General features: G+C 32.8%; 1 protein-coding gene across 1 annotated transcript; it reads left to right on the top strand.

Moving 5' to 3' along the window:
• The first annotated feature begins 16394 nt into the window (after positions 1–16394).
• LOC126886133 (putative inorganic phosphate cotransporter) lies at positions 16395–55966 on the top strand. The gene is made up of 9 exons (XM_050652979.1): positions 16395–16569; positions 21126–21265; positions 23983–24295; positions 29218–29438; positions 33412–33558; positions 33624–33756; positions 45993–46237; positions 53044–53164; positions 55831–55966. Exons 1-9 carry the CDS (start codon positions 16449–16451, stop codon positions 55845–55847), a joined length of 1458 nt encoding a protein of 485 aa, XP_050508936.1. The 5' UTR covers positions 16395–16448; the 3' UTR covers positions 55848–55966.
• The last annotated feature ends 16123 nt before the right edge of the window (positions 55967–72089 follow it).

The following is a 72089-nucleotide window of genomic DNA, read 5'->3' as shown; positions in this document are numbered from 1 at the left end:
ATATGCAACATGAAAAAAGTTACGCGACCTTATAGACGAGTGGCACTCCCCCCAAAAAAACGCTCATTTCTAGAGATAATAACCACGGTATGGTGAATGGCTAATTTTGGTCTTACTTTATGTTTTTGATGGTGCTGAATACGAAAATGAAATTATTTTGAATTTTAGATGGCCAAACATTGTCAAATCGCAATTTTACCCTAATAATTAAAAAAAAAAAATAATAAAATCACGTTTTTCTTAAAATTAAAAGTTACACCATTTTTTTTCTCTAAAACACTTTGTTCTTTGTACTCTAGATTTTAACATAAACTTGATTAAACAGCTAAATTTCAAATTTTTTCACTCAGCTTTTGCGATTAAACTTTTCAATTCAAAAATCTACCTTTTACTTCAAACAATTTATAACTTTTTTTATAGTAAGACACAAAGATTGAAGCAGCTCCCATTGTCTTCAGAAAGGTGAGAAATATATACTATAAATATTTCAGAAAAAATATTAAAATGGAACTGAGTTGTAGCGAGTTAAACAATAACTAGCTAGAGTCTCTATTCGGAAAAGAAAATCCAGTCAGAGATATAATGGCCAATAGACTCAGATGGTCAGGGCACCATGTGATACGCAGTAATGACAATGTGTTCTGGGAATAGAATAGAAATATTATTGTCACTGAAAGTTATACAATTTTATGGACAAAGCTTAACATAGAGTTATAGGAAAAAAATATAGTTTGGAAAAAATATATAACAATAATAAATACAATTTTCTGAAATTAGATAAATTGTCAATAAAAAAAATATATAAACAAGTTAAAAAAGTGAAGCAAAAACAAAATTACTATAAATTGCAAAATTGAACATACAACAACATATAATAAAACACAAACAAAGGAACTAATAAGTTTAAGCTGCTGTATGTGACACCCAAATATATATATATACCGACGGTTCAATGATGTGTCTTAATATTTCGCACCTCAAGTGCCGAGCTACAAAAGTGTCATCTACTCTGATGACCAAGAAGTAGAAACACGACTCGAAAAGAGAAGTTTTCCACAATCTTTTGAGCTGTATTAAAAGTTGCCTGCATGCAGGGCTTCGGCAAAAGCTTTGCCAATGCTAGATTTTATATACCAAATAAATGGTGTAAGATCACATCGTTAAATCCTCCGTATATCAATGGGTACCAATAGAATAAACTAGTTTCGCGATGCCTCGCTCGTCAGTATTCGGCTAGGTACGAATTGATACACCGACGGTTCAATGATGTGTCTTAATATTTCTCTATTGATGTGTCTTAATGTTCTCTACTCTTTTGTACGGTGTCGAAGGTTGGACTTTAACAGATACTCTTCTCAAGAAATTGGAAGCCTTTGAAATTTGGGTATACCGAAGAATCCTACGAATAAGTTGGGTGGATAGAGTTCGTAATGAAGTTGTTTTGCACCGGATGGGAAAAGTCACAGAAGTCGTCAGAACAGTTAAAAATCGAAAACTTGAATATTTTGGCCATGTTATGCGACACCCAGAGAGATATAATATAATCCATTTAATAATACAAGGCAAGGTAGACGGAAGAAGAGGGCCAGGTCGAAGAAGAACGTCATGGCTTAAAAACCTGAGAGAATGGTATAACAGATCCTCTGCATCCCTTTTCCGAGCTGCCGTTAACAAAATTACTCTAGCCAATTTGATAGCCAACGTTCGATAATCGAGCACGGCACATGAAGAAGAAGAAGTCTTAATATTTCGCACCTCAAGTGCCGAGCTACAAAAGTGCCATCTACTCTGATGACCAAGAAGTAGAAACACGACTCGAAAAGAGAAGTTTACAATGTTACACATACAATGTTTTTGAGACTAGAGTCAGTATCATTTACTCTAATCAGTTGTTTCCTATTAGCTAAGTAATATTTGAACCAATTCAAAGAAATATCTCGGAAAGGCCAGATGGAAGAATGTCTGTAGGGCGGCCTAGAAAAAGGTGGAAAGATGCAGTCAAAGAAGATCTAGAGAAAATGGGAGTGCGACAATGGGAATTAGTGGCACAGGACCGACAAATATGGAAGGCAATAGTAAACGCGGCAAAGACTCACGAAGGGTTGTAGCGCCATTGATGATGATGATGATGAGTTCGTTAAGGGGGTCTGAAAAAAATTTATCATTAGAAAAACTCGAAATTGTCAGATTAAGATGAGGTAAGTTAAGTACATACAGAACAGTGTATATTTAAAAAATCTGACGATTTGAGCGTAAGGAAATGGGCGAGTCACAAAGTTTCACAAAAAAGCGAATATTTCGCGAAATGAACATCAGATCAAAAAACTGAAAAATACGTGTTCAATATTTTGAAAAATTTATTGAATGATAGATACCACATTGACCCCTCACGGAGAGGGGTAAGGGTAACATTAAAATTTTAAACAGAAACCCCGCGAAATGAACATCAGATCAAAAAACTGAAAAATGCATGTTCAATATTTTTTAAAAATTTATCGAATAATATCAAACACAACCACCTATGGAGGTGGGTCCGACTATAAGCTATTAACAAATTTTCAGCTTGCTATTAATAAACTTTTTTGGTACGCGTGATACAGGTCTATAATAAATATATAACCTTATACTTCTTGCAGTCCAAAAATTTCCAATCTCTCTGAAAATATGTACATAGCTACAGTTCGGACAACTTCACTTGTAATTTATGATTGACATCCCACAAATCGAATCTAAATGAAATATCGGAATTGATAAAATCAGACTAGATATTAGCTTGTCAGGTTTTTTACGTTTTTACACCAACAGTATCGCTGCAAAAGTCCGGATTGGATCTCAGTCCTGTGATATGTTTTCACGAACCGTAATTAAAAACAGATAATAGCTGATACTACGATTGTTCTGCTAGCAAATGACGTCATATATCAAATTTATTGCGCGACCTGGTTGTATATCGAATGCTTTCTTTTTCTGTGGAAGCGAATAGTTCAAAGTAGAATTTGGAATTGAAATTTGACAATGAAAACAAAACCACCTGCTGGGGAAATAGGTTTTGTTTTCGGAAATTATTGCGAAACGAAATAATTCGTTATAAGATTTATTGTGCGATATGTAGTAGCTTTGCATCAGAAGAAAATAGTGCTCTTGATTCCTATAACCATAACCCTATACTCACATAACTGGTAAATATCTAGTTCAAACACAAGTTCAAACAATGCATCTAGGCATCACACTATCTAGCTAGGGAAGGCTCGAAACAGTAGTGGAAGATCAAGTGAATAGAGCAAACAGAGCCGCAGGTTGCCTAAATGACACAATATGTAGAAATAAAAATATCGGAAAAAAGGCAGAATTTACAAACCAGTCATTAAACCAATAATGACATACACGGCAGAAGCACGACCCGACACAGAGACGACAAAAATATTGCTCGAAACAGCGGAGATGAAAACCCTTCAAAAAATTGATGATAAGACTCTATGAGACAGAGCTGGAAGAATAGATATACGACGGAGATGCAAGGTGGAAAACATTAATAACTGGGTAAGAAACAGAAGAATAGGATGGAGTTACCACATAAGCCGAATGACAACAAATAGAGTAGTAAGGACAGCGAGAATCGGTTCCTCAATAGGAAGACGATCAGTGGGAAGACCACGAAAACGATGAAACGACAACTTACTAGAGGCACATTGAAAAAACGCAACAACATTTTTGTTTAATTCATTAATATTTTTTGTATTTTGACAACGGCATCCGATTTGGACGTCGAAACGTTAATAAAATTATTTTTTAGTAAAATTGTGGCTTATTTCCCATCAAAACTGGTTAATTATAGGTACAATAGAAAAATAAAAAATAGATATTATTGGGATAGCGATATTTTCTGAGACTTTGCTGTTGCAAATTCATCAATTACATCTCTAACATTTATACCATCAAAAATTTCTCGTTCAACTTTGAAAAAGATCGCTCGTCAGCAGCTAAAGATACAGTCAATGTCAAAAGAATTCTTAGTGAAATGTTTACGTTTGGAAGGTTGAACATTAAATTGTTTTCAAATATATACATATAGTAAAATTCTTAAGGGGGTCGGTATCATTAAGAAATGAGAATAACTTTTTAATTTCATTAAAGAAATCATTGGAGTCTATATATATCCTTATTATCCTGATCTGTCAGTCATTCTTCAAGAACAAAACAACGTTTTAAAAGATTGCTGTCACTTAATTTAAATATTTTTCGTGTGTATTTATACCTTATCCCATTTATTTTCTCAACTTTCCTTTAAAATTTATTTTAATTTTTTTTTGCCAATTATTTTTCAATTTTTTACCATGGGTTTTGGCGCCCCTAAAGGATGGCGCCCGTGTGCATTGCACACTTTGCACAGCGGGTGCCCTGCTTGTATACTTCTTAGTGTTCTCATTTCAACTGTGTATTCTCATTATTTGTAACGTTCTATTTGTGTCTGATATAAACCAATAATATCGGTTAAATCACTGGCAGTTTACTTTAAAATTTACTTAGTTTTATTATCAAGCAATCTAATAAACATTTCAATATGGTTATATCCGTCAAAGGGTAAGAAAGACTTTAACGATATTAAACGTGCCCTAGCGTGAGTCTGATTTTTATGAAGCAATTCCGTATAATGAACATCGTAAAAATCTCTTTATTTTGTAATTTAATTTTTCCTCCTGGAGTTCGTTTTCTTTCGATATTGAACTCGTAAATAAAAAGTCCGTTCTTGAAAATTTACTGCGATACTGAAAGGAGAGAAGATAAGAGGTACTGATGTTTTTATTACATTTTTTTTCTTTGGTTAGTTCATTTACGGTAAGCCGAAGTTATATATACAAGAAGACTAAACACAAAGTTCTCGGTTTCATATATAAAGATGCTTTTAATTCTTGATGTTTTAGATCGAAGTTATAATTGAGATTGATTTGGTTTGCTTTCAATACATTTTGTCTAACACTTTTCCAATATCTACAGTCGGATTAGAACCAAATATGATTCATAGGAAGGTTGTCCAAAAATATGTGATTCAAATTGTTCAATATCTTTCGTCTGTCTTGCCCAGTATTAATAAATGAAGTATAATATAATATGTCTCTCGCAACATATTCCAGTTTGCGATCTTTAACTCTTTTGTTCAAATCCACGAGGAAAAATTTTTCCTGTAGTTGGCTGTATACCATTTATTACAAAAAAAGGATGTGTGTGTACTTTGTACGCACGTAAGAAGTTATACTTCTATTATATGATTTCAACGAAAATAGTATACTTTAAACAGTTTATTTATATTTTATTTAAATATTAAACTAATTTTAATACTTACTACTTCTCAAAAATTTTTATTAAAACAGTGCCAAAAATTAAAATATTAAAATAATAAAACACACACAAACAAACACATTGAAAAATGCCGCAAATGATTTCTGAACAATGTAGGAAATTTTTTTAACTAAATACGTATTTTCTGAAAAAAAATTATATAATAAACTTACAATCATAAAATTTATAAAAAAAAAATAAAAAAAAAATAAACGTTTCCATTGGGGTTCGAACCCGCTTATCAGCGCAGTTGGTATTGAAATTCAGTCATTACCCACGGAGACCATGTGTCATCATGTGCGAAGATCAACTAACTAAACGGATTAAACTTTTGACGGTTCTGAATTTAACCAAATTATTTTGATTTTGAATTGAAATTATTTAGAATTGAAAGAAATATTAGAATACAACAGAACATATAGTAGGAAAACAATATATTAGGTGAATATTGATAGAAATTTTGATGATAATCAAATTATGTAAATCAAAGCATTACATACTATTTTAGTAGGTTCTTTTTAAATTTTCCAAATAGGTAGGTCCTACTTATGAAATTTTTTATTAGGATACTGAAATATTTACAATTATTACGTACCTGTCGCTTTTAAAAACTATTTAAAAAGTCACTACAATATTATAAGTTTGCATTTTTCTCTGCCATCATAACAATAAAAACTAATATACACAACATTAATTTGTTTAAGACTTTTCGTTAATAAACTGCTTTCCTGGCTGCATCCCGTATCTCCGGATTTTACAATATATAATCACAGAGACGACGAAAATAGGAGAAAGCAAATAGAGGACATTTAGGCCACGCATTTACCTTCTCTTCGTCTAGTAAAAGAACCGAAAGACAGTTTCTAAATACTCAAAACTGAGTAAAAATGAAAACGATAAAGGCAGTTTTTGCTTATATTCGATTCAGAGTTGGACCACCATCTTCATATAGCTATTTCACCATCCCCATGCCTCCTCAGTGAAGCTATGCAGTCACAACTCTGAAAGGAACATAAACAATCTGCCTATTTAAGGGAAACTATCGCGATACAATGATTCCACCTTTTGAGACGCAATCTAGCGACATCTCTCGTATTACGAGGAAAACAACGAAAAGCCCTAGATACAAAGTTTACTACTTTTTAAACAATTAGAATAATTGAAATAAAAATATAATAAACAATATTTTAAATCTAAGACTTTTCGTTAATAAACTGCTTTCTGGAGGAGGCATGAGGATGCTGAAATAGCTATATGGAGATGGTGGTCCAACTCTGAATCGAATATAAGCAAAAACTGCCTTTATCTTTTCCATTTTTACTCAGTTTTGAGTATTTAGAAACTGTCTTTCGGTCCTTTTCCTAGACGAAGAGAAGGTAAATGCGGGGCCTAAGTGTCCTCTATTTGCTTTCTCCTATTTTCGTCGTCTCTGTGATTATATATTGTAAAATCCGGAGATACGGGATGCAGCCAGAAAGCAGTTTATTAACGAATAGTCTTATATTTAAAATATTGTTTATTATATTTTTATTTCAATTATCCTAATTGTTTAAAAATTAGTAAACTTTGTATCTTGGGCTTTTCATTGTTTTCCTCGTAATACGAGTCTCAAAAGGTGGAATCATTGTATCGTGATGGTTTCCCTTAAATAGGCAGATTGTTTATGTTCCTTTCAGAGTTGTGACTGCATAGCTACACTGAGGAGGCATGAGGATGCTGAAATAGCTATATGGAGGTGGTGGTCTAACTCTGAATCGAATATTAGCAAAAACTGCCTTTATCTTTTTTTTTTAATTTGTTTATCCAAAATCTCCATATTAAACAATTATCGATAGATGATTTTTAACACCCAATCAGATCCCGTATAACATTTATACCATTTTGCCTGTGTGCGCATGCGCGCAGAATTATGAAATTTTACTCTCAATCGCGCCTAAAGAAGTATAACTTCAAAAACCATAAAATCCTTTAAAATCCCTATACAGGGCTACATCACAGAACAGAACTAGTTTTCAATCGTTCACAGACCGATCATCATCAGTGTTTGCGTGAATCTAACATGCTAGCCACCAAAGTAAAAAATATTTGGGTAAAAACCCGCTACAATTAGTCCATCATAGGAACATAGAAATAAAATGTGAAATTAAATATGGATTTTTAAAATATCCAATGTTTCATGCTCTAGGTACCATTGAGCTCGAATCTGACTTGTTCACATCATGACTTTATGGTAGCAACTGGTACAAGTATGGTAGCAGATAAACTGCAGGTCTTTGTTAATATATGCTTATGAAGAATATATTTTCTGGTCTAACACAATCAGAAACGAAGATCTGCTACACCTGATTGAACAAAAGAGGGTAGAAAATAAAATAAAGTCCCGATAGTGGGATGGGATCGGCCACAAACTCCGAAAAAATAGGTATTGCCCTCTGCCCCTGCTCCCAGTATTGCAAAGGCCGCTCTAGAGTGGAATCCTCAAGCAAAAAAGAAATAGACGTCGCCCAGCACAAACTAGGAATTAGATGAAGGTCTCAAGATAGAACTCGATGGCGCGATTTCATTGAAGCTCTATGCTCTATATATGCACGGTGTTGTATTTAAAAAAAAACCCAAGTGACTAATGATATCATAAAAATAGTAAATCTAGCAACGTTAAATAGATTTTAAATCTTCATATTTAGAGGAGTCACTGAAGGTATCGCCCAATTTCCCGTTCATTTACTGGGCTACTAGTGCAGTAACTGAAGGTTTTCACCTCCGATTTCGTTGAACCTTAATCGATTTTCATGAAAATTGGTGAGTAGTTAGAAGATACTTCAAGGAACAAAGGTGACATGATGCCAACTTGCGCTTTTACCCTGGGGGTGGATGCCACCCCTTCTCGGGGGTGAATTTTTTTATTAAAAGAAATACCAGAAATCGATAGAGGGGCAACTTCAAAGCAAAATTTGTTATATAATGTTATTAACATAAATCAATACTTTTTGAGTTATTAAATATGAAAATTTTTATTTTTTCTTAAAAAAATGCATGTTTTAAAGCTGTTTTTCACGTATTACTCAAAAACTATAAGCTTTTGTAAAAAAACTATTATTACCAAAATTAAAGATAATAAAAAATTTAATACACTTCCCACTTAAAGAACTAATCTCATGTTATTTCAAAGTGAGTTATGGGTAATTGAATGTATATTTTTTTCGACGAGTACTTAAATCTAAGTATCCAAGCTTACATAACGGGAAAACGATGCATTTTATAGAATATAATTGTTAAGCACTTGTCAAAGTACTTCGGAGTATCTATGAAATGAGCTCCAGTAGAAGTTAATAGCATCAAAATTAAGCAAGTTATGATGAAAATAAGAGAACCCTTTCGTTTATTTAGGAAAAAGTGAAAAATAAAACATACGCCATTTCCACAAAAATTAAAATTTGTAGTAATCTTCACAAGAATTTTTTTAAGGTTAACATGGTTAATGATTTCAACCATTTTCACCGGTTTAGAATGCATATTTTTGAAAAAAAGGTACAATTTAAAAAAATCAGAATTTTTAAAATTATCGTACTTTTCATTTTCTTTTGATAATAACTTCAAAAATACTCAATATAAGTAAAAAATGATAAATACTTAAATTTTAGTTTTTTCTGTTCCAAATACTTTACCAAATTTTAGTTTTTTCTGTTCCAAATACTTTACCCATTTTACTATTTCCGTAGAGTAAAAACTAACCGAGATAGAAACATTTAAAATTTCAATTTTGCTGCGAGAACCATGTAACCGGGGCCATTTAACCTTTTATTGTTAAAAAAATGAGAGGTTTAAAAGACTATTTTCTACATTTTTTAATAGCTCTTGGAACATTTTTTGGAAAAATTTAATTTTTAAAAGATACATTTTGAAACATTTTTGGTGCATAAATTTTAATGGTATCAACTTGTTTGAGGGCTTATTTGATAGATATTTCTATGAACTTTGACAAATGTTTAATAAGTTTATGTTATAAAATGCATCGTTTTGCCGGTATTTAAGCTTGAATACTTGGATTTGGGTACTCGACGAAAGAAATATACATTCAATTACCTATAACTCACTTTTAGTTAACATAGAAAGGTTTTTCTAGTAAGGAGTTTATTTGATTTTTTATTAGCCTCAATTTTGATAATAATAATTTTTTTGTAAAAACTTATAGTTTTTGAGTTATTTATGAAAAAATCGGTTAAAAACATGCATTTTTCTCACGAAAAATTAAAATCTTTGATCTTTAATAACTCAAAAAGTTTTGATTTATTTTAATAACTTTATATAACAAATTTTACTTATAATTTGCCCCTTTATCGAATTGCGGGGTTATTTTTAATAAAATAATTTTCACCCCCGAGGAGGGGTGGCATCCAGCCCAGGGTAAAAGCGCAAGTTGGCACCATATCACCTTTGTTCCTTGAGGCATCCTCTAACCACTCACCAATCGAAACGAAATCGGAGGTAATAGCCCATATCCACCTTCAGTGACTGCACTAATTGCAAAATAGGTGTATTCCTGTTATTGTATAAGTCGAACCATCCATTTAACAGATTTTTGATCCACTGTGTATATGTAGTCCCCTCGAAAAAGCTATTTTATTTGGTCATAGAAAAATTCATCGAAACGTTTGTTTTAAATTTTTATATCCAGTCATACATACCTTAACACCTTTACACAAATTTAGAATTTTGCTAGTTTTATAACATCTAATCTCATCTATTCCTAAACAATATTGCTAAAGTTAATGAACGTCTACATTTAATACTTAAAGTGCATCCATACACACTATGGACTCATATGAGGCAAGTTTGTAAGATTATTACGTCGTAATAACAAGTTGCGGCTTTGAGATAATAAACTTAAGACACCAAATAAGATCCCGGGAGATATAATAAAATATCTTAAATGATAATGAAACAGCCGAAAAGCTTATGTTAGTTGAAAGTTCTTCTATTACGGTTATTATTAAGTTAGTTAGGGAGGATGCAATTATTCTACTACGACGTCGAAAATAATACTGTTGTTTAGGTAAAATATAATACTTATTATCCACAAGGAAGAATTTCCTGTAGCTGGCTGTATATTATTAATTATAAGTAAATTTAATGATGTTGTTCTGAAGCTATTTTCTTGTGGCATTTTTACAATTTTAACTATTTAGAATAGGAAATAAGCCACAATATTATTAAAAAATGATTTTTATTAACGTTTCGACGCCCAAATCGGGTGCCGTTGTCAAAATACAAAATACTATTGAAGCTTTAATTTCCTATTTACTGATGTTCTGTTCAATTTGATTTGTCTTTTCCAATTCAAGTTTACATAGTACCCTATACTGTTCTTTTTCATGAGTTGGTAAACACTGTGATATTTTTTCCACTGAACTAATTATGTCTAATTTTGGAATAGATGGATGAGTAACAGCATAGTTTAAACCCTTTGACAATACCAAATTCTCCGTTGCATTTAACTGTCTATTTGATAGATTGACAACTGTCGCTAATATGTCATTTCTATTTAGGTTATCAAAAGTATGTATACTATTTTGTTCTAAAAGAATATTAAATTTATTTAAATGTATATTTCTTTGTTTCTGATATGAATTTTGATAAATTATGTGTAAACTAAAAATAATTCGATCAAAATCAGAATTTGATATCATTCCGAAAAGCAAATCTTTAACACTTACGATGTCTTGTTCAATAAAAAATAAATTTGATTTAAATAAATTCAATAGTATTTTGTATTTTGACAACGGCACCCGATTTGGGCGTCGAAACGTTAATAAAAATCATTTTTTAATAATATTGTGGCTTATTTCCCATTCTAAATAGTTTAAATTTAATGAAAAATTTTTCTTGGTAAAAGATATATTTACATAAAAAGCCCATAAAGGGCTACAAATATTAAAACAAAACGTTTTCGCTCTGTAACAAGAGCATCATCAGCGTTACAAGAACATGCTGAGCCACCCAAAAATACAAAGGTTAAACCCATTTAAAAATAGACTAAATATTTTATAAAAATGGATACATATAGACGGGGTTCTACCATCGCCCCCGTTAGCAAAATTATTCCGATTCAATTTTTTTGCACAAACTTACTCAAAAAGAGGTCCTTATAATAAATCCACAGGCTGCCAGGCGGTGCCGTGGTTGAGAAGATTTTCGTTATTTCTTGGAGTTCTCTATTCTTATAAATTTCTTTTTTTTTGTGTATAGACATGACTCTGTCTGTTTTTTCAATGTGCCTCTAGTAAGTTGTCGTTCCATTGTTTTCGTGGTCTTCCCACCGATCGTCTTCCTATTGGGGAACCGTCTCTCGCTGTCCTTACTACTCTATTTCTTGTCATTCGGCGTATGTGGGCATTCCATTCTATTCTTCTCTTTCTGTACTTCTAGCTCTGTCTTTTAAAGTCTTATCATCGATTTTTCGGAGGGTTTTTATCTCCGCTGTTTCGAGCAATATTTTTGTCCTCTCTGTGTCGGGGTGTTTTCGCTGCATGTCATTATTGGTCTGATGACTGTCATGTAAATTCTGCCTTTAATTTCTTTTTCGATATTTTTATTTCCCCAGATTGAGTCATCTAGGCAAACTGCAGCTCTGTTTGATCTATTTACTTGATCTTCCATTTCTGTTTCGAGCCTTCCATAGCTAGATAGTGTGATGGCTAGGTATTTAAACTCCATCACTTGTTCTATTCTCTGACCCTCCAGCTCCAATTTACATCTTATTGGATTGGTGTTACAACCATGCATTTTATCTTTTTTGGGGAAATTAATATGTTTAATTTTCTGGCGGTTATGTTAAATTGGTGCAGCATATTGTAAATCATCTTCAATTTGAGAGATTAGTATTGCATCGTCTGCATAGCAGATTATTTTAAGTTGTTTTCTCCCATTTGGTATCCATTTTTAGTTCATATTTTTTATTATTTCATCCATGATCAGGTTGAACAATAAAGGACTCAAGGAATCCGCCTGTCTTATTCCATTGTCGGCTTCAATTGGGTCAGTTAGTTCATCTTCTACTTTTACTTTTATTGTGTTGTTCTGGTATATGTTTTCGATCGTTTTAGTTATTTCTAGAGATACCTCTCTTGAGTATAACAAATGGAAAACGTTCTTTAACTTGACCCTGTCAAATGCTTTCTTAAGGTCTACGAAACATAAATATGCCGGTTTGTTGTATTCTAAGCATTTCCCTTGAATTTGCCTTATTATAAATATAGCGTCAGTGCAAGATATTCCCGACCTAAAACCTTGTTTTTCTTCTGCCAATGTTATAATTTCATTCAGTTTGTTATCACTTTGGTTGTTAATAGTGTTGCCCAAATGCAAGACCAAGATGAGACTTAGACAGTCTTGGTCTTGCGCCAGTACACCTGGTCTTAGTCTTGGACTTCGTATTGCGATCCCGGTCTTGGTCTTGTTCTTGCAGCAAGAGTCTTGCAAGTCTCACAGTTGTCTATTAGCTTATTGTATATCTTACAACAAAGTAACATAAAGGTACATTTTAAGCTTGAATATCATAGCCGTAGTAAAGACTAAACACATTAATAAATATCTAAACAACTGACATCGGGTGGGGTTTGAACCCTCGATCTAAGTGATACCTGCTTATTTTCTAACTAATTAAAGTTAAAACTACCTCTTAAAACCCACAAAATTTCATTTGCATACCTATCTCAACCGGTTTTGGAGCAATAAATATATCCACGAGGAAAAATTTCCTGTAGTTGGCTGTATACCATTACAAAAACATAAAATCCTTTATAAAAGGTATATTTGTTAAAATACCTATACAGGGCTACATCAAAGACAGAACTAGTTTTCGATCGGTTGACCGATCATCATCAGTGCAATCCTAAAATGTGTACAACCAGATAAAATAAATAAATAAATAAATAAATAAATAATAGCTTTATTGTCCAACAGGTATCCATTTATAGGACAATTTTACACTAATTATAAACTAAATTTTAAATTTTAACGAAAAGAAAAAAGAAAAGATAATTACCAAGTGAATTAAGAATTCAAATGAGACTTAGCCATTCTGACAAGTTGACTTATACTACAGTTGAATATATCACAATAGTTTACCAAACAATTATAATTTTAAAAATATATTTTTTAAAATAAAATGATGCAAAGTATTTAAAATGTTGACTAAGGTTATAACAAGTTATAGGTTATACTCACTTAGAATCTACATGCAAGCCACCAAAGTAAAAATAACAGGGTAAAAACCCTTTACAATTGATCCGTCATCGGAACATATGACAAAGATGTGAATTATAACATGGATGATTAAGATATCCAATGTTTTTCGCCCGAGGTACCAATGAGCTCTATCTGACAAGTTCACATCATGACTGTATGGAAGCAAGTGATTTTGATAACGGAAATTCTGAATTGGGCATGTCACCATTCAGAATTTCCGTTATCAAAATCACTTGCTTCCGTACAGTCATGATGTGAACTTGTCAGATAGAGCTCATTGGTACCTCGGGCAAAAAACATTGGATATTTTAATCATCCATGTTATAATTCACATCTTTGTCATATGTTCCGATGACGGATCAATTGTAAAGGGTTTTTACCCTGTTATTTTTACTTTGGTGGCTTGCATGTAGATTCTAAGTGAGTATAACCTATAACTTTTTTAACCTTAGTCAACATTTTAAATACTTTGCATCATTTTATCTGGTTGTACACATTTTAGGATTGCACTGATGATGATCGGTCAACCGATCGAAAACTAGTTCTGTCTTTGATGTAGCCCTGTATAGGGATTTTAACAAATATACCTTTTATAAAGGATTTTATGGATATGTGGCAATAAATATATCGTCAGTTTGTAAGAAAAATTTCAACACCCCCTATTTTTAAACGAAGCATTTATAAAGTAAACGTTTCTGAAGCAAACTGTCATTACTGTTTTGTGTAGAATTACCCATTAAAGTTTGCCATACTTGTATTGGTGAAACAACATCTTGTATTGGTGAAAAACAATGGCTAGTTAAAAAAGTACTTAACTTTTTTATTATCCAATATAAGTGAATGAATAAAAAAACATAATGCTAAGAACATATATGAGGCTATAGTTGGGTTTTAATTTCAGTGTTATTGCATGCTTGAATTATAAGTTAGAATAATGCTAGAATATTCCACAGAGTGAGAAAAAACACAGTTTGATTGGTACACCCGGTATACAATGACAATAATTGACCTGTCTAGCAACAATATTATTACAGCAATATTTAAAAAGAATAAGACAACATAATATTAAACAAAAAATAACTTAAATCGGATAACAGGCTTAGGACATTTGAGCCATTAAAAATGACCCGTTTTTAAGGTGGTGCGTTAATTTCTTGTTGAAGTATACGTCGTTAAAATAATATTTCGGTATTTTGTTTATCATACACGATATCCGGCATTATCTATACTTTTGTCTCGTATTATTATCTTATGATACTTTTAAAAAATGGCCGCGCTGTTTCGACAAATTTTGTTCAGCCAAGTGATCTCATAGCACAGTCAGCATAAACAATACATAATAGTCTTACTATAATATGTATACCGATGAGATTTCTAGTGTTTGGATTCCTAGAAAACTAATATTGAAAAAATTAATTATGTATTATACTTATATACTTATTAAGCATATTTTCTATCAGCTGAGGTGATATATTTTTAAAAAGTTTGGATACGATATTTGATATTACTGTAGGCGTTGCAATGCAGGAAAGTTATATTATGATTAGAAGACGACTATTCTCAAAACCTGGACAATTAATTTCAGAGCGAAGGAGTTGGCTACTGTGAAAGAATGTACAAAATATTTTATTTTTACATTATAATAATGACCTCTGGGTACATGCCAAATGTGTCAAGTGTTTTTTAATGAATATTTTTATTCGCTACGTATGTTTATGGTATTGTTCTTAATACGCATAAATCCAATTTTCAAAATTTTTGTTGTTTCTCATAGAGTGTCTAAGAATATAGCCGAACTTATATACTCCCTGAAACGAACCTCAGTTCTAACTACAAGACACAAAAGTCTCTATGGCTTAGTCTTGTTCTTGCTCAAGTCTTGCACGGTAAGTTTTGGTCTTGGTCTTGCTAAAATTAGGCGGTCTTGGTCTTAGTCTTGGTCATGGTCTTGCGAAAACGCAAGAACAAGACCAAGACTGCAAGACAAAGACCGATTTTGGGCAACACTAGGTATTAATTTTAATGTTGTGTTTAGTAAGTTAATTCCTCTGTAATTTTCCGGGTCCGATTTATTTCCTTTTCTGAAGAGAGGTATTAGGATGCTTGATCTCCATTCTTGTGGTATTCTGTTTTATTCTATTTATTATTTTTGTATTAGTTTTATAATTTGTTTAGTCAAATCTTGTCCTCCGTATTTTAGAAATTCGTTCAATATTCTGTACTCTCCTGGAGATTTTTATTTTTTAATTTTCTTAATGCTTCCTTTACCTCCCTCTCCTCGATGTTTATTTCTTCGTTTGTCGTTAGTTTGTCTTATAGAATTGGCCTTCTTTAATTTATTTATTTCCATACTCCGCTTTTCTAGTGACTTTAGATAGATAAGCTCCTATAAATTTTAAGACACTTGCATGTTATACATGTTTCACACTCTTGCATTTAATGCGTAATATTTTTGTCATTTATATAATCACATATAAAGCAATGATCATATCGCTTTTATCTTCGTATATCGTTTGGAAAAATACTATTAAAACTAAAAGTAACTCCTAATTAAATAAAATATAAACGTGTTATACTGTAACACAAAGTTCTATTTACTTTACCTTTAGAAATATGTACATCAATTATTATTTTTTACGTCATTTAATTTAAAAGTTCTCTTTTGTACAAAATTATTTTAGAAGATTCAGTTCTTTAATTAATCTTATTCATATTACTTAATCTTTAAAAAAATAATTATCTATTTACATTTGAATTTATATGTGTTGTGTTAGGTATTTAGATATAGCTACCTAACTCATAAAAGAACATACTGTCCTTGGTTAACAGTTTAGTTCAGTGTTAACAATTAACTGGTTGACACGATGGTTCAAGATAATAAAATAAGTAACAATTTGGTGTATCAACTCGTAAATACAGAAATCAAAGAGGGAGATGACGTAACGGCAAGAATTGAAGAAAAAAAGGATGACAAAATAGATTCTGGTACGTATTTGTTTTTTTTATATACGTATATGTATAAATTAGCACACATAATATCTCAACATTTTACAAAAATGGCTGTTACCATATGGTTACGCTGGGCTAATACATAGTAAATAGAATTTAAAACAAATCACTTTGATTAAAAAAAAAAAACAAAGCTTCAAATAAAAATAAAATAATCTATGTTTTCCTGGTGGAAAGTTTTTACCAAAATCATATACAGGAGACTGAAGTGTGAAGCGGAAATCAACGAGTCATAATTTGGTTTTAGGAACGCTTTGGGCACAAGGGAGGCAGTGTTTTGCCTGCAAGTATTAGTAAATAGGTGTAGAAATATGAACAATGATGTCTACATGTGCTTTGTAGATTACTTGAAGGCCTTTGACAATCTAAGACATGACCAACTAATTGAAATTCTACAAAATATAGGAATTGATGATAAGGACATATGAATTGTGACAAGTCTCTACTGGAATCAGACAGCCAGGGTAAAAGTTGGCAATTCGTCAACAGAGAGCATTGATATCAGAAAGGGTGTGCGAAAGGGATGTGTTCTCTCCCCTCTTCTTTTTAATATTTACTCTGAATTTACTAAATTAAAAAAAGGACTGGATGAAGCAAACGAAGGCATAAAAATAAATGGAGAATTGACAATGTGGACGATACAGTCGTACTTGCCAATAGTATCGATGAACAGTATCTTATGGGCAGAGTACAAAGAGCGAGTGAAGAAAGAGGACTTAACCTCAACATAAATAAAACAAAATGGCTTATACTTGTACATATATATTACCTTGGAACTCGAAATGGGATCAAACAACCGAAAACGACCTTGAATTGAAAAGGCTAGAACAACATTTAACAACATGAGAAATATATCCACCCATTGCGGCAGATCTCTCCCACTAAAAATACGGCTGCGAAAATGCTGTGTATTTCCAGTCTTGCGGTATGGCGCAGATGCCTGGACAAAAACGGAAACATTAAAGAGGAAGCTGGAGGCATTTGAAATGTGGGCGTACCGACGTATCCTCAGGATATCCTAGACGACTCACATCACCAGCGTCGAGATATTGCGTCGAATGGGAAAACTAAAAGAAATCTCTTTCACAATTATTAAGAAACAGAAACTTGAATACCTCGATAATATTATGAGACATGATAAATATCATATATATTATGAGAAGACACTCATGGCTTCAAAACTTACGCCAATGGTTTGGACTAACATCGATCGAGTTATTCACAAACGCCGAAAACAAAATTAAAATTGCTATGATGATAGCCAACGTCCTCAACGGACAAGGCACATAAAGAAGAATAAGGTTTTCCTGTAATATGGTTCAATATAGTCAATACATAATCCTACATCGTATCTTTTATGTTGGGTCTGACCCATTGAAGATCAGTTGTCTAGAGCATATATCTTAATCTTTTATTATTTGTTATTGAACATACCCAATGATCTATCATCTATATAATCAAATCGGAAATACTTGAGCATCTTTTTAATTTGATGAAAGTTGAAGGAGATTGGCCGTCCAAGCATTCGGCCAGCATGGGCCGAACATGCGGCCCATGCTAAGGTGATCCTTATTTGTAATTCGGCCATTTGATTGTCCCTGACAATTTAGATTTCATGCCCTAAGTATTTATATTTATGGGCAGATACTATTTCGTTGACGTCGACTTTTGGATTCTCGCTTGGTACCAGGTTTGTCATGTGTTTATATAAACTTTTTATAGGCATACTGTATATAATAAATAAAATTAAATATAATGGTATGGAACCCAATTGAATCGAACCGAATATAATCGAATATATAAGAAGTATTCACTTCTGTCGGCACTCTGCAAGTGCCACGCTCTAATTTTTTATATCCTCTTAAGTTGTTCCTTTATTTGATATTTTCAAAACTAAAGCTTTTACTTGTCTCTTTTTTTGATTTGTTTATATATGTATTTAGCTTTTTTACAGGCCTTTTAGGCCCAGAGCCTTGTTGTTCTTTTCCATAGCTTTCTGTTACTTGTCAACTTCTTCCAGTCTGTTATTCCCTTTTCTTTTAGGTCTTCTATTACCGCCTCTCTCCATCTCTTTCGTGGTCTTCCTCTCTTTTTTTTATAATCTAGTACTCTCCATGCTATTTTCTTGACCACTCTGTCATCGTTCATTCTTTCTATATGGCTCAGCCACTGCAACCTTCTTGATTTTATTAAGCTATCAATTTGTAGTTCTTTGTAAATATTATAAATTTCCTCATTTGTCCCTCTTATTAATCCTTTCCTTGTTCTCTTCCCTCCTAATATTCTTCTAAGTATTTTCATTTTCCATCTTCTTACTGTTTATTTTGTTGTTTGGTTGAGTATTCATGTCTCACATCCATATATCGCTGTTGGTCTTATTATAGCCTTATAAATCCTTAATTTCGTATTCCATGACAGCTGCATTGATCTTAGCAAATAATTCATGGCTCCCGCAGATCGATTGGCTTTACTCAATCTGGCATCAATTTCTTTCATTTTTTCACACTTGTTGGTTATCCTTGATTCTAGATATAAAAATTCGTCTATTTCCTCAAACTCAAACTCTCCTAATTGTGTGCTTACCTTGAACTTTGCCCCATCCTCCCTTTTTCTTCCTACTTTCATAACCTTGCTTTCCTTTTGATTTATTTGTAGACCCAGCTTATAAGCTTCATTTATTAATTTTACTGTTATCTCTTTAAAATATTTTTACTCGTCGCTACAATTGCCACATGAGCTGCACATCCCACTAATTGATTACTCTTGTAAAATATGTGTCCATTTCTATTTAAGTTGCTATTCCTAATGATTTTTTCGAGTATCATGTTAAAGTTAAATATTAGCGTTGATAGGTTCCTTCTTTTACCATTACGTTGCAGGTTTTATGCTTCAATGTCATCGTCACTAGTTTCTTTAGCTTTGTAGGTACATATTTCAAACTCTTCTATAACTTCCAAAATTCTTTCTCTCTTGACAGAGTCGTACGCCTTTTTAAAAGCGATGAATAATAAAATCTAATAAAATATTTGATTTGTTTTCTTTCGTTTAATTCTAGCTGTTTTATTTGTACTTTCCGTTGTTAGGTATTCAATTTTCTTTAGGTATATTTCCATACCAATCTTTGTATATTCCTGTTCCAGTTTTCTCATCATAAACCTGAGGTCATCTTCGTCTTGTGCGGTCACTGTTTTGTCGTCAGCAAAACTTAGGGTATATAGAAAGAAGAATGGCCAAAAACATATCCGTCTATCTGGCTTTTGTAGATCTTAAGAAGGCATTATGCTCGATGCCTAGAACCAAACTATGGGAAACAATGGAAGACGTCGAATTTCCACGAATATTAATAAAAGTAGTAAAAGCACTCTGCAAGAATAACAAAATAGCTATTAAAACGGGCAATAGAATATGCAGTCGTATTTTAGTACACCATATTTAGCCATACGGCTCACACTCTCTCTAAGGCAGTCCTATTTTTCAGATTTAGCCATATGGCTTACACTCCCACTAAGGAAAAAGTTGACTCATCCCAGATACCTACGGCATCAAAACGATTGAGCTCTGGTGGGACTCTCTCCGTGTTGCCGAGCCCTTGGTGACTTGGTATGCAGGTGTATCTCCCAAAAATTTTCGTACTCATCTGGCGGTTGTAAATAGTACAGCTTTCTGCATGATCTTGTAAAGATGTTCATTTAGACCCAGCTTTTTTATGCTTTCGAGGAGGTTCTTCGGAATGACCCCAGTAGTAGACATAATAAAAATAGGTATCGTCTGCATTAATATTGTATATATTTCTGTATTTGTCGATCTTTTCAGTAAATTTAGTACGTCGATTATTGTGCTTAGGTATCGCCACATCAATTAGTGTTGTTTGTCTTGTTAATTTATTAATTAGTACGAGATCTGGTCTATTATGTGCCACTGTTTGATCTGTGAGTACAGTGCAGTCCCAGTATAGCTTGTACTTGTCATTCTCAAGCATAATCTCAGGGAAATATTGATAATATGGGAGATGGTCCGTTTGGAGAAGTCACAGCTATCTCTTGATGGAGGATCTTTCCCACTGAGTCATGCTGTTCCTTATATTTGGTTGCAGCAAATGCCTGGCAGCCCCTTGAAATATGTTGGATGGTTTCTTGGGCTTGACATCCATATCGGCATTTGTCGTTTTGGATCTGAGGGTCTTTGACGATATATTTTTGGTTGGTATAACCTGATCCTGAATGGCCAGTTATGAACCCTCCGTTTCAGGGAACATCTTTCCTGATGTCAACCAATAGTTGGACATATGTCTTTGTATTTTCGACATAGTCTTGGCTGACCTCATTGGGATGTCGCCCGTACAGAGTTTACCCATCCAGGTGCGCATTTTTTCGTCCTTAGTGAGGTGATTTATGCGCATTTCTGGTTCCCTCAGTTTGAACGGTGTTGTGTCATCTACTGCGCAGATAGCGCGATGTAGAGCAGATGTCTCAGCTTGCAGATGTCTCAGTCCTATTTTTTTTATTATTATTATTATTTTGTATATTTTTTAGGTCCCAAATTTGGAAAGCGCCATGTGCAAGTTATATTTTTATTTACCCTTTTACTCATAGGATATTGCATAAGAGTTAACTTGTCTCTCACAATTGTGGCTATGACAGATCCGAATGCCAATGAAAACAAAGATATTCCGGTAAGTGCTATATAAATATATAGTTATTATTAAAAGACACAAAAACAAAGAAATGTTTTGTAATAATACTACATAAATTATCTAGTGGTATTATGAGATTATTTTTACTCCGCCGTTAGATTTCGTCATTAGTTTATTTTTTAACAATAGCCTTCCATAACAAAACTCTTACTAAGAAATTTAAAAAAAAATCTTGTTCACAGTAGTAGCGATTCTGTTGGGATTTGTTAACTATATTAACTTTCCGACCAACTTTTTTGTTACAGGGATGACCAACGGGGTCAAAAATGACCCCCAGTCAAAAATGACAATTGACAAAAACATAAGTTGTTTGAAGAAATAAAATAATGTATTAGTAAAGTTAATGTTAGTATTGTATCAATAAATGATAAATAAACATTATTAAAATATATTTTAATTACAACTGAACAAAAACAGGAAGTATCATTCTGAACATAGAACTAAAGAAATTTTAAAATATACACTAAATTTACGTCGCCATAGGTTTAACAAACAGTTTTTTTTTTCAATATTGGAATGTTTCTTACAAACAATTCCACATAATATACGGTATTTAATTAATATAAAATTGGACCAAAGGAGTTTGTCTGTGACCGCAAATTCAGAAAATATTTTTTTTTGTAAAAGATAGGAAATTTTTTTTAATAAGAAAATTGATGAGTTTAAAATTGAAAATATTTCTGAATTTATTAAATAAAAACATACATTGGGGTCAAAATTGACCCCCCTTGGTCATCCGAAAGTTAAGTGACATACAGATCATCCGTACACCCATTACACTTATTTTAAAAAAAATTGTTATACAGGGTGTTTCAGTGGAAGACGAAAATACTTGACTGGTGAATAGAGGTCATTGAGACGGTTCTAGATATACTACATTTACTGCCTCACCGATTTTTATAACTGAGTTACATGGTGTTTTATCGATATTGCCCATTTCTTTCTGGACCCATAACTTTAGAACCACCCTGTATATTTTTTTGATATTTAGTACACATATGTCTCATCTATAACCTAAACCATCTAACTAATAATCACAAGAAATATCCAGGTTTGGACTAAAAAAATTATAAATTCAATGTAACCTTAAAACAACACCCTATATATTGGAATTTTCAAAATCCGTTTGCATATTTGAGAAGAGCACAAAAAACTAAATTAAAGTGAACCTGTAAATAATCCGGCCCTGTACTTCCTTGTGATTACTGAATGGGTCGTTTCAATGTAGTAAATAAGTAGTGAATATTTATGAAATTAGTATATGTTCATTAACTTTAATACTTTATTATAAAAAGTTAGTAATATGTACTTGATTTTCAATTTCAGAGTTCTTAAAAATTTCAATATACAAAATTTTCAATACACAAGATTTAGCCATACGGCTCACAGTGCCTTTAAGGGAAAAATTGACTCATCCCAGATACCTACGGTATCAAAAGGATTGAGCTCTGGTGGGACTCTTTCCGTGTTATCGAGCCCTAGGTGACTTGGTATGCTGGAGTATTTCCCAGAAATTTTCGTACACATCTGGCCGTCTCGAGTAGTACAGCTTTCTGCATGGTCTTATAAAGGGGTTCATTTAGACCCAGCTTTTTTATGTTTTCGAGGAGGTTCTTCGGAATGACTCCAGTAGTAGACATAATAATAGGTATCGTCTGGGTACTTGCATTCTCCATTGTCTTCGTATTTGAATTTCCAGATCTTTGTACTTGGCAATCTTTTCAGTAAATTTACTACGTAGATGATTATTCTTGTTAGCTATCGCCACATCAATTAGTGTTGTTTGTCTTGTTAATTTATTAACTAGTACGAGACCTGGTCTATTATGTGCCACTGTCTAATCTGTGAGCAGAGTACCGTCCCAGTATAGCTTGTAGTTACCATCCTCAAGCATACTATTTACTTATTAGGCCATATTTACCCATACGGCTTACACTCCCTCTAAGGGGAAAATTTACTCATCCCAGATACCTACGGTATCAAAAGGATTGAGCTCTGGCGGGACTCTTTCCATGTTATCGAGCCCTAGGTGACTTGGTATGCAGGTGTATCTCCCAAAAATTTTCGTACACTTCTGGCCGTCGCGAGTAGTACAGATTTCTGCATGGTCTTATAAAGATGTTCATACAGCCCCAGCTTTTTTATGCTTTCGAGTAGGGTCTTCGGAACGACTCCAGTGGTAGACATAATGATCGGTATTGTCTGGGTACTTTGCATTCTCCATTTTCTCTTTGTATTTGAATTTCCAGATCTCTGTACTTGGCGATCTTTTCAGTAGATTTAGTACGTAGATTATTGCTGTTAGGAATTGCCACATCAATGAGTGTTATTAGCCATTATTTTTGTCATTATTATTTTGTAGTCTTTATTAAAATATATTGAGTTTATTAGTCTAACCTCTTTGGTAATGTTCTTATTTTCACAATCATATCCACGTCAGTTTACTCTACATTGTTAATAATAATAATAATAATACTCCAGTATACCAAGTCACCTAGAGGGTTAGATAACACGGAAAGAGTCCCACCAGGGCTCAATCCTTTTGATACCGTAGGTATCTGGGATGAGTCAATTTTCCCCTTAGAGGAAGTGTGAGCCGTATGACTATATCTGAATGAATATAGAGAGAGGGAGTGTGGGTCCTATGGCTAAATCTGAATAATTATTGAATATGTTGAATATATTTTATGTTGCAGACTTTTGACTGGAAAAACCGAAACGTCATCCTTTCAGCGTTCTTTTGGGGATACGTAACGCCACAGATCCTAGCCGGTTGGTTAATGACCCGATATGGCCCGAAGTGGTTCCTTGTTGGATCTATGGCTATTGGCGCAATATTGGGCTACGCTATACCTCTGTTGGCTACATATTATGGATCAACGGCAGTTATTATATGCAGAGTTATTCAAGGGGCTTCGCAAGGGTTCTTCGTTCCAGGTATATCTTGCTTTACAAGCCGATGGATACCAATCGCAGAAAGGGGAAGACTGGGCACGTTTATGTATGCAGGTAAGAAAAATCAAAGAAATATTAAAAAATGGTAAAACAAAATAAATTATCAATCGAAGTAGCACAGAAAACGACAATAAATATCGTTCCCATACCACCAGATTGACAACAGGTGGCATACTTTCTTTGGTTACAACCTCCCGAGATTTTCAATAATTATAAATCATACAGGATGCCGGGGAAATTAATATGAGAGAATTTTAAGTAATTAACAACCCATCTGCTCAGCGTGGTAAAAGTTTTAACAAAAAAGATTTCTTAATACTCCTACAAAAGAGTAAATGAATTAAAAATGTATAAACATTTTCAATTTCTTTGCAACACAAAAATACAGCAGCTGCATAATGTTAAATCAAAGAGTGCAGGAAGAGTCTATACCGGTTTCGGAGGTCTTTTCCCCCTAATCAGTAGTCCCATATCCTCTTCTCTCCGATTTCTCCAGGTATCATACTTCTACCACATTGAGGTAAGGAGGCTCATCTTAATTTCCTCAGCATCCTGTATGATTTCTAATTTTTGAAAATCTCGGGAGGTTGTAACCAAAGGAAATATTCCACCTGTTGTCAATCTGGTGGTATGAGAACGATATTATTATTGTCGTTTTCTGTGCTATTTCGATTGATAACTTATTTTGTTTTTCGGTAGATGCCTCTAGTTCATCCACGACATTTCGTTCTTTGCAATTTGGAAAGGCCCAAAGTATGATACCTGGGGAAATCGGAGAGAAGAAGATATGGGACTACTGATGAGGAGGAAAAAACCTCCAAAACCAGTATAGACTCTTCCTGCACTCTCCGATTTAACCAGAGTATTATGCAGCTGCTGTATTTTCGTGTTACAATGAAATTGAAAATGTTTATATATTATAAAAAAATTATCTTTAGGTAGAACAGCTCATGATCCAAATTATAGTTTCAAATTGATCCCGAACGTCTGGTATCGTTTAAATAAGCGCTCATCGTTTCCACTGGTGAAAAAAGGATAATTTTGAAACATTTTTGGATCATTTAAAATTATTTTGAACAACAGAAAACACATTAATTTTAAAAATCTAGAATTATTATTTATTAGAGTAACAAATTAGGTAGATCTGATTATGAGAGTTAATAGTTGTTCAATTATTAAGGGAATAGGCGCAAAATTTCCCGCCAATGTGTTTTAAATGCATTAATTTTTTTCGAATCCTGAGAAAACTAAAGTTTTTATACACTTCACTTGTACTTTGTCACTTTGTCTTTTAATCCATTTTAAACCAACTTCCCGCCAGACTACCTACCTAGAAATTTTCAGAATAGCTCAGAATTCGATAAAAATGCCATATTCAATAGTTTTTTTTATGAATAAATTGAGTTTTATTTTGAGTTTTAAGCAATTTTAAATATAAATAATGCAATAACATTTAGATCCCGTTGTAAAGTATGTAAATCAATGTTTGTTTACAAAATTCTTTTATGACATAGAAATTGAAATAAAAGATGTTTTATAATGGTAAGTAAACATGGTAAGCATTATAAACAGTCCTTTTTTTATAAAAGTGTAATTTTTTAAAAAATTTATACGCAAAATGAAAGATTGTATTAAGTACCGATGGCCGAAATTTCTCGAAAACTTCTATAGTGATTATTTTAATGAGTTACAGAGGTGAAAAAAAGGAGAAAATTTAGTGAGCGCTTAATTTTGATATATCTCATTCAAAATAAACTTTTCGGTTATTCTAACGGACTTTCGACCCTCGGTAATAATGTAGTCTTCCATTCTGCATTTAAATTTTTCAAAAATACTTATTAGTTTTCTCAGGATTCGTAAAAAATGAATGCATTTAAAAGGCATTGGCGCGAAATTTTGCAATTACGCCCTTAAGAGTGTAGGCGAAAATACTTTACTGAGCTATCCCTACTTTTTCTTTCTTTACACTTCAAATTACGTGTAGTAAAATTATAGAGATTTTGGTTCAATTTTTGAATGTTGTTGGTTAACCGTTACTTGTGTAATCGTTTAAATTATAGGATTATTTTTGCACTAACTGTGTATTCAGTTCAGTAAAATTTATACTTAACCGAGAAAAGTGGAAAAGTAATAACGTGATGTTTTTAATAATATATTGTTACTATGGAACGCTTATTTAAATTTTTATCATCTTTAACAACAAAATACTTGGATCACAGAATATATCCTGGTGTATTATCTGCTTGGATCTTCCATTAATAAAAGAAAATAAATAACTTTTTATAAATTTCACGTCTTAAATCAATTATTTATCAAATACACTATCAATCTTATTTAACAAACAACTAAAAGTATTCCTGAAGCCGTATCAAATATTTAAAATTGTCACTGTCTTGTCAACACATTATGTTCGACTGAGTGCATTGTATGACAAAGGTAGTGAATGTTCGATTTGTAAAATATCATCACGGACATGGTGTTAATTTTTTTTGAATCCCGGAAAAACTAATAGATATTTTTTAAAAATTTAAAGGCATAATGAAAAACTGCATTATTGCCGAGCGCCAGAGCCGGATTTAAGACAGTGGGGGCCCCTGGGCAGAATTGGTGTGGGGCCCTACCTCCTACCATTAAACAAATATTTGTTATGACTATGGTATGGTTAAAGTCCGGGTACTTTTCGAGATTTTTTAACTGAAAATTCCTTGATTATGTCGGACATGTCTAGTTGCTTTAAGGCATTGTATTCAATGCTCATTATAAAGAGATGGTTCAAACGCTCTTGGCCTATCATAGACCGAAGTCGATTTTTAATTAACTTAAATTTTTAGAATGATCTCTCTCCACTGCAGTTAGTCACTACAACGTTTGGAACCGCATCATTCACATTTGAATTTCTAACCGTCGGTACATTTGAAGTTCTTTACTTATATTTGATGAGCCGATTTCCTCTTTAAATGAATTGAAGAATTCTACAAATTGTACTATTTTGACACCTAGATTTTTATCTAAATCATTGCTATAATTGTCGGTAAGCTTCAGTGAGTGAGCTTCAATTTCATTGGGAGTTTAATTTTCCAAATAATGTAAAAATCCAAAATTGGAATGAATGGATTCATATGCCGAAAGCCTATGACTTGAAGAGGAAATGAGTGATTTATAATAGCTATAAAATTTTGAGTCCTAAATTTCTCTGATGTTGTCATTTCAGTCTCTGAAATATTCCTTAAAAGAATATAAATTTTTTAATTGAATTAAGTGCCGCCACTCCTGAATTACGGTCAATATTTGGATCTTGAAGAATACGACTTGTGCTGTTTATCCTCTCTAAGATTTCATTCCAAAATATTGCAAATATCCCTGTTTTCAGTAAACACACTCGATTATACAAACCATTTGTATCGCTACAAGTTTCAAATTGTTGCCCATCGTCTTTTGAAGTTTTGGATAATACTCCTTTAATCTGATTATAGCCTTTAACTAGTTCTTTTGCGGCATCACTTTTTAGGAACAATAATATTTCTGCCATGGTCAGCGTGTCTCTCGCTTAAAGACGTTTTTAAACATTCGATTAGCAAGTTGTATCTATATATAGTGGAAGTGAAAAATACATAGGGTCATTGATTATTAACCTATCCAGTTAGTTGTAGTAGTTATTATTCAATGATAGGGTTCATACATACCTGTGTAGTTATTAATCAATGATAGGGTTCATACAGTCCTTAAAAAATCAAAGAATTCTATGGCAGCAGGACAACACTTAGCTGCAGCTTCAGCAACTAAATTTAGAGAGTGGGCGACACATGGTATCTACAACACCAAGATATTGTGTTAACTAAATTTTAGCTGAACACCATTGTATTTTCCACTCATAACTGACGCATTGTCGTAGGGGTATCCCCTGCAGATTTTCAAATCGATATCATCTTCTTGCAAGAATGTCTTAAATATATCTTCTGCTTTATGACCGTAATTTGCCAAAAATACATTTATCTACTCTATGTCATATTAAGTATCAGTTTTTAGTTTGTGAAAACTGTCACAGATAGCAGTGCGTGCAGTAACAATGTATTTTAAATGGGATTTACTTTTTCGCACACTTTTAATGGGTTTTTTGGCACACTTTCATATAATCAAATATCCTTAACTTTCGCGTTGTCATGGTGATGACAATATGAGCAATGATTTACAACAAAATTTTTGACAGTTTTGTGGTTTGAAAGTAGTTAGGATTTTTAAATGTCAAAGTTATAAAAATTGTAGAATAGAAATGAATTCCAGTGACGAAGAGTTATAGTTTTTTTATTTGTTTATCGAAGAGTAGATAAAATATTGTATGAAACTGTGCGTGAAGTACTTTTTGCGAACTTACGCGATGTATAGCACTCGCTCCGTTGTCGCTCCTGCTCTAAATATCGCGTACGTTCGCAAAAAGCATACTTCACGAACTGTTTCATAAATAACTACTTTAATAGGAGAAAAACCTTCCATATAACGAAATATTACAATTAATTTATTGACAAAAATTATTCTATGTGAATAATGTGCTGATTTTTTAAGTTTGGGGCTTTGTGGGGGCCCCCAAAAAGTGGGGGGGCCCCGGGCAGCTGCCCAGTCTGCCCTCCTTAAATCCAGCCCTCCCGAGCGCTGAAAGTCCCTTGGAATAAACGAAAAGTTTCTTTTGGATGAGTTATTTGAAATTAAAAATCACATTAAATTTTCTCTACTTTTTCGCCTCTGTAACATATTAAAATAAACATTGTAGAAGTTATCAGGGACTTTTGGCCCTCGGTAATGTAATATTACATTCTGCGTTTAAATTTTTCAAAAATGCTTATTAGTTTTCCCAGGATTCGAAAAAAATTTGAATAGCATTAATGAAAAATTTTGCGACCGTCCCCTTAAGTGATAAAACTACGATATCAAGCACATATACTTCTCATTTTTTAAATATTCTACTGAAATAAATTTTTCAGCAAGTCCAATGGGATCTGTAGTTAGTATGATGTTATCAGGAGCAATTTCAGCAAGTTCGTACGGATGGCCTATGGTTTTTCATTTCTTTAGTACACTGGGAATTGTGTGGTGTGTCCTTTATCTTTTCTGCGGTTCTAATTCCCCTTCGGAGAATAAAAGTATTACCGAAGTAGAGAAAAATTACATACTCCGAACTTCTGTTGATGTTAACAAGAAACCAGTAAGTAATTGAACTTTACATACATATATGTGATAAGTATAATTTATTTGTTTGTGCTGCTTGTGTATATTAAAACGTTATCACTCGTAGGTTATTTGATGATAATCTCTTCGGTAATATCCATCACATAACTGTCTTGAATAATCTATATAATAATATACGATGACATTTTTAAATAAAAAAATTTTCTCAATTTAAAAATTTCTCAAATTATGTTGCTTGTGTATATTAAAACGTTATCACTCGTAGGTTATTTGATGATAATATCTTTGGTAATACCTATCACATAACTGTCTTGAATAATCTATATAATAATATACGAGGGCATTTTTAAATAAAAAATATAAAAAAATATTTTTAAGAAACGTTTTCCTTCAGTTACGAGTGACTAAAATTAAACATAAAAAAAAATCAACTAAAAAGCCATTATGTATAGTTCATATCATTAGCTACAATCCGTAAAAGTTTCAAGTTTCTACATTGTAAAAACAAGAGTATTTAAGCATTTTCCATTAAAATCGTTTTTTTTTATGTTTATTCATTATTCGTGTATTGTTCCCGTGAATGCATATGTCTGCAAATTTTCATTCATTTGCATTGAAGAAAAGTCAGTCAAATTAACGTCTAAAGATTTGATGCAAAGTATTTAAGTATAGAGAAGCGTTTAAAAAACACTATACCGCTGTGAAAGAGTGCGATGTGCGAGCAGAAATCTGGCAACACTGTCTTATGCATCATGTCTCCCTCTCTCTCACCATCTGACTCAACCAATTTCGCCTCGCTGCATTGCTCAGTGCAGGCTTGCCACGTCTATGGATTTTCCCCGAATCTAGGGATTTTTGGAACTTCAGTGACGAAAGGGATTTTTCTCGATTTATCTTTGAAATCTAGGGATTTTTAAAGTGTGACATAATTTTTATATTTATTGCTAGCGCCACCTACTATACAGTGATTAAACATGTAGAATTCAAATTTAGCAATACAGTTTTCTTTAACTTCAATCAACTTTGTTGACGTTTAATATTGGCTTACAAATTGACATTGCCAGCTGACAATGACAATTTCTTCTTTTTTTGTTGACATTGACAGCTGATAAGGATAATTTCTTCTTTTTTGTTGACATTGACAGCTGACAATGCTGATTTCTTCTTTTTTTTGGTCTATCACACACGGAATAGAAAACCATAGGACATGTTCTGTCCTTGTGAATTTAGTTAGGGATTTCTAGGGGAAATTAAAGCTCCCGTCTAGGAAAATCCAGAAATTTCATATGGCAACCCTGGCTCAGTGCTCAGTGTCGACCTATCAGCCTTCTAAGATGGAGTTCACGGTCGCTGTTATCGCAAACGTGAAATTCATGATTGTTTTTTCGAGAATATATCCAGGAAACTTTTATCTTTAATCTTAAATTTTGCTATGGAACCATGCAACCGGGGTTATTTAACCTTTTATTTTTTAAAAAGTAAGGGGTTTAAAAGATTAGGTTTAACGTGCGTAAATAGCACTTGGAATTATCTTTCAAAGAGTTTTTAGATGAACCTGATATCGTAAACACGAACGGAGTTATTAAAAAAAAAAAACAATAACATTTTTTGGAAAAATTTTTAAAAGATAAATATTGAAAAAAATTTGGAGCATAAATTTTAACGCTATCAACATATTCAGGGGCTCATTTAATAGATATTTTTAAGTACTTTGACAAATGTTTAATAAGTTTATGTTATAAAATGCATCAATTTACCGTTATTTCAGCTTGAATACTTACGAGTTTTTTACTCGCCGAAAAAAAATATACATTCAATTACCTATAACTCACTTTTAGTTAACATTAAAAGGTTTTTGTAGTAAGGGGTTTATTTCGTTTTTTATTAGCTTCAATTTTGATAATAATAAATTTTTTGTAAAACTTATACTTTTTGAGTTATTGATAAAAAAGTGGTTAAAAACATGCATTTTTCTCAAGAAAAATTAAAATATTTGATCTTTAATAACTCAAAAAGTTTTGATTTATTTTAATAACTTTATATAACAAATTTTGCTTGAAATTTGTCCCTCTATCGAATTATGGGGTTATTTTTAATAAAATAATTTTCACCCCCAAGAAGGGGTGGCATCCACCCCCAGGGTAAAAGCGCAAGTTGACACCATGTCACCTTTGTTCCTTGAGATATTCTCTAACTACTCACCAATTTTCATGCAAATGGATGGAGGTTCAACGAAATCGGAGGTAATAGCTCATATCCACCTTCAGTGACTCCACTATTTTAGATTAAAAAAATTTAATAAGAACATGTTAAAGTATATTTTGATCAAGATCAATCTATCAAAATTAAATAACTTTTATAGAAATGAAAAATAAAAACAAATAAAAACTAAAACATCGAAGAAAGACTATTTTGTTTATTTTTCCCTCTTATTTTAATATCACGTTAAAAATTCTACATAACTAAAGTAGTTGTAGATTTTTATATTATATACAACTTTGTACTTAAAATATTTTGATATGATATCAAATCTCACCAGAAATTAGAAAACTTTTCTCCTACTCTTAACCCCCTTCCCCCAAAATTAACGGCGGAATTTTTCAGTTGTTTAATTTATTTTTACTTTGTGTAATATACACTCACTGACTACTTTTTCATCGTAGAACTTTAGACAACAGTTTTTTCATCATTTTTTTACTTTACCTGGTGTAATACAGTGCTGAGTGCAAAATAACGCAAAAGATGAACAATATAATGCGTTGTGAAATAAAAGAGATGAAAATAGTAGACGTGGAAAATTATCGGAATTAACCTATAAAACATTACCAATTACGATAGTTTCCCACCTTAGGACGTTAACTAAGAGGTAGTTGACTTTAGTCATATTTATGACGTTAACGTGACATTAACATTTTTTAAATTTAAATTAATTTTCAATAATTTTGCTGGAGCTGTTAGAACGAATAGAATGAGTGAGTTTGGAAGTAAAGTAAAGCTGTCCATAGATAAATACAAAACAAAGATTATGATTAATGAGTCAACAATTTTTCTTTAATTTTCAAAATATTGTTATTTAAAAATTAAACAGACACAGTTTTCCCATTCCCTCAGGCAAAACATATTAAGTGTTAGTCAGACTACCTTGTCATATGTTGACGTTTATTTGTGTCAGTCGAAACGAAAAAAAAGCTAACATCTAAAGGTGGGAAACTATTGTAAGTGTCATGTTTTATAGGTTTATACCGATAATTTCCCACCTCTACCAGTTTCATCCCTTTCTATTTCACATCCATTTTTATTTTATTTAAAACTTAAGTGACAACATTCTTATAAAAAAATAATTAAAAGTGTGTTGTTTACTATAGGCATGGAACCCGCGTACCAAAAAAATTGATTAATAGTAAGCTGAAAATTTGTTAATATGTAGTTTAATGGTGTCTAGTCGAACAAACTTTGATATATGGGAACACTGGAAGAGGGGAAGTTTAAATTGTGGAACAGGTTAAACATTTGAAACGTCTGACTACGAAAACGTCACATGTATTTTGTCGGACCGAACTTCCAATTGATTTGTTAGCCTTTCATTAAACTCTCCTGCAAAAATTATACTGATATTTATGACCAACTGGGCATTTTAATAAGTACGACACGTAGAACATGTCAAATGACAGGCATTATGACAGGTGATAAATAGCAGTTTGATTTTTTCATGAGAGTTTAATGAAAGGGTAACACAATAATTGGAAGTTTTGTCCGACAAAATACATGGGACGTTTTCGTAGTCTGACGTTCCAGATTTTTCACCTGTTCCATAATTAAAACTTCCCCTGTTCCAATGTTCCCGTACATCAAAGTTTGTCCGACTATACACCGTTAAGCTATTAACAAATTTTCAGCTTGCCATTAATCAACTTTTTTTTGGTACGTGGGATCCAGGCCTACTAGTTGTCTTAGGCAATATAATGATATTTGTTATTTTTTTATTGTAGTTACCAACACCTTGGAGGCACATATTAACCTCAATACATTTTTATGCCTTAATATACACATACACGTGCAATGTGTTGGGACTGTGGCTTCTTTTAACCCAAATTCCTACTTACATGAGCAAAATCATGAAGTTTGATATAAAATCTGTAAGTTATGACATAACAGTACATGTATATTATTACCTATACGTAACTATCTTCCTCTTTTTAAGAACGGGACTTTGACAGCCTCAATATACCTTAGTCAATGGCTACTGAGCATCATTTTGGGATCCGTGTCAGATTATGTGATTAACAGGAAAATTCTCAGTTTAACTCTAACGAGAAAACTAGTGTCTGGTGTAGGTATGTATACTATTATTTCCTTTTAATCATTCAACATAAACCAATAAAACAATATATAAAGTGCGTCCATAAAGTAACGCATAAATTTATTATTAGCTAAATAAACAACAATATTAAAAATTCCCGAAACAGGTCGATTTTTATTTTTAAATTACGATTTTTTGATATCTATGTATATTATACCATTGTCGTCATCCATCTGAGCCTGATGACGTAATTGATGGTTTTTAAATGAAAGTAGGGGTTATGTGATAGCTCATTTGATAGGTTATTCAATTCTCTATTTAGTAATATAAACATTAACATAATTATTTATACAATATGTCCAAAAATTCTTTAAATTAAATTAATTGACACAAAAAGAAGAATGTATGTAATTTATTTAATTCTAAATACATTTGACTACTGCCAGAAAACAGAAAAAAAATTATTTGAAAAATAAACATTAATTTTCGCTTAAATGAAATGTTCAAACTGCCAAGAGACAGGTGGCTGGTAGCTTTAACATTGAATTTAAGCGAACAAGAATATTTATTTGTCAAATAAACACTTTTTTCCTGTTTTTTTTGACAACAGTAAAACGTATTTTAAATTAAATAAATTACATAGATTTTACTTTTTGCCTCATTTAATTTAATTAAAGAAACAATTTTTTAGACACCCTGTATAAATATTAATGTTAATGTTTATTATGATGAGCTTTCAAAAGAGCTATCACATGACCCCTATTCTCATTAAAAAAAATCATCGATTACGTCATCACGCTCGCATGGAAGACGACACTAGTATGATATAAAGTATGTCCCTGTAAGTTGTATCCATATGGAAAACTTTTTTATTATTAATTTTACGAAAAAAAGTTATTCTTCATAAAAAGCTCTGCATTGTCCAAAACCTAAGATTTAACCATCAAATATCAAATTTTTTGAATATTATACGAGGTATGTCAAAAAGTTTGAATTTCACTCAAGAGTAAAGTAGCTTTATTTTCACAATATTCAAAATTGCTATTATGAAAAGTTGTTTGGAATTAAACACTCTATTCTAGTATCAAATTACATCCTTCTAATCGAAAAAAGTTTTTTTTTTTGAAAAAATATGGATAACTAACATTATTCTTAATTATTTCAATTCAGATAACGCTTTTATTATTAATTTTATGAAAAAAAGTGATTCTTAATAAAAAGTTCTGCATGGTCTAAAACCTAAAATATGAATTTCGCTCAAGAGTAAAATACGTTTATTTTTCACAAATCGAAAATTGTTATTATGAAAAGGTATTTAGAATTAAAAACTATGTTTCAATATGTAATTACATCCTTCTAATTGAAATTGAAATATTCTGAACTATAAAGGTACTTTACTTTTGATCTAAGTATATCTATTTTGACATACGTCCTATAAAATTGATAAAATTTGATATAAGATGAATGTATTTTAGGTTTTAGACCATCCAGAACTTTTTATTAAGAATCACTTTTTCTCGTAAAATTAATAAGTAAAGCTTTATCAGAATTGAAATAACTGAAAATAATGTTAGTTTTCCATAATTTTTCAAAACATCTTTTTTTCAATTAGAAGGATGTAATTGCATATTAGAATATAGTTTTTAATTGCAAACAACTTTCCATAATAGCAATTTTCAATATTGTGAAAAATAAAGCTACTTTACTCTTGAGTGGAATTCAAACTTTTTGACATACCTCGTATAACATTCATAAAATTTAATATCTGATAGTTGAATCTTGGGTTTTCGACCAGGCAGAACTTTTTATAAGGAATACCTTTTTTTCGTAAAATTAATAATAAAAAAGTTTTCCATATGGTTACATCTTATAGGGACATACCGTATAAGTGAAATAGTTATTTATGATATAAGTGTTAAAAGTACACGTTTAAGGCACGCATGTGAAAGTTTGCAGAATGAGCGAAGCGAGTTCTGCAATTCACATGAGTGCTTTAAAAATGTACTTTTTAACACGCATATCATACAATATTTTTTCTACACACGTAATTACAGGACAATATCTACAAAAACTTTTACTTGAACTTGACTGACATTCCATTTTTATATTTTTTTGACATTACATCAAAATTGCCTATACGGTCAATACGAACTGCAGTGCCTTAAATTTTTTAAAGCACTAGTGCCTTAATTTAGCATTTTTAATGCTCGTATGGAGTGCTAAAAATTGCATTTTTAACACGGTTGTAGAAAAAAATTGTAATTTAAAAATAAAAATCGATTTGTTTAAAGAATTTCTAATATTGTTGTTTATTTAGGTAATAATGAATTTATGCGTTACTTTATGGACGCACTGTATAGAAGGATTCAGCAGTAATTAAGCGCTAACCATATTGCTGTATTCTGTACGATACTATCAATTAACAGTCTATACATTCAATACAATTCTAAGATATTGGACGTATATTTTTGCAGATCCTATATCTTTTGAAACACTACTCAATAATACCCTGTTATATTATATGAGCCAAACTATGTTTTCCAATACTTCATCAAATTGATGCCCTTTTATTTGCCAGGAAGATTTCTGTAATCAGGCGGTCTTTATCCAGATTTGGACACTTTAAAATATTCGAGTCTTCCTGTATGTACACGTCGGTACATTTACACTGTGCGGCATAAGTTTTATGCGAGGTTTTCGTAAACGGATTAACGAGTAACAAACGACATACTCAAGAATACATAGAACTTAATAAAACAATTAGAAAAGAACTAAAGCGCGACATACAAAAATGGAACGAGAACTTAATAGAGCGACTCATTGAAAACAACAGAAGCTTAAAATGTCTAAGACCTGCACTGGGTGTTCAAAAAACCATGAAAATTAAAGACGCCAATAATAAGGAAGAGAAGGACAAATATAAAATAACAAAAATAGTCGAAGATTTCTACAAAACCTTGTACAGTTCGCAAAGCCAGCCTAATGAATCAACAAAGGAGAACGTCAAAAGAAAAATAAAAAACGTGGGATCAGAAGTACTACCAAATATAAAGGGATTCGAATTAGAAAGAGCTTTAAAAGAACTAAAAAATAATAAAGCTCCAGGACACGACGGTATAATTGCCAAGCTCTTGAAAACAAGCAGAACAGTAACAATCCCTATACTAACAGAGCTATTTAATAAATATCTCCATAATTGCAAGATCCCTAAAGACTGGAACGAAAGTCTAATAATACTTTTACACAAAAAGGGGACACATGTGATCTACAGAATTAAAGACCTATATCGTAGCTCAATCAAGAATACAAACTATTTATGAGAATTATTTACAACCGGTTGGCCTACAAAATGGACAATTACCAACCAGTGAAACAGGCTGGCTTCCGCAAAGGATATAGTACATCAGGCCATCTGCTGACAATGAGAACATTGCTATAGAAGGCAAATGAATACCAACTACCCGAATTTCTTGCTTTCGTAGACTATGAAAAGGCGTTTGATAGTATCGAGACGTGGGCCATGGAACAAGCTATTCATAATTGTAGAATAGATTTGAGATATAGACAACTAATACATAATATATGAAAATGCAACTATGATATATTATAACTAGACGAAAATACAAATCCCATCCTTATTAAGAGAGGCGTAAGAAAAGGAGACGTAACATCGCCAAAGCTTTTCAACCTATCCCTAGAAGACGTCTTCATAACGATAAATTGGTCAACCTATGGCATTAACGTTAATGGCAAGAAGCTAAACCACCTCAGATTCGCTGACGGCATTGTGATTATAGCGAGCTCATTCGAGGAACTGCAAATTATGATGGAGGAACTAGCAGGCAGCTCCCAATACGTCGGCCTGAAAATAAACATGAGCAAAACAAAAATAATGACAAACACAGATGACCCCAGACGTATAACTATAAATGGCAGTGAGATAGAAAAAGTCCAGGAATATATTATTATCTACCTAAGTCAAATCCTGAAACTTGACAAAGAGAACCAAAGTGCGGAAATTACTAGGAGAGCAAGACTAAAATGGGCAGGATTTGGAAAACTAAGTTGGATACTTAAGAACCGCAAAATACCTCAATACTTGAGGAGCAAAGTGTTCAACCAGTGCATCCTTCCTATCATGATATATGGATGTCAAACCTGGAACCAAACCAAGGCAAATAGGAGTAAACTAGCCAAAACAGAAAGAGCAATGGAAAGAGAAATGTTAGTATACGACTGTCAGATAAAAAAGAGGAACGACTGGGTAAGAGCAAAAATAAAAGTCGAGGATATCATAACAAAAAATGCCAAACTTAAATGGAACTTTGGATGCCACACTGCCAGACAAAAAGACCAACGTTGGAATGCAACAATAAAACATTGGAGACCTTACCAAAATAAACGACCGAGAGAAAGACCGCAAATGAGATGGGTTGATGACATTAAACGAGTAGCTGGAACAAATTGGAATTATGTTGCTCAGAATAGAGACCGATGGAAGGAGTTGGGGGAGGCCTATGTCCAAACATGGACGATAAAAGGCTAAGAAGAAGAAGAAGACATGGTGATCAACTTCTGTGACAAAGTCCAATATATCTGTTATTATACAATATATTATGAGAAAAACTTGATATTACAATTTATAGACACCTTCAAGAGCAAACAGTAGCGCGTCATCAATATAACTTCGGAAGATAGTATCATACCATTTTTTGTAAGGTCTGCGAAACTTTGGTAGTTTGTAGTAATAGTGGTAATCTTTGACAGTGTATCTAAGATCAATATTTTGACAATTTAACTCATAGGCGCGCTAAATGGCAGTAATAGAAAACAATTTTGTTATTAGTAAATAAATATTTATAAAAATAAACCAAAATGGGTGAAAATTTTATGTTAATACAGTGGAACCTCGATAACTCGGTTTAATCGGGACCGCGGCCGATCCGGGTTATCGAAAATCCGGGTTAGCCGGAGAGCATTGTAAAAATTAATAAAATACGGTATACTTATAGATAAAGTCCGTTATAATTAAAATAACATGAAATATATATGCACAGTACACATCTAACTTACCTATTATAGTTGTATATTTTATGGAGTATAGTATAGACAATATAGATAGAGTATTGTTCATTTCTAGGTAAAAAAACTCAGTCAGTTTCGGTTGTGTCAATTTCGTCTGCCATCGGAACGATGTTATGTTATTTAAGAACAGTGGCTCTTTCATTGTTTAAAGTTTAAAAGACCATTGTTCTAAAAATAATTTTTTAAAAGACTTTTTCTTCTTCTTTAAGTACCGTGCCCAAATTTTTAGGCGTGGGTAGCTTCCATAACAATTTGCCGATATCGTTCTCGATCTTGTGCGGCATGTAACAATTGATCTGCTGATAAGCCAGTCCATTGACGAAGGTTTCGGAGCCATGAATATTTCTTTCGACCAATTCCTCTTTTTCCGTCGATCTTTCCATTGAGTATTAACTGCAGCATCCTGTATCTGCTACCTCTCATTATATGCCCCAAATATTCAAGTTTTCTCTTTTTTATCATCTTCATTAAGTCACCTTCGCCTTGACCTACTCTGTTTAAGACTTCTCTGTTAGAAATGCGTTGAACCCAAGATATTCTGAGCATTCTACGATATGACCACATCTCAAAGGCTTCTAATTTGTTCATCATGTTAACCTTCATGATCCAGGTTTCACATCCATATAGTAATACAGGATACACATAACATTTTAGGAACTTGATTCTTAGTTGTAAGTTCAGCTGAGAGTTGCTCAGAATCTGATCTAAGTTTCATAAATGCTCCTCTTGCAATTTCTATACGAGTTTTAATTTCTTCATCCGGATTTAGTGTCTCGTTTATCCAACATCCTAGGTATTTAAAATGGTTAACTTTTGTTACTGATTCATCACTGACAATTAGTTGCATAGGGCCGACGTCTTGTTTACTAACCACAAGTAACTTTGTCGTTGTTGCATTTATGTTAAGTCCGTTATTGGAGCATTCTCTAGTGACTCGATCTATAAGGAATTGAAGATCTTCGATGTTGTCAGCCATGATCGCGGTGTCGTCTGCATATCTGATGTTGTTAATAGTTTTACCCCCGATTCGAACTCCACATTGTCCTTCCAAGGCTTCATTAAAAATTATTTCTGAGTATACGTTAAACAAAGTTGGGGATAACACACAACCCTGTCTGACACCTCTTTGAATGCAAATTTTGTCTGTTTCTTTGCTGTCTAGCAGAATAGAAGCTTCTTGATTTAAAAGACAGTTGAAAATAAATAAAGGAATAAAAGGTGCCTGTTGTTTGCGATAGCCCGATAATGGATAATGATCGTCGCTCTGCCGCCGTGTGCCATGAGTCATTTTTACCGTATAGTTCAAATTACACATATACCCATTATCTCTCAAATATTATATTACGGTCCAAGCCAAGTTTTATCAATGAAACTCGATATTGTTAAGACATTCCAGAAGCGGCTACAGATCAAATGTTTTAAAATAATACATACATTTTTATTGTTGAAATGTGTGTCTGATGAAAATCGGTCCGGGTTAGCCGGACTTCCGGGTTATCGGGGGCCGACTTATCGAGGTTCCACTGTATAGATATTTGCACGAAATAATAGGTAATAATAAGTAATCATTTCGTTGTGAAGCGAAACAAGACCTGTGTTTTATTTAGTTCATAATTTCCATGTTCGCATAATTTTGGCACGGTTTTTAATAGACTTTTTCTTGGAAGGTTTCACTTTATTTTTCGTTTGATTAACTTTTCCCATTTTGTTAAACTACTGAGAATATTTTTAGAATAAAAGATCCTCCTAAAACTTTATATACTCGCATTAGAATTCGAAATATTTTTACGTAAAATATACTTACCTACCTACAGACCTACATATAATTAAAATTTGCAATTAACAATAATTATTTTGCCAAATTGGCGAACAACTTAGTTCTATTCTTCTATTACACAAAAATATAATAAATTAACTATAAATAAACACTACTTTCCTATAAAACAACAATAACGAATTCTTAAAATAACACACTACTGCACTGAACAGATATCGACAAAGATAACAGAACAGATAAGAGAAAATCTGACGCAGGTTTGTCAAAATGACAGTGACAATTTATATACGTTGCCTAATTAGTTATTATTTATAATATGTTCGATTTCTTGTTAGAAATAAAACATATTAGTAGGGCCAAAATGACACAAAATCTAGGCATGGGATAAAAAAGTTTATTTGAAGAAAGTTTATTATTTTGTTCTTCTCAATGGCGGTGAAGGCTCGTTTTTTTAATATTGTATTTAATTACAGAGTAATTTCCACATACTAATATATTTCTCAAATTGGGCTCTGTACCGCCATTCTTTATTATATTACGAATATGTGTGCCAAATATCTCGAAAAAATATTTAAAATTACAGCCGCAATCTTGGACCGCGTTTGTTGCTACCTGTTAATCGCTAGTGTAGCCTCTTAATGTGCACATTTTAAAATTAGTAAGAAATATACTTGGTCCTCCATAACATCCTGTATTTTATTCAAAATCTGGTTTCTCTACATTTTTCTGATATACCAGGGTTATACCGAGTGTTTTATAGTTATGAGCATTTTTATTAAAACTGATTTGATCACACTTTAAGAAAAAAAAAGCTTCGGGCCAAAGGCCCTCGGGATAGACACCATTGACCTCAAGCGTTATTATCCTTATAATACCCTTCGTACCTTAATAGCTATAACATAAGGCATATTCGTAATGTACACAAATAGTAAATACAAATTATAAAGACATTCGTCAAAATCGATCAACAAGAACCGGGGATATAGTTTAAAACTCGAGTTTGAAGTGGATAATGCGTTTTTTGATATCGCAGATTTTTAAAAAGGTAACAACTTCGTCATTAATTATAGAACTTTTAATTAGTAAAAAATGTCAACTTTCGAATATCAAAAAATAGTTGTTCCCGGACAATAGCAAAAAAATCGTACAATTTGTTTATAATCAAAAAGTTGCTATGTTTGTTGGAAATGTGTTCTTTTTACTTTTTTTAAAATTCGTTTGATATAATAGCTGTCCCTGTTATTAATGGTACCCAAGTAGAGTCATTGTAATTTCCTTTTTTTTACTAAATATTACAAAAAAAAAATGTTTTTTTATTCTTAATTATATTTTAAACGAATGGATGAATTTTTTATACTTTTCTGCTCAACAAATTATAAATCAACATTTATAGTAAATCAACATTTATACATCGCCATTTTAAAGCTTTAAAGGTGTTTTATCCAGATAGGCCTTTTTAATATAGATATAACCTTTTTCTTTTGGTGCCTATTCATTTAGAATATTGGCTATTATTCTGGCTATAATTATTTTATTAACTGATGCTTTAATTAGATTAGTTGTTGTGGAGAACCATTTCCACAGGTTCTTTAACCATGATAGTCTTCTTCTCCCAATTCCACGCTTTCCGAATAATTTTCCTTGAAGGATTACCTTCAGTAATCTGTGTTTAGTGCCGTTTCTCATTTTGTATCCGAGATGTTCTAACTTTCTGCTTTTAATGGTAAACATCACCTCTCTTTCTTTCCTCATTATTCATAATACGGTCTCGTTGGTTTTCTTGTCCGTCCATGATATCCTTAGGATTGGCATGTATAGCCAGAGCCACATCTCGAAGGCTTTAAGTTTTTTCTCCATAGCTTCAGGAGCGTCCATAATTCAACTCCTTAGTATAATATTGAAAAGATATAACATCCTAGGAGCCCTACTTTTATCTCCAGATTAAGGTTTAAGGCTTTTAAAGAGTTAGGATAGATAGTAACCTAATTGCTTCATTTTTTACTGGAAGACGAAGGTAGGGAAAAGGGCGCATTTTCTCGTCAAATTGTTAAATAATTAAGAAATTACCTGAACCCACTATAGCAAACATATAAGTTTTATGGCAGGGGAGCCTAAGCAGGGATTTTTGCATTAACTCGAGTGCGCCAGATTATCATATGGGCAGAAGCCTGGTACCCTGTAGATGTACCTCTGCCATATATTGGCTCCAAACACAAGGAAGTTCGTTAAGGGGGGGCCGAAAAAAAAATCAATCCTTAGAAAAACTCGAAATCGTCAGATTAAGATAAGGTAAGTGAAGTACATGCAAATCAGTGTATATTTCAAAAATCTGACGATTTGGGCGGGGCGTAAGAAAATGGGTGAGTCGAGAAAAATCTATCGAATGATACCAAACACGACTCTCTACGGAGAGGGGTGGGCGATAAATTTAAAATTTTAAATACATCCCGCGATATTTCGCGAAATGCACATCAGATTCAATACTCAGAAACACACTTATTCAATATGTTTGAAAAATCTATCGAATAACACCAAACACGACCCTCCACGGAGGTGGGGTGGGGGTTACTTTAAAATTTTAAATAGGAACCCCCATTTTTTAGTGTAGATTCGGATTTCTTACGTAAAAATAAGTAACTTTTATTTAAAACATTTTTTAGAATTATGGATAAATGGCGCTATAATCGGATATACGATGTTTTACCCAATAGGTCCCCAAAACGCTTGAGTGACTGCACATTTAGCATACTTTTCTCCCCTACTATAAGCTATATTTTTTAAAACTGAAAAAAATCAACGCTTGTCTTGTCACTATTCAGCCCTTTTTTGATCACCATAACTTTTGAATTTTACTGAATTTTATACTAATTTTTAAGTTTTAAGCTATTAGGCCTGGATACCGCGTATCAAAAAAAGTTGATTAAAAGCAAGCTGAAAATTTGTTAAGAGCTTAACTGTGTCTAGTCGGACAAACTTTAATGTAGGGCAACATTGGAACAGGTAAAGTTGTAATTGAGGAACAGTTTAAAAATTTGGAACGTCAGATTACAAAAATGTCCTATGTATTTTGTCGGACAGAACATCCAATTGATTTGTTACCCTTTCATTAAACTCTCATGCAAAAATCACACTGCTATTACTAACCAACATGATTCCTGCCATTTGACATGTTCTTCGTGTTCCACTCATTAAAATGCCCAGTTGGTGATAAACAGCAACCTGATTTTCGCATGAAAATATAATGAAATGGTAACAAATCAATTGGAAGTTCTGTCCGACAAAATACATGAAACGTTTTCGTAGTCTGACGTTCCAAATTTTTAACATGTTCCACAATTAAAACTTCCCCTGTTCCAATGTTCCCATACATTAAAGTTTGTCCGACTAGACACCGTTAAGCTATTAACAAATTTTTAGCTTGCTATCAATCAATTTTTTTTGGTACGCGGGATCCAGCTCTATACATATGTTCTAAAATTTTTTTGCTCCGTATTCGTCTCTTATACACTTTCGGCTGACATATACAGAGTGCAAAATAATTACAAGCAATTGTAATTCTATTGTAATTATAATTCTTCTCAAATCTTCCAGAACATATGTTGGAAATCCTCGTCTCACTAATTAATGATTCCTTTGAAAAAGGTAAATTTCAAGAGTGCCTAACGGCAGCCATTATTATTTCTCTTCATAAAGGTGGTGAAAAATCTAATGCCTGCAATTATTCAGAGACTATTCAAAATTATTCAGAGACTCACAAAAACCCGACTTATATCCTTTTTCATTGATAACAACATTTTATCACAAAATCAGTTCGGCTTTTTAACTAATAAATGTACCACTAACGCCATGTTTTCTGTACTACATGAGGTTTATCAAGCACTAAACAATAATCTTTATACTGCCACTTTTCTGTGACTATGCCAATGCTTTTAATTGTGTAAATCATGACATTTTGATAAAAAAAACTAAATTTCTATGGAACTCGAGGTAGTTCTTTGAATTGGTTTCAATCTTATTTGGATAATAGGAAACAACTGGTTAGAGCTAATGATACTGACTCTAGTCTCAAAAACGTTGTATGTGGGGTACCACAAGGTTTAGTATTAGGTCTTCTACTTTCCTTATCTTTGTAAATGACACCACTAATATAAAAATCGATAGAAAGAAATTTTCTTTTTGCTACCAGTATGATACCAGTGTCACTTGGAGCAACTCAATTATTGCAACTCTTCATGCAACTATAACTTCTGATCTGTCTATGATAAAAACCTGATCTGACTCTAATTTACTCTCCTTTAACGTAGATAGCATTATGATTTGATGCATGTAGCATTATCCTATAAAGCTGCTCTTCACCCCTTTCTTTTTAATAACAGTTAGATCGCTACTGTTGATTCTGTAAAATTTCTTGATAGGCTATAAGATCTGTTTCGAAGGAACTCAATTTATCATCTAAAATAACATATTATTTTTCTTTGTTCGAGTCTCATCTTCCATATGGTCTTCCTTTTTGGAGTTCTAGTACAGCTGCCCAATTTGATGTTATTTTTAAATTACAAAAAAGAGGAATAAGATATCTGTTTGGCCTCAGAAGAACAACACATTGCAGAAGTTACTTTAAAGATCACGGAATTTTAACCCTTCCATCCTTATATATTTTAGAAACTGCTTGCTTAATTCGTAAACACATGCATGTCTTTCCAGCAATGAACTGATACTGAAAACGGCGTTTTTGTGTGTTGCTATTAATTTGCTCTCCCACATGCAGCGACAATGACAAGTCGGAATGGGACGTTTCGATGCCGCCGGTTCATCGCCGGCCGTTTCGATGCCGCCGGTTCATCGCCAGGCCATTTCATCGCCGTCATATCTTGCATTTCCTAGAATTCCTAATTAATACTAAAAATAACTAATAATTGTAACTGTCGAAAATTCGGAAATATATCAGATAGCGATTAATTGACTGGCGATGAATCGGCCGGCATCGGCATCGATCTAGCGGCATCGAAACGGCGGCGATGAAACGTCCTAGACCCTGACAAGTATACACTTGCAAAAAGTACTCGGAAAATGTACTCGTATAATAAACGCGGGCACTGGGTATTTTAGCCCATATGCTATGCGTACGACTACTGAGTACTTTATTGAAAATGTACTTGGGTACTGGGTACTGAGTACCCAAAATGTACTTACAGTACAAAATTCGGATACTTGTACCCGGGTATTGCCCAGCTCTACTTTATGTCATTGTATTCGAGGATGTGAGTATTGAGAGTAATTTGGACGGCTCTCCTAGACTTCAACAATATTTATTAACCTTTAACCACTTTAATCTGGCTAATTGGCTCCGCCAAAGCCATTTTTCAGAAAAAAAACCACTTTAATAAGCTGGAAATAACTTGTTTTAGGTACCTTCGGACCAGCGATTTCACTTGTATTCCTAGCTCAATGTACCGAAGAAAATACTGTCAAGGGTGTGATTCTGCTATTTCTTGCAGTCGGTACAGGAGGTGCCCAAATTTGTAGCATTTTAATCAACAGCGTAGATCTTTCACCTAACCATGCCGGTGTTCTTCAAGGAATTGTCAATGCATTTTCTCACGTCTTTGCTATATTCGCACCGCTGATAGCAGAATTTTTGGTTTCTGACGAAGTAAGTAATACTTATTGATATTGAGACAAGTTTAAACATTATTTTATTTAACAACACTTAATTTACTATTATTTATTTTTAACTTATTTACACACTAACATATATACTAAAAAATTTAATAATTTATTATATCTAATTATTCTGTACAATTTATTTTACATTTATAACGGGCACTATTAAAATCAAAATATCACTGATTCCATGTCAACACAATTTATCTATTTATACTTAGTCAACCTCTCCGGGAAAGCGATAGAATATTCTACTCGTCCGGCGGGAAGCTGGAGGTAAAACTCGTTCCGTTTATGGTAAAAAGGAGAGATGTTACCCTTACGTATGGGGTTGGTTATCAGGAATGCACTTATTTATAGATCTGTACTTTATTGTTGGTTCAGTTCAAGGAATTGTACCCAGCTGAGACGACAATGACTATATTCTATTCTGACTGACTAACTGATTCTTCTTCTTCTTTAAGTGCCGTCTCGTAATCGGAGGTTGGATATCATCATCACTATCTTTACTCGATCTACCGCTGCTTTGAAGAGTTCTATCGAACTGCATTTAAATCAGTCCCTTAAATTCTTCAATCATAGCGCTCTCCATCTTCCTATACTCTCTCCGTCTCTTATCTTTCCCTGTATTATCAGTCTTAGCATTTCATATCGCTGTCCCCTCATTACGTGTCCCAGATATTGTTATACATAAAAAAGATAATGTAATAGATAAAAAAACACGGACTTAATTAAAACTTTAAATTATATATCTACTAATTTTTACAACAAACCAGTAGTAGGGGAGTAAAGTATGCTAAATTTGCAGTCACTCGAGCGTTATGGGGACCTATTGGGTTGTGAAGAGTAGGTCCTAAAATCAAAAAAAGTTAAGAAAAATTTTCCATTTTAGCGGGCGCTTGTCATTTTTTAATTTAATTTTCCATTTCCAACAATGGTTTTTTCCGATTATAGCGCCTTCTATCCATAATTAGAAAAAATGTCTCGAATAAAAGTTGCTTATTTTTACGTAAAGAATCCAAATCTGCAATAAAAATTTGGGGTCCCATTTAAGATTTTAAAGTAACCACCCACCCCGCCCCCGTTGGGGGTCGTGTTTGGTACCATTCGATAGATTTTTCAAAAATATTTTGAAAGTGTATTTTGCAGTTTTTCGATATGATGTTCATTTTGCGAAATATCGCGGAGTTTGTATTTAAATTTTAAATTTACCCCCCACCCCTCTCCGTGGGGTTTCATCTTTAGTACCATTCTATAGATTTTTGAAAAATATTGAAGACGTATTTTTTAGTTTTTCGATCTGACGTTCATTTCGCGAAATATTCGCTTTTCTTTTGTGAAACTTTTTGACTCACCTATTTTCTTATCCCACACAAATCGTCAAATTTTTGAAATATACACTCTCTTGCATGTACTTAACTTACCTTATCTTAATCTGACAATTTCGAGTATTTTTAACCATAGATATTTTTATTCGAGCCCCCCTTAACGAACCTCCCTGTGTTAAGAGCCAATACATGGTAGAGGTACATCTGCAGGGTACCTGGTTTCTGCCATATGATAATCTGACGCGCTCGAGTAACTGCAAAAATCCCCGCTTGGGCTCCCCTACCACAGACACTTTTTGAGTGTTAACAATTTGACATCTATTAAATTGTTTATTTCTCAAAAAACACAATATGATTATCACACCCGGTATAAATGACATTTATCTGGCTAGAAACAATATTATTACATCAATTTTCTTAAATAATAAGGCTATAACATAATAAAATTTGCTCAAATTGGACAACAGGTTTAGGAAATTAGAGACATCTAACATGTCCCATTTTTAAGGTGTTCCTTTAATTTTGCCGCTTAGTGTATCTTACTTATCTGAATAGATACTGAGTTAATCCATAGTACACATTGCTAGACAGGTACAAACTTCCAGAACGGTGCGAAAGGTATACCGTTTAGACCAGGGCGCATCTGTAAAAATATTAGTACATTTGGACGTTGAGAGGTGACTCAAATTTTTTTGCAGAAATTGCTTGAAAATAAGTCAGATAATAATATTTGAGTTATCCTCCCTCTCAAAAAGGTCCGGAACATTGTTTAAATAACCAAAATGTCAAAAAATTAAGGAAAAATTCGATTTTTTTTCTTGGTTTTTTGATTATAACTTTAAAGGTATTCATTTTCGAGAAAAGTTGTACTGACATAAAAGTTGCGTAATTAAATTTTTTACAATATAGAATTGGTTTAAAATTTAAAAAATAGTCACCCTTGTTGCAAAATGGCAATAATTTCGAAAAAACCCTACAAAAACAAGTATTCGCATTTTACATTTTTAAACCATTTATGCTACACGTAGGACCTTCGCGTTTCACCCAGAAAAACTATATGATATGTTAAAACAATACAGTAAATTTCAACAAGATCGGTTCAATAAATTTTGCAAAATAAATTTTGCAATCCAGCTTTCGCAAAAAAAATTCATTTTTTCAAAATGTTACAGAACTAAAAATAAAGCAGATAGCAAGTTGAATTTTTTTTTGATTATAGAAGTGTACTGTACCTTTCATTTGCAATTTTGCAAAATTAAAATTGATTAACACCACGGCGTCAGGAATTTTTTTAAATAAACAATAATTATTGGTGCTACGCGCAGGACAGCGCATAGTTTGCTCTGATTGGGCATTCCAATGACCTTTGATAATGATTCATACATTTTAATTTTTATTACATTTCGATATAAATAAATAAATTTGTTTATTGCAAAATAAAAACACATACTCTATCCTTTGAAATAACACTTTTATTAGCAAACACTTTCTTTGTTCATATATTTTAACTTAGAGAATAAAAGTTTATTATTTTTAAACATATGCAATTGTTTAAACAATATTTCACAAACAATAATAAAATTAGTTTGATTTGGTGGAATTAAAATATTAAAATACAACAAAATATAGAGTAACAAAATAATATATTAGATAAAGATTGGAAGAAATTTTGGTGGAAATCAACTTGTGTGAATCGAACACCGTTTTCCTGCGCGTAGCACCAAAAATTAAGGTTTATTTAAAAAATTTCCTGACGCCGTGGTAATTAATCGATTTTAATTTTGCAAATTGCAAATGAAAGGTACAGTACACTTCTATAAGCAAAAAAAAATTCAACTTGCTATCTGCTTTATTTTCAGTCCTGTAACATTTTGAAAAAATGAATTTTTTTTGCGAAAGCTGAATTGCAAAATTTATTTTGCAAAAACTATTGAACCGATCTTAATGAAATTTACAGTATTGTTTTACTGTATCATACAGTTTTTCTGGGTGAAATACAAAGGTCCTATGTGTAGCATAAATGGTTGAAAAACGTAAAATGCAAATACTTGTTTTTGTATGGTTTTTTCGCAATTATTGCTATTTGGTAACTAGGGTGACTATTTTTTTAAATTTTTAACAAATTCCATATTGTAGGAAATTTAATTATGCAACTTTTATATCAGTACAACTTTTCTCGAAAATGAATACTTTTAAAGTTATAATCAAAAAACAAAGAAAAATATGAATTTTTCCTTAATTTTTTGACATTTTGATTATTTAAACAATGTTCCGGGCCTTTCTGAGAGGGAGAATAACTCAAATATTATTATTTGAGTTATTTTTAAGCAATTTCTGCAAAAAAATTTGAGTCACCTCTCAACGTCCATCTCAAAACAGATGCGCCCTGGACTAGTTAGGTATGTGATGCCAATGTTTGTTGGATATGGGTGTGGGGCAGCAGTGGCGTGCTGGAACTTTTCAAGCGGCCCGGTGATTTTATAGAAAAGCGGCCTCCCATCCTTATTTTACCTTCTATTATCAGAATTTTTGTTTCTTATTTTTAAAACAAAAATATTTCTTCTTCTGATATTTGTATAAATATGACTGCCTGTTTTTTAAATGTGCCTCTAGTAAGTTGTCGTTCCATCGTTTTCATGGTCTTCCCACTGATCGTCTTGCTATTGGGGAACTGTCTCTCGCTATCCTTACTACACTATTTATTGTCATTTGGCGTATGAGTTCATTCCATTCTATTCTTCTGTTTCTTATTCCGTTATTAATATTGTCCACCTTGAATCTCCATTGTACATCTGTACTTCTAGCTCTGTGTCCCATAGAGTCTTACCATCGATGTTTCGAAGGGTTTTCATCTCCGCTGTTTCGAGCAATTTTTTTGTCCTCTCCGTGTCGGGTCGTGTTTCTGCATTGGTCTGATGACTATTTTGTAAATTCTGCCTTTCATTTCTTTTCCAATATTTTTATTCACTTGATCTTCCACTTCTGTTTCGAGCCTTCCGTAGCTAGATGATGTGATGCCTAGATATTAAAACTCCATCACTTGTTCTATTAGCCCTCCAGCTCCAATTTACATGTTATTGGATTTGCTGTTATAACCATGAATCCATGTTATGTTAAATTGGTGCAGCATACGTTGTTAGAAATGTTTGATCCTGCGAAGAGTTGAGTACGAAAGCAATAAAGTTGGTGTGATGTGAAAATCAATAAAGCTAAGACAAAAATAATGATGTTCGACAGATTCGACACTATTCAACTAATTAACATATTACAGGAACACCAGATAGTAAACATCTTTGTCTATCTCGAGTCTAGTATAACTGACGATGGTAACTGTGAAGTAGGAGTTCGTAGACGTATTGGTATTGCAAAAAATGCGATGAATCGCCTAACTAAAGTTTGGAAAGACAGATTTATTTCTCAAAATATCAAGATGAGACTGGTGAATGCCGTTGTATTCTCAATATTTCAATACGGGGCAGATACTTGGACTCTTTGAGTGCAAGTGTGGTGCTTTTGAGAGCGGATGCCTTTGAGATGTGTTGCTGGAGAAGAATGCTGCGCATACCTTGGACAGCTCATAGGATAAACGTTTCCATTCTAAACCAACTCGAAATTAAAAAAAAAGGCTCTCCACAATATATCTGCAACGAATTCTGCAATTCTTCGGTCACGTGGTTCGCATAGGTGACGATAGTTTGGAGATATTAATTGTTTCTGGAAACGTTCCGGGGAGAAGATCAAGAGGACGATCACCAACTAGATGGTCCGATCAAATTAAGAATTCAGCTGGAAAGTCATTCTGCGAAGCTCTTAGAGCAGCTAAATATAGAGAGTAATGGAATAAAATTGTTAGGAATATTGGTGGAAATCACGATCCTAAATAATGGGGAAACGACAAGCGAGAGAAATACGTTCTAAATCATCTTCACTTTGAGACATTAGTATTGCATCTTCTGGATAGCAGATTTATTTAAGTTGTTTTTCCATTTATAGAAAATATTATAAAATCTATATTAAATACAGGGGAACATTCCATGGTGCTTAATGTATGCTGATGATGTCGTGTTAGTAGGAAATAGTGAAAGAGACTTAGAACAAAAACTGGAACAGTGGAGACAAGCTCTGGAGGAAAAAGGTTTAAAACTTAGTAGGACAAAAACAGAGTATTTGGAATGTTCATTTAAAGATGGAGCTACTACAAATAAAATGGTATCTTTGGATGGTGAAATGATTGTAAAAAGCAATAGTTTTAAGTACCTAGGATCGGTATTACAGAGTAATGGAGAAATAGATGGAGATGCATGCAGTAGAATTAGGGCTGGATGGATGAAGTGGAAAGAAGCGAGTGGTGTGTTGTGTGACAGAAAAATTCCAATGAAGCTGAAGGGAAAATTCTATAAAACAGCCATAAGACCAGCTATGATGTACGGAACTGAATGTTGGGCAGTGAAAAAGAAAGAGGAACAGCGAATGCATGTGGCGGAAATGAGAATGCTTAGATGGATGAGTGGAGTGACAAAGAAGGATAAAATTAGAAATGAGTATATTAGGGGAAGTCTAGGTGTGGCACCAACTGATGCCAAAATGAGAGAGCATAGGTTAAGATGGTTTGGTCATGTTCAACGTCGAGACGTTAACCACCCAATACGAAGAATAGCTGAAGTTCAGATTCCTGGAAGGAGTAGGAGAGGAAGACCAAAGAAGAGCTGGGGGGAGACGATAAGGCAGGACATGTTGGTAAAGGGGATTAACATTGATATGACCCAAGATAGAATTGTGTGGAGAAATGCAATTAGGGAAGCCGACCCCGCATAGGGATAAGGCAAAGAGAATGATGATGATTATAAAATCTATATTATACATAAAATATATATTTTTAATGGATCTATCCTCGCCTATTTTAAGATAAACGTTATACACCGTCTGGTTCTGTCCACTCCAAATCGAAGCAAAACCGAAAACATCCAAAAATACTTAACGAACTTCTCCCAGAAACACATATCTGAACAAAATATATACAATTGCTGAGTCGTATTTTGTGTAAAAGTTTTTTGTTTATATTATCCGCCGAATAATGCCTATTCATGACTCAATTGAACGTCTTAATATTTTAACCGTTTTGAAATACAGGTGTATAAAACAGACAACTGGAATTAATGCAATATTATTCAAATGGCTCGAACACTATGTATGGAAATAAAATATTTTTGAAATGTTTTAATATCATTCAATTAGAAATTAAAAAAAAAATTGTTGCATCTAAAATGTTTTGTGAAAAAAAACTTATTTGACCGGCCTCAAGAGGCCGCGGCCTCTCGGTGATTGCACCGATTCGTTTATATGGCCAGCACGCCACTGTGGGGCAGACAGTTAACTACGTAACAACATTCTAGCGTACGAAGCGGACGTTTTTAATACAAATATGATAATATTATGTTATCTACATTTACAATTTTTTAATTTTCAGTATAATCCAGCTCAATGGCAAATCGTATTTTACTTTGGTAGCTGCGTTTATCTTTCTGGTGGAATTATTTTCTCTGTCTTTGGTTCTGGAAAAGTTCAACCATGGAATGATCTCTATAACAGTAAGTGTAAACTTTTTACTATTTAATATTAATCTATTTTCGTAAATCCAGCCCTTTTATAATATTATACTTAGAGGGTGTCCCAAAAGTAGTGGAACGGTCGAATATCTCGCGAAATTAACGTCGGATCGAAAAACTGAAAAATACGTGTTCAATATTTTTCAAAAATCTATCGAATGGCACTAAACACGACCCCCCACTCCACTCCCAGGAGGGAGGGTGGGAGTCACTTAAAAATCTTAAATTTAAATTGCCATTTTTTGTTACAGAGGTTTTGATTCCTTATGTAAAAATAAGCAACTTTTATTCGAGACATTTTTTCGAATTCTGAATAAATGGCACTATAATCGGTAAAAACTATTGAGGCGTTTATTGGACTAAGAACACCTGTCCAAAAAATAAAATTTTGGCAAATCAAGAAAAACTTACCAGACTTCTGTTGTTTTTATACAACTCTCCAAATGTTCTATGTAGTTTACTCCGGACATCTGGGATTTTTACACAACTGAATGTGTCAGATAGATAAAGAAACTACTATTCTATGAGAAGAATACATAAAGTCGAATTAGCGAAAAATGGACATTTGTTGTTTTTCAAATAAACGCTTCAATGTATCGTGATACTATAGGTAAATTATAGAAACGGTCTAATATATCGAGAAATACATTTCCATATGAAAAACCAAAAAACATGTGTTTAATATTCTTCAAAAACCTATCGAATGACACCAAACACAACCCCCACTCCACACCCTGGAGATGGGAGGGGAGCTAACTTTAAGATCTTCATAAGGAACCCCCGTCTTTTATTACAGGTTTGGATTCCTCATGAAAAAATGAGTAAGGTTTATTGGAAACATTTTTTTAGAATTGTTGATAGATGGCGCTATAATCGGAAAAATGCGATTTATTAGCGCCATCGATCAACAATTTTAAAAAATTTTTCGGATAAATGATACTTATTTTTTCATGAGGAATCCAAACCTGCAATAATAAACGGGGATTCATCTTTAAGATTTTAAAGTACCCCCACCCCACCTCCAGAGTGTGGAGTGGAGATCGTGTTTGGTGTCATTCGATGGGTTTTTGAAAAATAATAAATAATATATTCGTGATGCAACAAGTAAAAGAGAAAAGAAAAGCAAGGATCCGTCTACTACTATGGTCTGTTTTTTAACAAAGAGGAGTAATTCAAATTTACCGCGCCGTAATGCTCATTTGTAATTGGTCCAGTCTCAGGCAAGTTTACTCCACTGTTACGAAATTTTGACACTAATGACATTTATAAAATTTTGACACTTCTGGCATTTTATAGGTTAATTAAGTTTTATCGGCGATTTATTGTGTTTTTGGCGTTATTACTTTAATTTTTAGATTTTTAGTCTACTTTTATATCAAAAACAGTTGTTTTTATAATTATTTAGCGTCGTATTAGTATAGTATAATATGTATGGATTATCGTCGAAAGCCGATATGATCAACCAAAAAAGAAGATGTATTTGGTGATATTTCTAGTGACTTTCTTGGGTGTGAATTAGTCTTTTTAGTTTACTCGTCTTGGTTTAAAAATAAACTGTAACTAACATTTATTGATCTGGAGAAAGCCTACGGCACGGAACCTTTAAGGAGACTGTTTGAAAGTTTGAGGACGATAAAAATATGTATGAAAATCCGAAAAGCTCTGTATTAGACAGGGAAAATCTATGTCGAAACCATTCCCTGTTACAAAGGGTTTAGGCAAGAGTGCTGCTTTTCGTCAACACTATTTAAAATATACAACCAGAAAGCTCTGGAGCAATGGAGGAAAACAGTTGCTGGGATGGGAATATTGATTGAAGAAAACTGCTTAAAAACTTTGTTGTTTGCTGATGACCAAGTAATTCTTGCCAACGATGAATATGATATGGATTATATGCTAAGAAAGTTACAGATCGAGTATGAAAAATTGGGCATTTGTACGAACATAGAGAAAACGGAATATTTGAGAATAGGAGAGGAAACCGAAGATACGGAATTAGAATTAAGAACTATGAGAAAATGTAAGGAATGTAGATATTTAGGAAGCAAAATATCAGAAGAAGGAATTACAAAAAGAGACATAGATCATAATATAGAGCAAGGAAGGAAAGCAACTGGTATTTTAAATGGTCTACTATGGTCTATCACGGTGAACCTGAACACAAAATTAACAATCTACAGAACAATTGTGGAACCTATTATAACTTATGGAGCAGAGTGTTGGCCACTCACAGGAAAAGAAAAAAAATATAGAAGTGCGGATATGAATTACTTACGTAGAGCATGCAGGGTATCTAGATTAGAACACGCACCAAATAAGGAAATAAGACGACGGACAAAGAGTGTATATTCCACGGTTGACCAAATAGAAACAAAGAAATTGCTATTGTATGGTCATGTTATGAGAATGCCAGAGGAAAGATGGCCAAAAAGAGCATTAAATTACACACCCATAAATAGAAGAAGAAGAGGAAGTCCTACAAAAATATGAAAGAAAGGCATAGATCAATCTATGGCAGATAAAGCTATAGAAGAAATCTCCCTTTTCATTAGTTTTCTTCTACGAATATTTGCTAAACTCTTTTTAAGTTTCATGTAAATATATTGGATATAAATTTTCTAATTTCTCAAATATATAAAATTTTTCAGGTAATGTTGCGGCGTGATACTCAACTGGAACTGTTATACTTGTAAATATAATAAACACTGTGACTGTGATTGATATTCAATTCTATATATAGTAATTATTTGTGTGTTTATTACATTAATAAATTATTATATGCAATATTTTCTTTTATTTAAACGAATACAGAATAACAATATGTAGAAAAAGAAAAAAAATTAATCGAAGTTTTGTATAACCTCACAAAAAATTACTTAAAATATAATAAATCAACCAAAAAATTCTTGCATGCAGCATGCAGAATAATTCTGCACGCTGACACCGTAGACTTCAGATGGTAAGGTTTCTTGACCTTACCATGATCAAATATTCGTTATATGTAATGTAATTTTTCGTGTGAAAGTCTTTTGTGCTTGTAATAGATGTTTTAACTTTTCCGACCTCAAAAAACAACAGCAAAGTTGAGCATTTTTTCAACAGTCAGACAAGGTTTTTTTTCCATCAAATAAAAAACTGCATAAGAACTAGAAGTAATTTATATCATACATGGGATCCATCTCAATTCATAGTGGTATTTTGAACTTTTTGACCATAGCTCTGAAGATGGCTTTGTAAGCCGAAAGTGCTCAGCTAGGAATTATTTATTTTACACACTTCAAAAATACACTTCTCCCTATTTACTTTTCACTTATTTTTGTTTATATCTGTTTTGTTGGTCACTTGCTGAGAAAAAGTAATACAAATAAAACTGTAGAAAATTTAATTTACAACATTTTATGTTTTACTAGATTTTCTGTACGGTCCGTAGTTTACGAGATACAGATACAGTTTTTGATGAAAAATATAAAAATGGAATGTCAGTCAAGTTCAAGTAAATTTTTTTCTACGACCGTTTAATAACATGCTCATTATTTGCTATTTTTTCATAGATAATAGTACCCATTACTGTACCCGTGAGTAATATTTCATTACTCACGGGCTGAAGTTACTCACGGGTCATTACTCACGGGCTGAAGTTAGATTCCAGTGACGCATGCCACTTTTAATATTAATCGTATATAAACTGCAAACAAAATTATTTAAAGTTGTTTATTTAATACAAATAATTATTGTAATTTATATCAATAATTAACTTCGAAAAATTTTTAAAGGAATTTTAACTGTAACAATGTCAGTGTATTCTTTATGTTTATACCTTGTTTACTAAAAATTTTGACGTTTATCATTTATTTTGGTGACAGTGACATTAGCTCATTTTGTTTATGTTAATTGGAATTTATACCAATATTGTTTTTATTTTTCAAGTTATATTGTGTTAAATATTATGTTATAACATATTATGTATAGTTATATTATTATATTATATTATATAGTTAGATGTAAATATACACTATAACTAATGAAATACGTCCACCGACAACAGCCATTTCCTATTTATTATATTAATTGACAGTGGGTACAAATTTAAGTTTATAATTTTTCGGAAACGAATAGAACTTTATTGACTATTTCGAGTTGTATTTTTACAATAAACAATAATTTGGTAATAGTAGGCAACCAACTATTCAGCCACATACTAGGGGTAAATAGCATGTAGGTATTCTTGTAAATTATTATAATTTAATCTCGAGTAGTTGATAATTAAATTTTTTACTAATTAAAATAAAAAAGGTCGTAGAAAAAGTATAGTATTCTACTCGCATGTAATATCTATTACTCACTCTGATGAATTACGGCTCGTATCGCAAAGTTCATCATCGTGAGTAATAGCCATCATTACGTGCTCGTTGAATAATATACTATTGTAGATATTGTCCTGTAATTGAGAATGAATAAATTATAATTGTTGATATATAAGACGTTTGTATAAAAAATAGTGTATGATATTTGTGTTAAAAAGTACATTTTTAAGGCACTCATGTGAATTGCAAAATTCGCTTCGCTCATTCTGCAAACTTTCACATGCGTGCCTTAAAATTGTATTTTTAACACTTATATCATAAATAACTATTATTTCGTTGAAATTATAATAATAAAAGTATAACGTCTTACGTGCGTACCAAGTACCTACACACACTATTTTTTCATTAGCATGTAATTAAGTAAGGGTTAATGTTTTTATGATTGGCGATAAAATTTTGTATGCACCACGTCAGTAAAGACTCTTTATCGAACTCGTCTATATCAGACCCGTTCGATAAAGAGTAACTTTACTGACTTGGTACATAAATAACTATTATTAACTAGGTAGTCTATTTTAGACGAAGTTCTTATTGCATCTGTACATTTGCAAATACAGGAAGTTTAACAAATTTATACAGTCTAATTCAAACTTTATTTACTCATAAGATCAAATCCGCGTAAACTCTTTATCTCTGAGTTCGTAAGTTGAGAGATGTGTCGGGTCGGGTATATTCAAAGTTTACCAACTTCTGTATATATAGCGAATTATACGATGCATGCGATTAAATATCAGCTGTATAGCTACTTCTAGATTAGAAATGAGCGTAGATATGAAACGGTTATAAGGGCCCAACAAATTAAAAACAGCACATTTTTTAGCTGTTTTGTTCTTCAAGTTACAATAAGATTCAAGGACATATGAAATTTTTGGATATAATACATGATACCTGGTTATAATAGATCTTGTCATAACAAACTTTCCAATTTATAATTTAACTCAGTCAGCACCGTCCCAACAAACAGACTTGAGCCCAGTTACGTGATGATTACGTTAAATTTACGGCAAATTTCAACGAATATGTAACTCGGTGATTTATGACGGGAAAAAAACGTATTTCAGTGCCAAATCATTCACCTATATATTATTGCTTCCTTTATACATGTTGACATTAAAATCATAATGACGGATATAGTACCTATATGTTCTTTTATAATAGGTGTGAATGTCGGTTACATCGCAAAAGTACGTTTTTTTTCACGTAATAATCACAAAACAGAAATAACTTCCTTTGGTTAAATTTTGAGAAATATTTTGGAATACAAAATTTTACAACGGTGTTGGTTAAATACGTATCGCTTGAATTTTAGTCACTGTATTATATGGACTTCGAGTAATTAGATGTATTTCACGTAAAAGTAATGTAAATAATACCAATATTTAAACAAAAAGTTTATGATTTCGCTTTTGAAATAATTTAGCATAACTATTTCAATCCAACCTTGATTTGAAGCTATTTTTGATATTTTTTTCTTTAAAAATATCACAGGAGCTAGAATGATGTTGAGTCTAATTTTCAAATCGCGCGCGGTGATGACGTACTACCAAACCTTTCTCCTCCTTTAAATACCATCACGTGACCACAGTGCGTGACTAACATAGTTGGTTCGAAAACTAAATTAATCGATTTATCGAATAATACGTTTCGATAGTATTATTTTTTTATATTATTCTGGTATTGAAATAGATTTTTAGTAAGACCAATTAGTTACTTAATAGTAGAAGAAATTTAAAAACAAAATGAGAATATGTAATACTAATTTAAAGTAAGTAGAATAGTTTAACTGTAAATTAAAAATAATCGATTTTTATAAACGATGATCATAACCTCTAATATCAGCTTCTCACATTTCTTACAACAAAAAGTGAAACGTGAAGAGCTTTCTTTCCCTCGTTTTATTTTAATAATGCCTTTCGTATGAAAGTTTACCTCACTGCTCGAGGATTAAAGTGCCGATGGTGGAATTAGAAAAAAACAAGAAGTGTTATCCTCGAAATAAAAAGTGACCTGTGTTGTGTTGGCATATTTTTTAATGTGTCTTTAGGTCGGTATCATTTTTGGTGCATTATCTTGTATAATAATAATTATACAAGACAAATGTTTTAAAGTCTCTAAATTCTACTAAATAAATACATTGTTAATACTGTATGTTTGTTTTATTTATATCATATGAGAAGAATTACGTGATTTATAAGTTAATTAAGGTCGAATTATTTACGTGAACTGAGGACGTATCTTTTACGTGAAAACTAATATATACGTTCCCTAAAAGATACGTTAATCAACACGTGACACGTGTTTACAACGTGAATTTCCCGAAACATTTTATTGCTATTTAAGGTAAATTACACGTCTATTGAAGACGAGTTATTCACGTAATTTAAAGACGTATTATCAATGTGACATTCCAACTAAATATTCACGTAAAATTCACGTAAGCAATTTACGTATATTGGTGACAAAAGTATCCAAAATTCACGTCATTAACACGTTGGTCTGTTTGCTGGGGTGCTTCGGAAGGCACGTAAAATCATCAGTCCCGGTTATGTCAGTCGTATTTAAGTCATGTTAGGACTGCTTGCCCGACCTGAAAACCATACCTTGGAAAGAAGGTTATACGAACTTACTTACTCTTTTGGATATAATTAATAAATGAAAGAATAATAAAGAATAACCACATCGGATAGCGTCAGTTAGAAGGTATATTACAAAGAAAAAGAAGTGAGTCAAAAAAGCGTAATATTTAGAAAGGATATAAGGAAATAGATGACTTCCAAAACAAGAACTACTTCCATTTGCATACAAAAGTCAAAGGACCAGCTGGGGTAAGAAGACGCAATCGGCTAAAATATATTGATAGACAGAGAAGGAAGAAACATCAGGGAAACAGAACAAAAATACGCAAATGGAAGGAATAAATAAAGAAATGATTTATAGACCGAGGCTAGAGATTTCAAATGTACATAATTCTAATAAAAATAAGTTGACATATCATAGCAATCGTGGCAGATTTTAAAATCACGAAAAACAGCCCCTAAAATAAAACGTAATTATCTCAAAATGTATTACCACAGGCGAGTAGGAAAATATTTTCAGAATTTTGCACTAAAGTGCTAGTCTGTTCCTCGGATTCTGGGGAGGAAAAGATTATGACAAGTAAACATAATAAATTTAGAAAACCCTTAAAACTCAACGTCGCTACTATAATGCTAGATTTTTAGCAAAAGAAGAAAGAATCATGGAAGCAAAAATGTCTAAAATTAATTGGTATGTGATGGGCATTAGCGAGATAAAACAAAGTGGGAAAGCCTAAAAAACTGAAATCATGTTTGGTAATGTCAGAATAAGTATAAGGTCTTTATGGCGTGGCGACTTGATTGATTTTTTACTTTGCGATGCATCCGTAAAGCCCTATTCCAAGATACCTACTTAATACGTCTCTGTACGTTAAGCTGTTTTAGATCTATAAGCTTAATGTTCTTATAGCATGTAGAGTGTAGAGTCGGAACAACTCGAAACTTTCCGACAACGTCTCATAAGTTATTCCCATTTGATAGCTATAAACGGATGTTCCGCAAGGAGCTGGAGGTCGGAGGTAGTGATGTTAATTATAGTTACTTTCGAGTATTCGTTACAAATCGTTAATTTTGTATAAAGTAATCATTTACAGTATTCGTTACTTTGATAACTATGATAACTTTTGTTACTTTTTTATTTGAGTACCGGTAATCATATCAAGAATCGTATTTCTCGGTAGGTAGGTATTTTGTATAAAGTAATCATTTACAGTATTCGTTACTTTGATTACTATGATTACTTTTGTTACTTTTGTATTTGAGTACCGGTAATCATATCGAGAATCGTATTTCTCAGTAGGTAGGTATTTTGTATAGGCATGCCGATATAACAACGACCTTCACCGATCTGTTTAAGGTATAAAACTGATTTGATTACTATGATTACTTTTGTTACTTTTGTATTTAAGTACCGGTAATTATATCGAGAATCGTATTGCTCAGTAGGTAGGTTTGTATAGGTATTCCGATATAACAACGACCTTCACCAATCTGTGTAAGAGGAAACAGTAGCGATCAAGAGGTAGCAAAAACGTGTTCCAAGATTGCGGCTGTAATTTTGAATATTTTTTCGAGATATTTGACACACGTATTCGTAATATAATAAAGATTGGCGGTACAGAGCCCAATTTGAAAAATATTTATTATAAAATATTTATTAAAATAGTTCCAATATGTGGAAATTACTCTGTAATTAAATACCGTAGAATGGGGTGAGATTGATCTCCCGGGGTGACATTGATCATTTGTCATTATATCACATATATGTAGATACAACCGGTAAAAATGTAAAATTGTTTCTATACGTGGCACTGTTCATTTCTTGGATCATGACTATGATCAGTTCACGTCGTTGTTAGTTTGCAATTGGCATTGGGAAGAAGTTCTGTTGCTTTGAAATTAACCATAGTTTTGGCCTATTTTTATAGTTTGTGTACTTTTGATGGTAGAGAAAGAACGGAGGTAAGTTCGCTAGTTCTAGTGTTATAAAAATATTTTTTATGGTTCTGTAATAATAATTTTAAGTATCTAGCATTTTAGCTAACGTCAGCTTTTTTAAGATGGCGGATAATATTGAATGGGGTGACATTGATCAAGTGATCAATCTCACCCCACCTTACGTACGTTGCAGAAATTAATTTAAAAGTTTAAGAAAATAATATAATATTTGCATGCTTACCAGCCAACTCTACTAATATTTGCCAGCCGTTGGATATCGCATTCTTCAGGCCCTTCCAAGAAAGCTGAAGGAAAACTTTAACATCATGGAAAATGCAAAATTCCAAAACCTCTGGCATTCCGAAAAATTAATTTCCTAAGCTGTTAAAGCAAACACTTGAAATCATGAATAATGTACCACCTAAAAATCCAGACGGAGAGAAAAGTGCTGTAAAAAGAAACTTACTTTCTAGTTTTGAAGCATGTGGTATTGCACCATTCAACCCCAATCGAGTTTTGGAAAAGCTACCACAAGACGCTATTGATCAAGTCGAGCTTAGATGCTCTCTTACTAACTTTTTGAAAGACTTGAGGTACAATTTCGGCTCTGAAAAACCTAGACGTAAAGGAAAACTGTTAGCAGCTGAACCTGGTCAAAGTGTTACAGCACCTAAACCATCAGAGGAGTCCAGTGACCATGATTCAAATGAAAACCTGGAATTAGATGACAGCAACAGTGATGTTGATATTAGCCAAGATGAAGAGGAGGTTAAATATTTCTGTTCTTCATTAGAAAACATCACGAAAGGAAAATTCCTGTTAGTAAGATTTTTGTCTGGTTCTCGGAAAAAGACGGAATTCGCTATGTCTGTCAGATAAAAGGAGTTTTAGAAGGAGAAGAAATCGAAGTTCAAGGCCTTAAATCAGCAGGATGGAGGAAGATTTTCAAAATAATTGAAAATGACATATCCACTGTTCCCTTCAAGGAAGTAATTGCTTTACTACCAGATCCGACACTTGAGACGATTTCTGATAGGATACAAAAATATCATTTTCGCGGAGAAATTAATGTAAAAGAATGTTAAATCAAATTTTCTTTTTCTATAAATTGTTCTGAATTACATTTTTAGTTATTAAAATATGTTTTTTTGTATAAATAAAGAATAGTACAATAAAAATAGTGTGATCACTCTCACCCCGCATGATCAATCTCACCCCTTTGTAAAAATTCGAAAAACTATCTGACCGAATTAGTCAGGGTTAAGATTGATCATATTCTATTTAAAAGCACTACTGTTTCATGCTATAAAATCATCAAGATCAATCTTACCCCAGTCACGGGTCTAAGATTGATCACCCTTTTTTTATGAGATAAGTGCATTTTCTTAATAATTAGAACCAAACTAGTGTTAAATCACTACTCTTTAGATATTAATATAACACGTGAAGTGTTTAAATATAGAACATACACAAAAACGTTTAAAATATAAATCAAATAAAGTTAAACTTGATCAATCTCACCCCATTTCAAGGTACAATTTAAAAAAAAACGAGCCTGTACCGCCATTAAGAAGAAGAAGAATAAAAAAATACACTTTCTTCAAATAAAATTTTTTTATCCGATGCCTAGATTTTGTGTCATTTTGGAACTACTAAAATTTTTTATTTCATTAGTAGTTCCAAAATAACACAAAATCTAGGCATCCGATAAAAAAGTTTATTTGAAGAAAGTGTATTTTTTTGTCCTTCTTAATGGCGTTACAGGCTCGTTTTTTTAATATTGTATTTAATTACAGAGTAATTTCCACATATTAATATATTTTTCAAATTGGGCTCTGTACCGCCATTCTTTATTATATTACGAATACGTGTTCCAAATATCTCGAAAAATATTCAAAATTACAGCCGCAATCTTGGAACGCGTTTTTGCTACCTGTTGATCGCTACTGTTTCCTCTTAAGGGATAAAAATGATTTGATTACTATGATTACCTTTGTTACTTTTGCATTTGAGTAGCGGTAATCATATCGAGAATCGTATTTCTCAGTAGGTAGGTATTTTGTATAGGTATTCCGATATAATAACGACCTTCACGAAGTACGAAGTAATTAGAGTAATCAAAATAATCAAAGTAAATACAATAGTCGTTACTCCCTCTAATACGATTGGTATGAAGTAACGAAGTAATCAGAGTAATCAAAGTAGATACAATAGTCGTTACTAGCTCTGATACGATTGGTACCAAGTAACTAATCAGAGTAATCAAAGTAACGATTTGCCTCTCTGTATAGTAATCGTTACTTTCGGTATTCGTAAGTAACGAGTACTTTGTAACGAATAGTTACTTTTTCAACATCACTAGTCGGAGGTCGTAAAATGACCAGAACGTATATTAGATTTTGGTGAAGGCGCCCATATTAAGTCTTCTGGGCACATCCACCAAATCACAGTTATAGTCCCGTTGTTATAACCTATGGACTTACTAAAATAAACATAAAATTAACTACTATGAGTCTTTGTACCCAATATATTATTTAATGATACAATAACAGTTTTTAGACGAACATACAAATTAGTCATAATGTTTCAGTTGTTTACGTACCACAATGATACCTCTTGAAGAAAATCAATTGTATACACCCTTGCTTTGAATACGAGACAGAGAAAACTTCGCCAGGGCGAGATTGTATAATACTTAATGAACCATCAAAACTTGTTTTAGTGTTTCAGACTCTGTTCTGCGCCTCAGGATTTTATTTCTCTACAAATTAAGGGAATGGCGGCAAGTTGAACAAATTGTTAAATTTGCATATCAGAGTTTCAGACATGGAGATTCCTTTTAGCGTAAAAGGTTTTAAATACAGTAGAGTATATAGGAGAGCGAGAGAGTTGTGAAAGTGTCAAAAGTACGAACATCGGAGAATTATAATATTGGTTATAAAGCGGCTCTGTTTGAGGAGACGAGCACAAGAAAGTAGAGCAGTAGAAGAGAAACATATTCTATACTTTAGTACAGATTAGAAATGGAAATATTGGAATGAAGAAATATTATGGCAGAATATTGAAAAAAGAAACAAGAAACTCACAATTTTGTAAGAATAGTGACGTTATATTTTATATTTACATAGTGTAATTTGTAGACATATTAACCAACAAAAAAAATGAAGCATATAAGAGACTCCAGCAGCGCAGAACGAGACCAACTCTCGAAGATTATGAAAATCTTAGAAGGTAAGATAAGAGAATGTTCAGAAGAAAAAAGAAAGAACAATACGAACACGCTCTAAACGAAATTGTTAACTACCACAATGGAAAAGACATACGAAAATTCTACCAACAGATAAATAGCTACAGAAAAGACTTCAAACCTAGAATAATAGCCTGTAAAGATAGGGACGGCTCTATAATTAGTAACAAGGAACAGATACTAAACAGATGGGCGCAACATTTTGAAGAACTGCTTAATGGCAATTATGAAGATGGCGGGATGGAGGATCCTATGCTTCAAATTAATTAAGATGATCGGCAGCCACTCCCCACCGAAGAAGAAATAAGAGAAGCCATCTTAACACTTAAAAATAACAAAGCCCCCGGTTCGGATAATCTCCCTGCTGAACTCTTCAAAAACGGCGGCGATACCCTCTTGAAGCACATGCATAAACTGATAACTGCAATTTGGCAACAGAAAGAAACACCCACAGACTGGAAGTTAGGTGTACTGTGTCCTCTACACAAAAAGGGAGACATGATGGTATGTGATAATTATAGAGGCATCACTCTACTCAATATGGCATATAAAGTGTTGTCCAACGTATTGTACAAAAGACTTCTCCCCTACGCTGAAGAAATAGTAGGAGGATATCAGTGCAGTTTCCGTCCTAATAAATCAACAACGGACCAGATATTTACAGTGAGGCAGATCCTTGAAAAAACCCCAGAGTTTGGCGTCGACACCCACCACATATTCGCGGACTTCAAAGCCGCATACGACTCAGTTAATAGAGGTAAACTTCTACTTGCTATGGTAAAATCTAAAATACCGCTTCATTTTGTCCAATTAACTGAACTTACGCTCACAGGAGCAGAGGGCGTGGTAAAGATCCAGAACGATTTCTCAAGACCCTTCCATTGCAAAAATGGACTAAGACTAAATGGACTATCGTGTCTCTTATTTAACCTGGCAATAGAAAAAATAATTCGAGAGTCCCAAATTAATACGAATGGTACTATCTTTAACAAATCAGTACAAATTGTCGGATACGCAGATGACATAGACATCATAGGTAGATCTAAAGAATCTCTGACTGAAGAATTTCGGTCGTTAAGAGCATCTGCACAGAGAATGGGCCTACATATAAATTTTCAAATACCAAATATGTGTGTTGCACTAGGTCAAGCAACCTGACACCGACAAGAATAATAATTGACGACCTAGAACTAGAAGGTGTCGACACCTTCATATACTTAGGCTCGCTGCTAACGAAAGATAACAATGTCAGTGAAGAAATTAAAAGAAGAATAGTGCTCGCCAATAAGTGCTACTATGGCTTTAGACAGATGGCCTCAAAAATATCTAGAAAAATTAAATTGACTGTCTACAAAACACTAATCAGACCAGTGCTAACACACGGCTCAGAAACTTGGTCACTTACTCAGAATGACCAAGAACTGCTCAAACGTTTTGAGCGAAAAATTTTAAGACGACTATATGGTGGCATAAAAGAACAAGGTTTGTGGCGTAGGCTTTACAACTTTGAGTTGTATAGAAATTTTGAAGAACTTGACGTTGTACAATTCATTAAGGTAGCACGCCTTAGATGGATAGGTCATGTAATCAGGCGAGAGGAAGATGCCATAGTCAGAAAAGTTTTTGATCGAAGAGGGCCGATAGGACAATGAGCAAGAAGAAGACCGAGACTTAGGTACCAAGACAACATAGAAACTGATTTGAAATCTATTCGAATTAGAGCATGGAGAAGAGTTGCCAGAGACAGGGGCGAATGGAGGATTATTCTGAAGAAGGCTTTGGCTCATAAAGAGCTGTAACGCCACTGATGATGATGATGATAATGTAATGCGTTCTGTTGAGGTGTTTATCAGTTTTCTATCACCTTCAAACCAGAAATATTTTTTAAACAAGCTGGAATAAAACCATAGGACTGGATCCCGAGTACCAAAAAAAATTGATTAATAGCAAGCTGAAAATTTGTTAATAGCTTAATGGTGTCTAGTCGGACAAACCTTGATGTATGGGAACACTGGAACAGGGGCAGTTTTAATTGTGGAACAGGTTAAAAATTTGGAACGACAGATTACGAAAACGTCCCATGCATTTTGTCCGACAGAACTTCCAATTGGTTTGTTACCCTTTCATTGAACTCTCATGCAAAAATCAGACTGGTATCTATTACCATCTGGGAATTTTAGTAATAGACCAATAAGGATCTGTGAAAAAACGTCTATTTTTGGATGTGAGAGGTGGCATTCGGATTTTTGCAGATAAAGTTAGGTGACACCTTCAGTAATAATAATTGACTTATGCTCCTTCTCAAATATGCCCGGAACATTAATAAAAAAATTAAAATATTTAAAAATTTCGAAAACCGTCGATTTTTTTCTGCTTTCTTTGCTTATAACTTTAAAACGATTCGTTTTGGAACAAAGTGGTAGAGAAATAAAATTAAGATAAATAAATTTTGTATGATACACAACTGGTCAAAAATATCTTAACGTATTACCTTTTCTGCAATATAGCAATAAATACAAAATAAAGGGGAAAAATACGCCTGTTGTTATTCAATGTTTTTAACCACTTTGGTGGCACTTAAAACCTTAGTAATTCACTTAGGAAATTCTTTGTAATATACTTAAACCGTGTACCAAATTTCATTAAAATCGACCTAATAGATTTTGCATAATAAATTTGCAATCTAAATGTTTTTAAAAAAGTTCAAATTTTTTAAAATCTTTCCGAACAAAAAGTAAAACATTTAGCAGTTGGCTAAGCTCTACCTATCTAATACACTTTACAGAATTAAAATCGGATTATTTAAGGGGCCTCAGCAATGTTTTAAACTTATAAACAATTTTTTGGCTTATAAACAAATGGCTTTGTTTAATAATAAAAAAAAATCATTTTCAGCAATGCAAATAATTGAAACCGGTATAATTTGACTTATACTTTCAAATGCTGTCAGCAGAATTGCTATTTTATTTTTTAATCAAAAGTTATTCGCGTTCAAAAATTTAAATTTTTCGATTTTTTGAAAGTTTCACTGCGTTTATCTCGAAAACTATGCATCCTACGAAAAAACTTGTAAGAACATTTTTTGCTTAGAATTACCCAAGAAATACAAAAAAATGTTTTATTTTGCGAAAAATCGATGTTATGTAATTCCTCAAATTCTTTGTTTATAACAATCTTATCGACATCCGGATCAACTGTTACCCAAAAAAATCGTGTTCTACGGGTCAAAAAATACATAAAAGTCTTGGGTAAGTCCATCTAAATAAAGGAGCACGTAGCACCCCCTCCTGGCCACCGCACTAATTTGTTTATAAACCAAAAAATTGTTTATAAATTTAAAACATTGCTGAGGCTGCTTAAATAATCCGATTTCAGTCCTGTAAAGTGCATTAGACAGGTGGAGTGCTTCTTTATATGTAAAAAAATTTACAAATCTTTGTCTGTTCTAGTTTTTGTTGTGCAAGATTTTAAAAATTTTAATTTTTAAAAAAAAGTTTGATTGCAAAATTATTATTCAAAATCTAGTAAGTCAGTTTTAATGAAATTTGTTGTACGGTTTTAGCACATTAGAAAAATTTTCTAAGCGAATTAGGAAGATTTCAAGTGTAACCTAAGTGATGGAAAATCATTGAATAATGACAGGCTTGTTTTGCCCCCTTATTTTATATTTATTGCTATTTTGCAGCAAGGGTGATAAATTAAGACATTTTTAACTAATCGCATCTGATAGAAAATTTAATTATGTTTGTTTTATTCCTATACGACTTTGTTCCAAAATGAATCGTTTTAAAGTTATAAACAAAAAAAGTAGAAAAAAATCGATGTTATTCGAAATTTTTTAAGTATTTGAATTTTGTTATTAATGTTTCGGGCATATTTGAGAAGGAGCATAAATCAATTATTATTAACGAAGTTATCACCTAACTTTATCCGCAAAAATCTTAATGCCACCTCTCACATCCACCTAAAAACAGATCCTTACTGGTCTATAAGTGGAACACGTAGAACATGTCAAATGACAGTAATTATGACAGGTGATAAATAGCAGTCTGATTTTTGCATGAGAGTTTAATGAAAGGATAACAAATCAATTGGAAGTTCTGTCCGACAAAATACATGGGACGTTTTCGTAGTCTGACGTTCCAAATTTTTAACCTGTTCTACAGTTAAAACTTCCCCTGTCCCAGCGTTCCCGTACATCAAAGTTTGTCCGACTAGACACCGTTAAGCTATTAACAAATTTTCAGCTTGCTTTTAATTAACTATTTTTTGGTACGCGGGATCCAGGCCTACAAATAAATAGATAGAAGCACTGTCCACCCAAATTCTATCCTGTAAGCACTTTTTATTAGATTGTGGTCGTTGGTAAAAAATAAGTCAAAATCATGATGATACGGTATACCTAAAACTTAATAATTAGATTGAACTAAATGACAGAGCAATGAAAGATTTAAGATAAAAGATAAAAGATTTTAAATTCATGATTTTTACTTGCAATGTCAGGCTGGTTATACGAAATTTTTAAGGATCGCCGTCAAGCCAAGGAGGTCTTATATCATTGTAGATATGTTCTTTTGTTCATTTAACTAATATTGTTTTTGAATTGTGTTTAACTGTATAGTATATGTGTTACTATATTTGAATATTAGAGATACAGGAATCTACCTTGAAATAATCAAAACCAACATCATTGAGCATAATGTGGTAAAATGGACATAGGGCAGAATAATAATAAATCGTTTCTCTGTAAATTTCTTATTTAACGTTTATAACCTTGCATCTGCATCTTAAAATTTTCGATTAAATTAACAATATCCAACCTTATATTTGCAATGGAAAATGTCCCTAGTAGGATCTAAGCACGTTTCGTTAACATTTGCCAGATGCCTCAACCAAGATGGTAATTCTTTGTTTTTCTTTTGAATTAGTTTCTTCTCCGTTTCATCATTTTAAACTAATACCGGTGTTTTAAATCAAGTCAGGCGTGAGAAGCGACTAACATCTACCACATAGAATCTGGAGTACCACAGGGTAGTACCTTGGGCCCAATATTATATTTATTGTACACGGCAGACATTCCCACTACAGAACAAACAACAGTATCAACATTTGCTGATGACACAGAAATACTAGCCTCCCATCACAATCCTGCAGGAGCTACAAGAAACCTACAAACAAACTTGAACAAAATAGGAGTATGGCTAAAAAAGTGGAAAATAAAAGCGAATGAATCCAAATCAATACACGTTACTTTCACGATGAAAAGGGATCAGTGTCTACCAGTGAAACTAAATAACAGCCAATTAGCACAAGCTGATAGTGTGAAATACTTAGGCATGCACTTAGACAAACGCCTCACATGGCGGACACATATATTCAACAAGCGAAAACAACTAGGACTTAGCTGCAGCAACTATACTGGATTATCGGCAGGAAATCAAAACTGACCATTCAAAACAAAATACTTGTATATAAATCAATTCTAAAACCAATCTGGACATATGGAATCCAGCTATGGGGCACAACGTCAAATTCAAACTTAGAAATACTTCAAAGGTTCCAAAATAAGGTTTTAAGAATAATAGTCAATGCCCCCTGGTACGTACCAAATACAGCAATATAAAGAGACTTGGAAATCCCCACCATCAAAAGTGAAATAAAACGACATAGTGAAAAATATCGGGATAGAGCGAATACGCATGTGAACCCCCTCGCGAGTGATCTATTTAACACCGTAGGTGAGGTGCGCCGCTTAAAAAAATTTAAACCAACGGACCTGATAAGCAGGTTTAACTAAGTGTACTCAGAATAACAAACAAATAACGGTTTTATATAAATAGGTTAATTATGTAAAGGAAATAATTCACTGGAAATATTTCCTACATGTCCAATGTAAATATCCGACCATTTACTTATTGTCCTTCAATATTATATATGTGACAGATTGTAAATATACTGGGAGTTAATAAAAAAAATGATCTTTACTTGCAATGTCAGGCTGGTTATACGAAATTTTTAAGGATCGCCGTCAAGCGAAGGAGGTCTTATATCATTGTAGATATGTTCTTTTGTTCATTTAACTAATATAGTTTTTGAATTGTGTTTAACTGTATATTATACAGAGTTGGGCTAAAGTATGGAACCAAGCAAATATCTTTGAAACGAAAAGAACAATATTTATGAAACTTTGCATGCAAGTACAGTGACGCAAAAGGCATCTGATGCCCTATTTTTTGTTACTACTCCACTTCCGGTTTCACCGGAAATACCCTTAACTTATTTACTTTAAATGGGACACCCTGTATATTTTTGCAGATTTTAAAAGAACTTGTTATTTTTAATTCATACATCCCAAGTTTGGAAGGAAAAACTATTAAAACAAGAAATAAATCTCTTTACAGTTAAAAAATAGGTTAATTTATTTCTTCTTCTTCTTCTTCTTGTGCCACTCCTATCGGAGATTGAAAATCATCAAGGCTACCCTGACTTTGTTTACAGCTGACCTAAAAAGTTCATTAGTGGTGCAGCCAAACCACTCTCGTAAATTCCGTAACCATGACATTCTTCTACGGCCTGGATTCCGTTTTCCTTCTATTTTCCTTGCATTATATTCCGAAGTAATGCGTATTTATGACCTCTCATCAGATGACCCAAATACTCGAGTTTAATTTATTTACGTTAGACCAATGATATTAAAAATGAAAAAAAATAATTTCAAATGTTGAAAATGTTTGCTGTTCACCTCCTGACAACGTGCAAGCCTATAAATAAATTCGTGAGTC

Source organism: Diabrotica virgifera, chromosome 1 (genome assembly GCF_917563875.1).
Source record: "Diabrotica virgifera virgifera chromosome 1, PGI_DIABVI_V3a".
NCBI lineage: Eukaryota > Metazoa > Arthropoda > Insecta > Coleoptera > Chrysomelidae > Diabrotica > Diabrotica virgifera.
This window is presented reverse-complemented; position numbering and strand designations above follow the sequence as displayed.

Coding starts and splice junctions, on each gene's coding strand:
- LOC126886133 (XM_050652979.1), top strand. CDS start 16,449: ATGGTTCAAGATAATAAAATAAGTAACAATTTGGTGTATCAACTCGTA. Junction 24,296..29,217: donor GGGCACGTTTATGTATGCAG/GTAAGAAAAATC, acceptor TAAATTTTTCAG/CAAGTCCAATGGGATCTGTA. Junction 33,559..33,623: donor TGAAGTTTGATATAAAATCT/GTAAGTTATGAC, acceptor CCTCTTTTTAAG/AACGGGACTTTGACAGCCTC.